This window comes from Polypterus senegalus, chromosome 6 (assembly GCF_016835505.1).
Source record: "Polypterus senegalus isolate Bchr_013 chromosome 6, ASM1683550v1, whole genome shotgun sequence".
Lineage (NCBI taxonomy): Eukaryota > Metazoa > Chordata > Cladistia > Polypteriformes > Polypteridae > Polypterus > Polypterus senegalus.
The window spans coordinates 2,514,735-2,586,823 of NC_053159.1; the positions used below are offsets into that span (position 1 = coordinate 2,514,735).

The 72,089-nt window shown below is 47.2% G+C and overlaps 1 protein-coding gene across 2 annotated transcripts; it reads left to right on the top strand.

The window, feature by feature from the left end:
- The first annotated feature begins 442 nt into the window (after positions 1–442).
- tfcp2l1 (transcription factor CP2-like 1) lies at positions 443–37,820 on the top strand. Of its 2 annotated transcripts, XM_039755276.1 has the most exons (15): positions 443–700; positions 9,760–9,911; positions 14,832–14,908; positions 15,146–15,251; positions 16,441–16,547; positions 18,746–18,898; positions 21,529–21,639; positions 21,884–21,972; positions 24,556–24,607; positions 24,726–24,819; positions 25,405–25,495; positions 30,723–30,805; positions 33,743–33,885; positions 36,667–36,718; positions 37,327–37,820. In XM_039755276.1, exons 1-15 carry the CDS (start codon positions 639–641, stop codon positions 37,362–37,364), a joined length of 1,410 nt encoding a protein of 469 aa, XP_039611210.1. In that variant the 5' UTR covers positions 443–638; the 3' UTR covers positions 37,365–37,820. The 2 variants fall into 2 exon arrangements, with proteins under 2 accessions (XP_039611210.1, XP_039611211.1); XM_039755277.1 differs by lacking the exon at positions 9,760–9,911 and having other exon boundaries at positions 15,146–15,294.
- Positions 37,821–72,089: the final 34,269 nt, after the last annotated feature.

Sequence of the window (72,089 nt, forward strand, 5' to 3'; positions counted from 1 at the left end):
TTCGGCGTTTATGGGGTGCGACTCTTCAAGGTGCAGGAAATGCAGCGGCTTTGGGGCTCTTATCAATACCAAAATTCTAACAAATAATAGCGTAAGGACTTGATATGGATTTGGGGGGCTTAGTCCGGCTCAATGACCCCCCCGGGAACTGGACGTGCGTAAACGCCAGTTTGGCAGACACCTGTCGCGCTTTTTTTGGACTTTCCTTGTTCGGAGCTCCGGCAGGATGAGCTGACCCGGGGGTCTGCGCGCCGGCGCCCCTCTCATTCGGTTACCTGCGCACTTCCGCCTCCTCTTCATGGGTGTGTCCGGTCCTTTCACTTTTTTTTTTTTTTTTTAATTATCTCACCTGATTGTAAACAGAAAAGAAAACAAACAGTGGGCGGGGCTCAGGCGGGCCCTCCCTGAAGGTGCGCGGAGGTCAAGGAGGACAAGCGCGTCTGCCCCGGCCGACTCCACCATCAGCAGGTGGGAGTGTTCGCGCGCACGCCGAGGTCACTTTAAACGGCGCTCGCGGCCCCCACACGTCAGTGTGGAAATAAAAGAGTCGAAGAGGAGCCGCCGCCTCACCTGTGCACCTGACTCCGCGACGGACGCTCGCTCGCTCGCTCATTCCTTTCTGTCTTCTTTCTTTCGCCATGCTGTTTTGGCACACGCAGCCCGAGCCCTACCATCAGCACAACGCCTCCAGCTACCTGCGGTAAGTGCCAGCCGTCCGATGGCTACAGGGGTGGGACGGGGCCGTGGTGCCAGCAGACTCCGACCCCGGGTACCCCGCCGGGAAGCTCCTGGTCCTAAGGGCGAGGCGCATTGAGCTTCTCAGCGGTACGCACGTGCGTTTGTTTACCTGTGACACGCCAGGGCGCATCTCGCAGGATTTCCCATCCCAAGGGTCCTGTTGGGACGCGGTGCGGTGCGGTGGGCTCGGCTGATGGGTGCCCCCCGGTTGTGCTTGAAGCCGACGTCGGTCTGTTCGTGAGATGATGTCGCGTTGCGTTGGCTGCACTGATGGCAGGTTCTCGCAGGACAGTCGCTGGGCCGGCGCCACGCTAAGAAGCTATCGTTGAAGTCCAAATCGGGTTCCATTTGTCAGTTGACTTCTCCTGCAGCCACGCTCGCGAGATCAAACCCTGGACTGCTCGCCTCTTCACGGACGTTAGGGAGTCACTTTGAGGTGTCAAATTCAGCGCAGGCCCCGCGGCTTTAGCCCCCAATCCAACCCCTTGTCGTTTTTCACTCAGTTTCACGCGTTGGTACCTCCTTTGCATAACGAGCAGAAAGCACCACCGTTCCCTGGGTGGGATGCCAGGCAGTAGCGGGCTACCCAATGCTGTTCTCATTCAAGGCGCCGGACCCGATTCTTCTGGATCGTGTTTTTCCGAGCCTCTGGTGAAAAGGGACTTGACCCACCACTGCCCACCTTTCGAGTTCGACTTTTCACTCTTGGCTTCTTCAGACTTGTGCCACTTCATTACAAATGATCTTCTTGTCTACGTATTTATTTATTTATTGAGCTTCTGTAAAAAGCCAAAGTTCCCCCGTTTATATAAATGCGCATATCGCACAACGAGAGGCTCGCGGGGTGGTCGGAGCCCAACAGGGTCCCCACATTACCGTAAGTAGCTGATAAGAGAAGTGTGACACATCAGTGGGGTCCTCGCCGCGTACGGCCACACGGGCTCTCCTCAGGTGTTCTTGACCTGGCAGTGTCCTGCTTGGTCGCCATCCATGACCTTAACTGATTTCTGTTTTGTCCACTGGTTAGGAATCTTCTCAAAGTACCTGCAGTTTAATATAAAAAGATCCGAGTGTAGTGTTTTAGCGACCACCATTAAAGAACCAGCATATTTAAGAGGGTCCGCGTCTTTGGAAAACACACACAGGTACGGGGGGCACGCGCAACGTCCATGGACGACTGATTAATTTGAACCCGCCGCCCGATCTACGACTGGCACAATCGACTAAAATCTGGAGACCCTTTCATAGTTTTTTTTTTTTTTAAAAAGGAAGCTGAAAGCCCCTGCCAGAGTAGCGCTCTTGAAATGTGAGATTCCCATAAACTGGTCAAGCGACAGAGGCGTGCGGGTGCCAATGCAATTAAAATAAATTAAAATGTGCAAAATATAACTGAACTAAAATGTTTTTTTTTCTTTCTTAGATTTTGACTTGATTGTATGGAATTCAACATGGTTTTTAATAAATTCAATAAAAGATTAAAAATAATAAAATGAAATAAATAAAATACATTTAAAGATAGAATGACATTTAATAAAAAATCTAATTAAATTAATTCGAAAAACCAGAAGAAAATAACAAAAATAAAATATAATTCCAAAATTAAAAAAATAGTATAAATTAAGAATGAGAAAAAAATCAATTGGGGTACCAACGTATTAAAAATTAAGTAAAGTACAATTACAAATGGAATAAAATTTTAATAAAATGCAAATAGAATTACAGAATAAAAATAGAACTACAACAACTGGTTAAAATAGAATTTAATGATTTGAAAAAATAGAAAATTTTAATGAAAATGAAAAATGAAAGTCTAAATACAACATAAAAAAGATTAAATCAACTTCAAAAATAAAAATAGAATTTTAAAATAGAAAAGCGAAAATAGAATACATTAATATAAAGCAACATTTAAAATAATTGAATTAGAAATAAGGTACAATTAAAAAAGAATGAAATCAATTTGGAAAAAAATGAAATACCATACAGTATAATGAAAAAACAACGACTTCTCATTAGAATTAAAAAGGAAAAACAGGCGTGCCGAGGAAACCGATATAAAGCTCTAGGCACGCTGTCCGTCAGTCCAACACATTTTATAGCGCCTTTCAGCTTTACCCCATAGTTTGGGTCAGTCGAATAGCAGTGGCGGCTCGTGAAGGTCGGAGAGCCAGTGCACCTGTGGGGGTCGTCATTGCTGCCCCAGCGTTTCTTTGACGCTGAGGGCGATGCTGTGACCTTTTGCTCGCCGTCCGTCCGTCAGTTTTTGTCGTCACGCTGCCTGTCCGCGTTGCGTTCTCTCGCTTTTCTCTTCTGAGTGGTCGGCTGCGTTACTTTCGTCGTCGCAAGTTGTAAAACCGTAAAGATGGGCTGCTTTCTGATTGGTCTGCGGGAACTGACGCGCAGGGTCGGTTCACGTGACCTCTCCATCGCACCTGACTGAGTGAAGCCGGGAGTGCGCAGAGTGGAGTGTGTGTATGCGCGCGTGCGCAGAGTGGAGTGCGCGTGTGTGAAACTCCTAGTTTATGAGGAGCGGCTTTATGATCTTCATCAACTCCCTAACGATTTGAGTCCAACTTTAACAGCCACGTGGGAGCTGAAATCGGATCCAGTAGCGCCCGCTCAGCCGCACTGCGAGTCCAAAACGAAAAAGAAAAGTCGGGAAATGCAGCAACCTGACAAAGTGGCCCCGACTGATGAGACAGAGTGACGTACAGGACACTGCCTTTGATTTGTCCCTTTCTGAATGTGTGTGAGAGGTGTGGCTGTTGAACCCCGAGTGTTCCTGCCCATCAGGGATACCAGAGGGTCTCAGGCTGGCACTAGCAGCAGCCCCAGGTGATGGCCTGGCAGCTCATTTGAAGCTCTGGTCCTTTTGGTCCGTCTGTTCTGGTGTTTCCGTTGCTCTGGTCCAGTGACACAGGTCAGCCACCAGGTGGCACTGTTTTTAAAACCGACTGTAGTAAAAAAAAAGATGGAGGCGAAAAAAAAAAAAGATCAAAATAAACTTCACCGACCTCTCAAGTCGAAATGTTGGTTCCCAAAGGAGTGTCTGGTCTCATCCTGACAAAGTGTGATGTGTGTGATGTGTGTGTGTGAGAGAGAGCAGGATTTGATTGGACCAGAGGTGTGGATTTGCATAACAAACACAAACGCACACACAGGTACACACACTGAGCTTTCTATAGAAGACTGGCGCCCCCTAGGTGGTCGGCTGTGAAGTGATGGCATCACGTGATTCAGCCATTTGCCATTCACATTTGTCAGACTGCAAAAGGAGGTCTAAGGCCAGGCGGACGAGACCACCGCCATTAATTTGGATGTTTTTAGTGGGTTAAGGTTGGCTGCTGTAACTTTCTTTTTTCTAATTATTTGTATTGTTGTGTTAATGAGAAGGACTTCTGAACGCTTTGAGGTCACTTCATTTTTGTCCTGTGCCACCCCCTCGTGTGACATACCATTCAACTTGATGTCACTTTATGTCAGACGCCGTGCTTTTTCAGGGTCTCCCCATTTTTGGCTTTTTACACCCAAAACCCCTCATTTTTAGTCAGTTGCTGGACCACATTTTGAGACCCTTATGACAGAGTCTGAGGTTGTGCATCAACGGACCCCAATGGGATACAAGGGGTCTCAAATGGGGGTCGTTCACACCGGCGCGTGGAGTGTCATTTGATGATCTTTTGCGGTTGCCTATTTTTGATATTTGATTCTTGACCGGTGGTCCTCGCCCTCCCAGAAGGTTCAAAATGACGAATGTCAAACTTGGGCGTGTGGGCTGTCATTTTAGAGTATGTCAAGGTCGCCGATTACGAATACGAGGTTAGTTTTGGAGTTTGATCCTCCACTAGGGGTCAAAGCCACCTGTGGACCTCCATCAGCGGATTTCCATTACAGTCGAGGACCTTTCGACTTGACTCATTTATATGGCAGCCCACCTCTGACTATTTCCAATATTTGACACCGCAGTTCTTGTTTTATGACGTCTGCACTTCTGTTCCATGACGGCCGTCCTTCCGTTTTTTGTCGATACCCCGAATTCTGGCACCTTGCACTCCTTCCGACTTTTTATTATTAAGAATTGCACCTGTTCGGGTTTTCACATTTATTTTCCATCCCGGGGTGGGCTTTATTTGAATCTCTCCGGGTGGCCCACCTAGCAGGTGAAGGCAGAGTCTTTGTCGTCTTTCACATTTGCTAATTCAGTTCTTGGCTGCAGGTGTGGCCCCCTTAATGCCCCCCATCCCCGCGCCGGTGGTCTCTGCGATGGACCTGGATGGGATGATTTGTCCCGATTCACCCTGCCTTGTGAGGGTCTGAAGGTGGTGGTCCACGCTGTAGACGGTCACGTTGACCCCGTTAAGTAATCGCTAGTTGAGAGAGTGACAGCTGACAGTCCTGACTTTCATCCTTTTCATCAACGCTTTCTGGCAGCAGAGACTTGAGGAATGTGCCCCCCGGGGTCGGGCGGAGGAGCCAAGTGGCACAGCAGGTTGCCCTTATGTGTTGCTGTGTGTCCTTTGTTAATTATGCGATCAGGAGCATCGGGAGCTGTCCATTTGCTTATTCGATCCATCGGTTCCCGGTTGGATTTTGTTCCGCTCCTTTGTAAGAACACAGCAATGTGGAGGAGTAAAGGGAGAGCCGCCTCGTGTGACAGGTGATCGTTCAGCGTCGAAGACGGTGTGTTTCTCACCTCCTATGACCTTTTGGTTTTGTTCATTTTGTAGCCTGTTGATGCAATTTGGGGTCCTGAGAAGTGGGGGGCCGACCACGGACATGGTGACTGTTCAGTGGCAGGTGGGCTCCGATTTCTTTTCATCCTGTAATTCTGACGTGGCTTAGGCTCAGAAGGAGAAGATCCCGTTGCCTCATTTCTGATGGCTTCCGTTCAGCGGGTCTGTGGATCAGACGTGAGGGCCTATATGGTGCCTTACGCCGGGAGGGCAGACTCCGAACTCTCCGACCGCCACTGCTTCTCACATTGCCATTCGGTGGCTGTGGGATATCGTTGCCTTCCCTGGCACCTTAGACTCTCATTCCAACCGACTCCTCTGTCTAGGAGAACACTTTGTGACTTTTGAGCTTTGGACATTTTGAACTTTCCTAAAAGACTGCCACACGACATGCCAGGCATGGAGTCCAAGAAGGAAGTTTCTGATTATTTTAATAATGTAGGGAGTGTTTAGAAAACGGAGGGCTCGTTCACGCTGTTTGACAATCCTGAAGCTGTCGGTCTCCTGATGTGACTTGTACAGTAAAGTGAGAATTTATATCTAAGCTGAGATCCTGTCGTCCTGCTCCATGAAAGGCGCTATATTAGAATAAACAGCACGGGATTTCAAGATTCTTCTTCTGCCCGGGCTGGATGGCTTAGCGGGTGAGGCCCCGTGTGTTCAGCCTTCACCGACTTGTTGTGTGACCCCCAGTATCGTATCGGGTGGTCCAGCGGTTAGAACTTCGCCCTCCTGCATTTTCAATCACTATGTCCAGACATTCTGGGTGGTCCTCTGCATGTTCTCCCCATCTCCGACCTTTTTATGTTTGTAATCCCACAACCTGACTGGCAGCTCTAAATTGGCCCCATGGGAGTCTGAGGGGGTGTGCGACAGACTGGTGCCCCCTTTAGGATTTTTACCCACTTTCCACCCAGTCCTGTCAAGGTGGGCCCTGGCCCCCGCAGCTCAGACCTTGGATGGGCTGAAGCAGGTCTGAGAATTTCATGTGTCCAGGGGATGGCGTTCACTGTAAAAAGGCGCTATATAAAACCACAAGATCTCTGCCATTGCCAGCTTTCTCGGAAATTAAAGGTGCCACTTAAATTGCCAGCTGTAGAAATTTGGGGACAAAGGTCTTCATTATCCATCCATCCATCCATCCGTTTAACAAACCCACTGTATCCCAGGGGAGGGCAAGCTGGAGCCAACTGGGGCAGCACTGGGTGAAGCAGGAACAATCCCTGGACGGGACGCCAGTCCATCACTGGGTGAATACACAGACGCATACAAACGCACATGAGTTGCCAGTTTAGAATTACCAATGTGTGTCAGTATGTGACACATACATTTGACAAATTGTGTCCCAGAATAAAGTGGACTAGAAAAAAGGCGCTATAAAAGTCCTTATTCTGCAGCCCCCATTATCGAGTGCATCAGACTGTAAGCCATGAGACTGTACTGAGCAACTGGCTTCACATGGAAACCCCCCATCACTGGTGTTCATATAGAAGTGCTGCCAGTGGGCCAGGTGGTGCCCCCTCCAGGACTGGCTCCTGCCTATGTGCCCAGTGTTGGCCTGCCGACGATCCTGAGCAGAATAAGCCGATTAGGAAAGAGATGGATGGAAGTCCTGATTGTTGCCCCCTAGTGGTGAAGCTGCTGTGTGAGCAGATGGTCACTTGGTACGAATATGAGCAGCAAGCCTGAAGATGGCATTGACTCGGGTTGTGGCTCAGTAATAAAATGTCTGACTGATTATCGCTTGGCACCCTTGGATAACAAACCACAAGGCTGCGGGTTTAACCCTCACTGGGCTCCAAGTGTCTACATAGAGAGTCTTGAGTGACATTCACTAGGACTGCCACTTGATCCTGAATGGGACACTTTGTCATCGGGACTGGTCGCTTGGTTCAGGCTGGCATATTTAAAGGAAACTGGCAGTCCTCACTACGAGAAATGTTAATGCCACAACATCAGTCCAGCAGGCCATTTTGGGTGGTCTTGGCAGTCTTGATTTTCAGGAGGGTCCCTCAGGATCTGCAGGGGGGCAGCTGGGGGACAAAATCTCTTGCACAGAAACATGGGGGATGAAAATGAAAACCAGCAGCCTTTGAGGAGGCACAAGGCTTGGGACTGGCAGCTCTGTGATGCCGTTGTAGATGGACTTGGGCACAGCTGGCATCGCCTCTCTTGATTGGCACATTCTTATTGTGATGCAGGAATTCAATTGGAGGAGAATATGCCATTGCAGTTGATTGATTTTCATTTCCTGTTTGCTTCCCAACATTTGTTATTCCCTTTTGACCCTGACGCCCACCCTGCACAGCGGAGATGTTCTCCGATTTCTGCCCGCTACCCTCGTGATGCTGTATTTAGTTAGGCCTGCTTTATTAAGCACGCCTATAACTCGGGTGGCACAGCAGTTGGCAGTGCTGCTGCAAAATACTTGGACCCCTGCTGGAGCATCTTCTGTGTTTTTCTCCTGGGGGTCCGTGTGGATTTCCTTTTTCACACCAAAGCTGTGATGCTCTGCCTCTTGGCGACTCCATATTGGTGCCAGTGTCTAATAAAAGTAACGATTATCATGCTTTTTTTTATATATAGTGCCTTTCCTTTGCTCAAAAGGCTTCAGAAATACTCGAACGGGTAAAGAAGGAACGATAGCACAGAAAAAGATCAAATTAGGAACTCTGCCTCCAGACATTAAATATTAGATTAATATACAATAAAAGTTCTGGACGTCTGCGTTCAAGGGTCCTGTGGGAGATCACTGCCCCCTACAGAGACGTACCTGCTGTGCACCAAAATGTGCCAGGGCAGGCTTCAACTCCTCATGGCCTGTGTGGACGTCAGGATAGATGATGTCGGTGGGCCCCACGTGGTGCCAGAGGTGGGCTTCTGCAACATCTCCTGTCTGGGGGGCTCTCTGCCATCGGGCCCCTAGTTTGAACAGTTCTGTTGGTGCGCCTCGTCTTGCCATCTGCTGGCTGTTAGGCTCCGATTCCTCTTCATTGTGTTCTGCTGACAGAAACTGGGACATTTGGGGAAGGTAACGTATCTACTGGGCACCAAAATCTGGCAGGACGGGCTTCAAATCCTTGTCCGCCTGAGCTCTGATTTGTGCATTCGCAAAATTAAAGGTACGTCTGGACGCAGGCTTTCGTGTTCCAGAGGGTCAAACGTGGTGGCAGCAGTGGGATTGTATAATATTTAATATCGTGGGAATTGGTGGCAGGTGGGCTCCCATGTTTGAGTAGTTCAGGTCCCGTTCAGAGCTGCTCTTGTATTTCCTCAAGCGTCAGTTGATCTCCCGATTGCCCCACCTTGTTGGTTGCCTGCCCGGCGTCCCTCGGGGTCTCTTCATCTCATAATGGAGTCCTGCGCTAAGATCGTCATAGGCTTGGATTTTCAAATTCAGCACATAAGACGAGCCCACCCTCTGGCCCATTTATGCAGTTCAGGGTCTGGAGGAGTGCCGAGTGCAGCTTAATGGGAGCCCGCCCTGGACTTCTGGGGGTCTCGTGTTACTGTTCTGTGCCCAGTGTGCTCATAAAGCTGAGGTGGGTCAAGTCCAGAGTAGACCATCCAAGTGCTTTGTTTCTGATGGCTTCCATTCCAAGGGTCTCGAGCTCTGAGGATTAGAGTAAGTTATATATAGCGCCTTACACCAAGCGTGATGTCTCCGTTTGTGATTGAGTTGCCCCCCCCTAGTCATTTGACCGCCACACTGCTCCTCAGGGCTTGTCCCACAGTCTGGCGTCCTCCTAACGTTTTCACAATTTGATTCCAGTGATGTTTGTGTGTTTTTTTTGTTGTTGTTTCCCCTCCATAATTTAAATTATTAATAATTACTCCATAATTGGCCCTTTTGAAGGAGTCAAGGCTCTGCCAGCTTCTGTGTGAAGTCCATTGTGTGACATGCTGGCTCAGCCCCTGGATGGGTGACGGGCGCCCAGGTGTGACTCCTCTGGACTGTTTCATAAAGGCGCAGTTGGTGGTCCCGAGTCTGAAAGGCACTATATAAATTATATTCATTTATAAACCAGCGTGGCTTCTGTATGTGTCCCGAGCTTGAGGAGACTTGGTGTCGCACGTCCTCTCTAATCGGACTGTCAAGAGGAGCCTGGTTGTGGATGGTGGGCTAACTCATGCCAAGTGTCCTTTAAAGCTGGCCATATTGTAAGACCTCGGCTGCCCTGCGATGTCATTATGGTAATTAAACCGTTTGTGATGACATGGAGGCGGCCTTGGTGACATATGCCTGTCCACGCTGTGCCTCTGACCCTGATGTCCCCTCTGCTTTCAGTGATGTGCTGGCTCTGCCAATCTTCAAGCAGGAAGAACCCCAGCTCTCTCCTGAAAACGAATCCAAAGTGCCTCCATTTCAGTACATCCTGTGTGCCGCCACGTCGCCGGCGGTCAAGCTGCACGACGAGACCCTCACGTACCTGAACCAAGGTAAGGTGGCGCATGCGCTCTGTCACTAGGCTGCGATGTTCACACCAGGTGGTCTGTGCCCCCTCTGAGGTCCATTCTTGCCCTTTTCTGGTTGCCCGCTGTAAATCTTTATAACAAAGTGACGCCCTGCTTGTTTGCTGCTCGGACTGGTTTGACCCGTTCGCATTCCGCTCATTTCCGCTTGGCCATCATACAGTCCTTGGCGTGCTTTTAGCCACTCAAAGCGCTTTACGCTGACCGTGGGGAGCCACTTCAGGCACCACCACCTGTAGCGTCCACCTGGGTGGAGTGACGGCAGCCATTTCTGTGTCCGTACACTTGCCACCCGTTTGGTTGGCAAAGAGGTGAGGGAGATGACTCGTGGGGGGTTGGGTAATTGGGAGCCAGAATGACCGGGCTGTGGTGGGCAGTTTAATGACGACAGAGCCACTCTTTTCATAGGATGCCCAGGATTTGTTTAAGACCACTGGGGGTCAGGACCTCGGTTTACGATGGCAGTAATAGTTACAGCCCAGGGTCCCCGACGTTGCTCAGGGGCATCGGGATCCCCACACAGACCACTGGGTATGTGCCCCCTACTGGCACCTCCTCGAGCACCAACCCAAGCTTACCTGATTGGTCAAACATAAGAATGGTCCCCTGCAGCACTCCATTTGTGAGCCTGCGACGTGTCCACTTTGTCGAGCCCACCTGTGACAGAACACCCACCGAGTACAGGTGGTTACTGGTCAGTGCTTCTCCCAGTCTGGTTTGGGGGGACAGCAGAATCGAGGGTCCGTGATGGAGGAAGGCCAGCTGGTCTCTTACTAGGAGGTCTCCCGAGGTGGCGCCACATGTTTCTGTTTTCATTATTGAAGGCCCCCATTGTCTCTTTGTCTGCTAATTCTGTAGTTCGTTATTTAGAAAAGGGCATTTTTACCTGAGGACTCCGTGAAAGGCGCTATACAAGAATGAACTGAACCCTAACTAACGTGCTGCTTTCACAGCTGCCTGATCTGACCACTTTGTAAGCCCCCCTTCGATTGCCACGCTGCTTCTTCTTTGATGTGGGGTCTCAAGCTGCAGTTACCCCTCTATGAGATTGTTAGAGGCCCCTTGGGGTCTTTGGTTCACAACACTGACCTGCCACTACTATTGAATTCTGGGAGTCTGCTTCGTCTTCCAAAAGGGGTTGACTTTGTGTCTCAAAAGTATGTGCCATCTGTTGGAATGACAAATGCAATGCATGTGTCTCTGTTCTATGCCACTTGGTATGGGCTTTATAAAAGCAGTGCTAATGTTTTGTGGTGCGCCGTCTGTTGGAGTGACAAATGCAATGTGTTTTATTACTCCACATGTCTGACGCTCCATCTGTTGGAATTAGAGCGACGTAGCAACCAGATGGACATACAAACACTTGTCCTCCTTCTTAAGGTGGATACTGACGTTCCTTGCACAGCAGAACTTGGCCCTTTAAAGTGGGCTGAGGGGTCATTTTGTAAGTGAAAGTGAAGGTGGTTTGTTTGCCTTGGGTGGGTTTCTGAATGCTCCCTTGTAGGGGAGGCTTTGTTGCGTACCCCCCCGACTACAGCAGATCTTTGTGTGGAATGTTTTAGCCTTAATGTGATGTAATCCATCGATTTTTATACCCCGGCTTGTGTGACCCTGATGAAGGGGTAAGAGTGGCCTTGACGGGCAGCGGGTGAATATGACTGGTGAGCACTGGCGACGCTGATTTTGGGCGTTTTGTTATTCAAGGGCACTGAGCTAAGGACCCTTTACCCGGTCTGCCTGAGTTTTGAGACCCTTTCTAGACGACTGGAAGCCTTTGTGCTCCTGAAAACGTTTTGTTACGCTGGAGGTTCGGCGACTGTGAGCCTGCAGTGTTTTTAACGTGAAGAGAAACGAACGCACTCTTCTTCATTTTGTCTATGGCTGCCATCTTTTTATTGGGCATTTCATCTTAAGATGCAATCCTTGTAATGTTATTATTCATTAATGTATACCGGGGGTCCTCAGTCACCTGTCCTGGGGGGCCGCTTGTTTCTGTGCCCACCCCTTCCCTTGTCATTGTAGAGTTTCCTTTTCTGTCCGTCTTGTGGATTTCGCGGCCCTTCCCTTTTCTTTCTCATTTCCTTCTATTAGAATATAAGCTGAAGGACGTTCTGCTCAGACCACAAAGCCCACTAGTGGGACCCCCAATGTGGGGTCCTGTGTGCAGTTCTGGTCACCGCAGTATTAGAAAGACATTGCGGCACCTGAAGCCGTGCAGAGGAGAGCAACCAAGTGCATCATGGGACTTGAGGACATGGCGTACTACGACTCTGAGAATTAAACCTGATGGTGTGAGCGGAGGAGACGGCGTGGGGACCTCCAGCAAGTATTTAAAATCCTCAAAGGCATCGGATAAAGCGGCCCCAGCGCCATTCGGTCAGTTTAACGGTGAATCGGTGGAAATGAAGGGGAAGGGCGTTTAGGACCCCCCTTTACGCAAAGAGCTGCGTGACTCAGAAACAAACTACCAAGACATGGAGTGGAAGTGGAAACCTGGAGAACTTTTAAGAAGAATCTGGAGGAGACGTCGGGACGGCTGAGCTGTTCGCGAAACAAGCGGGCGACGGGTGGAGCGAGGGGTCTCCTCTCGTCTGTCAGGTTTCTTCTGTTCTCAACATTTTATTAAGACGCGCACTTCGTGTTGCAGATACTCGGATTTTTAATGGAGCCAAATTATCCGAAGGCCTGCTGGTTTCTTTGTCTTTCGCATCTCATGCTTAGAAAAAACGGGAAACATCGTGGAAAAGTAAAATTTGCAACTGAGGGTTCTGAACCGCAACAAGCGGGCGAAGTAAAGTGAACCCCACACACCCCCCCAAAAAATATCTGTGTACCGCTTTAGGGGCAAATCAAACGGACTGAGATTGAGGACCCCCGGTATACAAGGTGGAAGCTGCAGCCCCCTGGGCCAGACCTGCACAGACAGGCCACGTTCTGTGCCCCCCACGCCCAGCCCATTCAGTGCCCCCGAAGCAAGGGGTCCCATCTGCAGTACAGTATTTGGCAGTGATGCCCTCTAGTGGTTGTGGTGCTGAGTGTAGGACCGGCCATGAGTGTCACTTCTACAACACACTTGCCATCTGTTCATGTTAGAAAGGCGCTATATAAAGATAAAGGAGCGTCACTATCTATGTATATCTACTGTGTGTGTGTGTGTGAGAGATGCTGCTGCTGTGTCTCCTTTATTTTCATTTAGTTATCTCAGCACTGTTGTCTCTGTGCAAGTAAGAATTTCCCAGTCGTATGTGCACAGGACCACCTTGGCTTGAAAGGCGCTATATAATACAAAGTCGCTCTGACCAGCTGAGTCCCTCCATCTGCTGGGGTCCAGCTGTTCTCCGAGGGTCCTACTGGGTGGTGGACCAGCGTGACCCACACAAGTACAGAATCGGCTGTTGTGTTGTGATTTGCAAGTCGCTTTGGAGCAAAGGTCCAGGTGACAATATGGATGCAGTGAGGTGCACAGTTGACAAATCTTAGACGGCTGAAAATGAAGCAGCTGCCTTTGACTTGGGAGATGGAAGGCTGCAGACGTGAAGTCCGGGGGGCTGTCGGATTTCTGGAGAGATCGTCTTCTAAACAGGGTCCTGGGTGCTGGAGCCCACCCCAGCTACCACGTGGCACAAGGCAGGCACAAACCCAACCCTGGACAGGGCGCCAGTCCATCACAGGGTACCCTTGGAGAGATTTTGAGTTTTGATGACGGAAATGTCGCCGACCTGAGGATGAAGGAACCTCTAGAGACGTGGAATGAGCTTCACCAGAACTGCAAGCGTGTCTAGTATTGTAACAAGAAAACCGTAAGGAGTTGGGGTCCCAACTAGAAAAACCTCATTTTGGGGAGGGCATCTCGACTTTAGTAGTCCACACGAGATTTTTAGGGTCATGGTCCTCCGTGGTGGGAGCCTTTCTGTCCGCTTGTGTGAAATTCCCGTGTTGTTTCTGCAGAACCTCGTGGCTCCCCTGCATGTTCTTCACTTTTCTACATTCCAAAAGCTGAGCTTATTTTCTAAATATGGCGAGTCGGTGCGGAAATGCAGTAAAAATCGTTTCCTCGCCGTCTGCCTCCTGCATCGGCCATCACTGTTGTGAACGTCTCACAATTACTTGACCCTTTAATCACTTTACAAGTCCGAGTCCAGAACAGAACTGACTTTGGTTGCTAAAGATGGTGGCTTTATAGGCCGGGGACCGGAAGTGACGTCATCAGTGGCGCCAGAACCGTGCGGGATTTCCCACAGATGGTCTGCAAGGGGATTGAGAAAGAAAGTCGGTGCCCCTCGCCGCCCCCTGGCCTGGCGTGGTAATTCCTATCATTTGGGCCCTTTAGGTGTCTCCCAGTCGCACGTGTGTGACCGACAATGTGCTGCACGAGGCACAGAGATGACAACGTAATGAAGCCGATTTCCGATTTGACCGTTTAAACTCGGGTCAGATGTGAGTGATCCGAACTGAAATGGAGTTCATTGGCACGTATGGAGCACCGACTTCCAGCCTCAAAAGCTCCGCCGTCGTGCGGTTTTGGTGTAAAATGTGATCCGAGTCTGGAAACCCCGGAGGGAGTGTTGGTGTAAACTTAGCGTTTTGTGTGAGCGAGGCCGCCTGGCTTGTGATTCTGGTTTGACATCCGTTTTCAGGACGTTGACGTCGGCCCGTCCTTTGTCTCTGCGGACCCCTCCAGCTTTCCTCGTATCCCACTGGTCGGTGGTCTGCTTTGGTGTGACTTGTAAAGTGCCAGTTATTTGAAGTGCCCCAATCGCCCCGCCAATGACTTCTCAAATACTGAGGGGTGGGAATGTGCAACATCCTGGTGGTCCAGGGGGTTTCGGGGGCTTATGTCTTCCCCGCATATTAAAGGGCATTTCTGTTTGCTTTCTCCAAATGCAGGCCAATCTTATGAAATCCGCTTGCTTGACAACCGAAAACTAGTGGAGTACACGGATCTGAGCAGCAAGTATGTCAAGGTAGGCTAACGAGCTGGGGGGCTGCAATTGGTGGGGGGTATGTGGCCTTTGTCCTCGTCCAGAAACTATGGCTGAAGATATCTGTGGTGGACTCCAGCTGGCTGAAACGTGGGGGTCTCGTGTTTTACAAGCTCATCAAGCCAGACTGCAGACTCCAATGTCTGTCGGGGGGCTGATTTGTGAGCCCCCCGGAGATGACCCCTCTTTTAATGGCGTGTCCTGGCCCTTGTCTTTCAGAGTATTCTTCGCGTGGTCTTTCATGACCGCCGTTTGCAGTACACGGAGCACCAGCAGCTGGAGGGCTGGAGATGGAGCAGGCCTGGCGACCGAATCCTCGACATCGGTAAGAAGTGGGCGCCTGGAGTCGCATCGGCCATGCCGGTTTGGTGAGTTGTGCAGAGTGCCCTGCGTGGTGCGTCACCTGGCAAGAGGGGCAGGAGGTCTGCTGCATCACTTAAAAAAAGTCCAATAGGTGGCCAGCCGGCCCTGAACTGGACAGACGCTGATCTGGAGTTTGTTTATTAAACTTATAACATTTTATTAAAAGGGGTCCTCCTCCGAAATAGATGGATGGATCCATTCAGATGGCACAAAGCCAATTGCCAGTTGACACCCAAGGTGCTGCCATGATGCCAAACTAGCCTGCGGTTCAAGCTTTTCCCTGGGGGTCCCGGGGCAGACGTGCCATCCAGTCAAGTGGCAGACTTAAACTGGCTGCCTGCGATTGGCCATCCAGCCGTGACATCAGCAGTGTGACAGTACTAATCCGAGTTTGACGGGTACTCCCCATGACACTTGGCACTCTGTTTCCCGGGTTCTCAATTCCTTGTTCGTGTGTTTGACTTCCGTTCAGGGTCTTGACCTCCTGGTTGGCGTTTCTTGGCTTGCGTGTCCTCTGCTTGTCCTGAATTCCAGTCATTTCTGCTGTACACACTGGGAGGTCCGTTGTGGGTCAGGACTGACCCAAAAGACGTGGAAAAGTAACCCTGGGAAGTGTAAATTAAAAAAAAAAAAAGGAAGGAATGTAGGAAGAGCCGCCGAGTTTTGTCCTAAACAGAGAGAACTTTGAGCACTTCAACACACAGGAGTGTCACATTTGACCCCAAGACCTCGCAAAGCCAACTGACAAACTCCGCCAAGCAGAGCCTGGACGTAATGGTGCAGCGCGACACAACCTCGGATCTCACCTCTCGCGCCAGTCCTTACCTGTTCATTGTACCTGAAAAAAATGATTGCTGCCCGAAAATGACTTTTGTTGGTGCAACGGGGGTCTTAAAAGTTCTAAGTGGGTACCGCTGACCTAAAGAAGAGTGCAGAGCTGGACTCGAGCCAGTAAGAAGACGACCCCATTTGTAAGCCGCCAACTGTCCTGCTGCCCCCAATGGGGGTGCCAGTCCGTTAAGCTGATTTTCTGTCTTAATGAAGGTCGAGGGTCCTTCAGGCCTTGTGGTGGGGGGACGGAGCCGGGCTGTTGCAGGTTGCTCTTCTCTGTGTTGACGGAGCTCTTCTGTCCTTTTCTTTTGTTCTGACAGACGTCCCGCTGTCGGTTGGCATTGTGGAGCCGCGAGCCAATCCGACGCAGCTGAACACCATTGAATTTCTGTGGGACCCTTCGAAGAGGGCGTCTGTCTTCATTCAGGTATCCATTTTTATTTGGTTATTCGTTAGTAGGCCGCACACCGAGCTTGGGTCCGTTCTGCTAAAGCTGAACACGGGCAGGACCTGTGAGGCTCGGCGGGGTCTTGTGAGAGTAAAATGTGTGCGAGACCACCCACGTCTCCAGTGCTCTTCACTATGAAAACCGTGTTTGGGAACAATTAAGGGAGCAAAGTCCACCGGAAAAGGGACATTAAAATGAAAACCGTAAAAGAAAGCAGCGCCTTTAAAACTTGGGCCGAAAGACGCATGTCTTCTAAAGGTAAACCTCACACTGGCACACTTTTATCAGAAGAAAGGGCATCAGTTGGACGTCTCCGTGACCCACTGGTTTGTGGAATTGGTGGTTGTAGTAATACTGTAATAACAATAGTAATTCTTTACATTTAATAGCTCGCTTCTCACTACTTAAGGCACCTCAGTGGGCGGGGAACCACTTCAACCACCACTAATGGATGGCACCACCTGGGCGATGCGATGTCAGCCATTTTTATGCAAGTACACTCGCCACACATTAGCGGTTTGGTCGTGAGAGAGATTGCTGATAAGGAACAGGGGATGATTAGGGGGCCACAATGACCAGGCCGTGGTGGGCAGTTTAGCCAGGACATCGGGATGCCCAGAGAGTCGGGACCTTGGTTTTACGCCTCATCTGAAGGGCGGTGCCATTTTTACAGCCCAGGGTCCCCGTCATTGCATTGGGATCCACGCACAGACCACAGGCCCCCCTACTGGCCTCACCAACACCAACCCAAGCTTTTCCTAGATGGTCTCCATTCCAAGTACTGGCCAGGCTTGACCGCACTTGGCTTCAGGTGGTTGACCTCTTCTGAGGTACATGTGGTTGTGGCTGCTGGCTGGCATCAAATTTATAGCCACAGTCGGACTCCAGAACTGAACTTGAGAGCCCCAACTTTGGACTTGGAGTCCAACTGCTTCTGTGTTGCTACAATCTAAACGTCACCATCCAAAGTGACAGATTTGGTGTCATGGAACCTGTGACGGTGTGGACTGAAGTGAAGTGAAGTGGCACTTTCCAGGTGGCGGTGTGTCGTCTTCTCCAGCAGGGGTAGCTGCACAGCTGTAAAGGGGTTCAGACTCCAAAGTGACCTCGCAGCCCCTCGACTTCTAATCGCAGGGCCCGTCGCACTCGACGGCTCTACTGCTCATCTCGCTTGTCAGATTTAGTGATGAACTGCCGACCGTCCGGCACGTTTGTACCCGCCCCTTTCTTACGACGGCCAATAGCATGCTGCCTGACATGGCTGGTGCTGTATGAAGGGCGAGTTGAGCCGCAGTCTCGCTCCGTCACGTACCACAACAGAATGGTAAAAAGTAAATCGGGCAGGGGGCTTCCCTTCTGCCTGCGTTGGTCATTCCTCACACACTGTGCCTCTGGGTGGGCATTCATTGGCTGTCCGCTGTCAGGCACGCGGGGTCCGCCACTACAACTAAAGACGTCCAACCGGTTTCATGTTACTTTTTGGATGGAGACGTCGGGTTTGTTGCATGACGTGACTCTCATTCACGGTAGTCCACTGCCGACTGCCTCTGACTCGCTAAGATTTAATGTAAGCTATGACTGAAAATTGATTTTATATTATATTATATTATATTTATTATTATAGGGGTAGGGTTAATAATATATTTTCAGCTTTTTAGTCTTGGGTTTGTTTTAGTGTAATTTTGTAATCAATATTTTTACCACTTCCTTTAATATTTCTATCTGTTACTAGCGCCATCTATTGGTGAAACCTTGAACTGTTCTTCATATGAATATTTCATTTCTAAATTAACATGGATTAATTGATCAGTTAGTGAAACTGATTATTGATTCATGTATTGTCATTGGAAGTGAGTGAGTGTGCAAAATTGCAAGTCATTTGGACAATAGGAAGTGAATTAAATATCAATTTCTAGATTTGTACCAGACAACAAACCAGTGAAGTTAAAATAAGCGTAATAATAATAATAATAATAAAGTCGTCGAACGTGATGTGGCCTTCAGGGGGGTGGTCTTCTTTATAGCCTTTATGGAAGTTTAAAGGGCCGTTTTTGGTTGGACAACAAAGCAGCCCCCTGATCCCGAATTTGTGTCGTGCTGGAAGGCCGCGTGGCACCTCCGCTAGCAGAATGGCGGCCGGCTGAGCCCCTCGGTCTGACGCCGTGTGTTTTTCGCAGGTCCACTGCATCAGCACGGAGTTCACCCCGAGGAAGCACGGCGGAGAGAAGGGAGTTCCCTTCCGGATACAGATCGACACGTTCCGACAGAATGACAACGGAGAGTACAGCGAGCACGTGCACTCGGCCAGCTGCCAGGTCAAAGTATTCAAGGTGCGTAGAACTCCAATGCTTTATTGATGATGATGATGATGATGAAGGTGGTGGTCCCTGCCACTGAGCCAATAAAGTGCCCCTCTGGCGCTTGTTATTTCAGCTGCACATGGCACAGGGCGAGCACTGTGGCGGGCTCAGATCTCCGCTTTGACATTTCAGTGCGTTGGCATGTCTTGGGCATGACCAGTTTATAGTATCGGCCACTTTGAATGTCCTTTTGTCATTTTTTTTTTGTCATTTTCTCTATTTTGTTTTTGTGAGGATTTTAATTCTGATGTTGTACAGTTCATTTTCTTTCACACCAGTCCTTTATTTAAATCTAATTTAATTTAAATCTAATCGTGTACCCACCAGTGACGTCACAGGAAGGGACAATATGGACGTGGCTGCAGCTGCGCACTCCTCGACTCTTTGGGTCCCCCTGTTCACTTGAAGGTCTGCTTGTGACGATGCGGGTTTCGCTCCACACTCCCATCTCCCTTTTGGGAGCTCTTGAACCCGACACTGTCGGTAATGTAATCAGATGAGCTGATCAGTGAAGACAGCAAAACGAAGTGAGGGGAACGGTGCAAAGTGCAAAACGGTGCTTTAATTAAAACAAAACCAGCATCCAAATCGATAGTGCAGTGCCATCAAAATGTTCATAAATCCATTAAAAGAGTGGAGGTTAACATCCAATAAATATTTCCGTTGAAAAATGTCTTTTTAAAGCAGGTCCCGGTGTCGCCTCCTGCTGGCTCCGTATGGCACCACTAGCCGGACCGAGACTTGGGGTCCACCAACGGCTGGGGGTGCTCATGCTGGGGTTCCAGTCCCAAAGCGGACTCCTGCTGCCTTCCTCGCCCTTATACTGTGAGCCAACCGCCTTCTGGTCACTCCTGCGCCTCCAAAGTGCTCAGCAGGAGCCACCCAATCAAACTGCCCTCGGGTGCCATCCAAACACCCCGCTAGGGCTCACTTCCCAGCGAGCCTGCCCTCTCTCACACACACACACACACACACACACACACCCCAACTCCTTCACTTCCAGCGTCGTCGTCTTTCGCCTCCTCTGACCTGCGTTCTTTCGATCATCGTTCTCTCGCACCGTACTCGCGCTCCTACTATATATAATGGGGACGTGGCACAGGTGTGGCGATTAGCAGCTCCTGGCATCAATCATGGATACGGACGATTCCTCACCTGTGCACATAATTGAGGAGATGCCCGCAGCATGTCGTGACAGAGAACCGCTCCGGCCACATGACCACACCCCCTCTATTAGCCACGAGTGCGCCGATTTATTTATTTAACAAGTAAGCCGCGGGCCCGCTATACCACACTGCTCTGGCATCGACCTCTGTCACCATTTTTGACCTTCCATTTTGTGCTGCCCTTTCGGTTTTCTTCTCGCCCTCCCAGTATTCACACCTTGGCATGTCTTGACCACGGGGTATTTTTTTGTCACTGGCACTCCCAGTAATCCTTTGGCATCTTGCGTGTCCTTAATGAAGCTGACGACTTTCAGAGCGATGAGTCTGCGCCGCCTGAATGAGAGGCGGTGGACCCCGTTACTCAATGAGAACGTAACGTGACGTATGGATATGGACCTTCGTTAAAAGGCCGCCGCCTGCTCTTTTCTGAGCAATATCCTTCATTCGTTCATTTTTTTCCACCGCTTATCCGAAGCCGACTCACGGGGGCAACAGTCCCAGCAGGGTGGCCCATATGTCCCTTTCCCCAGCCACACTGTTAGCGTCCCAAGGTGTTCCTAGGTCATCGGGGAGACCTAATCCTCTCTGCGAGCTCTGGATCTTCCCAGGGGTCTCCTCTCAGCCAGTTGTGCCCATCCGTATCAGATTCCGAAACCCCCTCGATGTGGAGGGTCCGCGGCTGAACTGCGAGCCTCTCCCAGATGTCTGTGCTTCTCAGCTGATCTCTTAAGGGAGAGCCCAGCCACCCTGCGGAGAAAGCTCATTTCGGCAGCTTGCACCCGCGATCTCATTACCCAATGGAAATGACAAATGGAGAGCTTCGCCAACAAACGGAGCGAAATGCCCACCCCAAAGATTCTGCGTCTTCTGGCCTGTAAGTGTATGAAGAGAGAGCCGTGGGCTGAACGCCTCCTTTTTACCGCGGATGGGGCACAGTTGGGCCAAACTCGCTTGACGCGAATGCTGATGTGCTGCGCCCGGTTGTGGGCTGTCAGGGTTGGGGTTACCATTTAGGGGGGTGTTTTGGGTTTTCCTTTTAATTTATTTTAAACAACAAAAGATCACAGCAGCACTTGGCTCAATCAGACAATGAGAATAACGCAGCAATATGCTTGTTGAAGCCTTGAGTTGCTCCATTGGGACTCCTTCAAACTTTAATGAACGAGAGACCTCAGTTTGAATAACAAATTCTCAAAACTTTCTGTAAACCCGTTTTCATTTTGTCATTCCGGGTTATTTGTGTGTGTGGATTGGCGGGCAGACATGGCAAATTTCTCCATTTTAAAAATGAAATGGGTATCTCAATAAAGTGCTGGGGTCTGGGTACTTTCTGAATCCGCTGCATGGAGTATAAAGTGCCCAGCCTGTCTGCCCGCCTGTCTTGTGTGCGCCATGTCTAATAAGAATAGCAGGAGTATCCGTAATATTTTGTAGCCTAAAGGAGCCGACAGGAAGCAAAAAACGGACCGAGAAAAGATGGAGAAGAGGAATGCCCTGGAAAAAGAGAAATATCAGCCCTCCTATGACACTACGGTCCTGACGGAGGTAAGGATGCCAGGAGGGCGGGGCCTTTTGAGGGAGGTTTTAAGGGGAGGGGCTCCAATAGTCCACCCTGCCCAGTCTGCTCCCTACTGGTCTTCATGCCACAGGGGCTGGATGATGGGCAGCTCAATCCCTGCTGTGTTCATTTCTGGGCTGTCCATGAAAAGGTCACTGTTGGCAAAACTGTGCCAGCTGCCAGTCCTCTTTTTTTCAGCCTTGCCATTTGTTTTCCTCTTTTATTCTTTAGTGCTCCCCGTGGCCGGATGTGCCCTGTGTTAATAACACTCCATCGCCCGGTTACAACAGCTCTCCGACCAGCTTCAGCCTTGGTGACGGGTATGTCAGCACCTTCCTAATTCTGTTATGTGACAAGAGGACCAAATCGGGGTCACGCTTCATACTGGGCATCATTACCAAATGGCTTGTGATGTAATGAAACGAGTGCCAGGATGGCAGCAGTGTGTGTTCGTGGCCTAGGATGCCCAGAGACCCCGTAAATCTCTAATACAGGGGCCGATCCCCGCCAGTTTTTTTTAATGCTGTTGGTGAGTCCTGTGTGGCATATAAATGGGGGGCACCCATTGGGTGGCAGCTCGGTGGTCCTGCTGGAACTGAAGGTGGGCTGTCATTTGTAGTTTTTAAAAGCAGCAGCATTTTTTTCCACAGTTAGGGTCACTTCAATGGTTACATCTTTTGGGACGCAGTCCTCCATGGCAGGGGGGCTCACTCTTTAGTCATGACACGTCATTGTCTCTTAAATTTGCTGTGACGGGCTCTGCATATAACCATCACTGGACCCTGTTATGGCATCTTGTGTAGTTTGTTGGGGATGACCGCAGTTGGCAAAGCATCTAGATGGCCTTGGAAGTTTCAGACGTGAAAGATCAGCAGCATATTGGAAATCGCCTCATAATTGTTGGCAGTGGTTTAATACCACGTGTGGCACATTTTCATCTGCGTGTCTTCATATGTTCTTTTATTTTTTGCCTCCCCCCTCTCATTACTGACGGACACTTCAGTTACCCCGTCTTTGTCCAGCTGTGTTTCTCTATAGGATTATGGGGACACCAGCTGTGCTACCCCTCTAAATCGGGTTGAAATCTCCGCAATCGGTGGAGACCTCGGCATCAACATTTGCAGTGCACCGTTATTTGGAATGTGTATTGTAGTGCATGAAGTAAAAAAGAAAATTGCATTTGTCTTTCAAACTTTTGTACTAATAAAATTCATCAGTGCAAATGTTTTTGATGCACCATCAGTTGGAATGACAAATGCAATGCATGTCTTTTATAAGCCATTTGGTATGGGATTCGTAAAAGCAGTGTTGGAGATTAACTCCTGTACCTTTTGGATCAAGATCTAGCAAGTCAATCCAAGCAAAATGAATTACAGTTTGGCCCCCCGAAACTAGACAAGCTACTTTGAAGCAGTTGTAAGGACCACCCCAATGTCTGATGTGCCGTCCACTGGAATTACAAAAGCAGCGCAGTCATCCTGGGGTATTAATGTTTGTGGTGTGCCATCGGTTGGAATGACAAATGCAATGCAGATGTCTCTTATATGCCATTTGGTATGGGATTTGTAGAAGCAGTGTTAATGTTTGTGGTGTGCCATACACTGGAATGACAAATGCGGTGTAGTGTCCTGCTGCATACTGATGTGCCATCTGTTGGAAGGTCAATTGCAATGCATTTTATTACTGCAAATGATTGTGATGAACCATCTGTTGGAATGCAGCCAGATGGATACTAAGACACTTGTCCTTTGTTGTATTTTTGTTTCCTAAGGTGAATTACTGTTACTTGTACAGTGAAATTTGTCCTTGTATCTCCTAACCAGCATGCAACATGCTGCCCCATTCCACTACCCTGATCACTGTCCTCTTTCCTTGCCTCCGTTTTTCTGTTGGCAAGGACTGGAGTGTCCCACGTAACTAGAAATTCCTGATTTGTTTTTTTTTTTTTTTTGTGTGAGATTTCAGTTTATTTTTCATACATTTGCTCAAATTTTCTAAACTCCTGTTTTCGCTTTATCGTATCGGGGGGGATGAGTGTTGCTCGGTGAAGCCCCGGGCTGTAACAACACGTGTGAACAGTGAAGGCGCTGCAGACTTTCCAAAGGCGCTATATTTTTAATTTTATTTGTAAACTCCACCCACTTGTGGTTCACATTCCTATCCAGGGTTCTTCTGTTTGAGATCTCCGTGCCCGCTTGATCTTTTCCATTGATGCTTGGTATGTTTCGTCGAAGTGCCAACATGCTGTGCTCCTCGTCTAAACTTTCACACCCTCATAGCTAGAGGTGCGTTGGTTACGCCAGTCGTGTCAAAGCTCCTCGTTTCTGTGTTTTCTGAAGTCCTGATGACCTGCAGCGTGCAGAACGCCGGACTGAAATGTAGGCACTGTGGGTCACTAAGAGTCCTACAGTAGCCCCCTCTAGTAAAGACTTGCCAATTGGCATCCCCCATTTGTCCTTTCCTGTGTCGAGACGAGCCAATTGTTGACCAATAAATGACAGACACGACCGTCGTGTGAGGGGAGCCAGTGGGCACACCTTGAATGAGGGCACTGACAGGTCACTTTCAAGTATCGTCTGTTCTTTTCCTTGAATGGCGACTTCTGTGCTTTCTGTAGCGTGATGAGCACCACCACAAACCTGGCAGTCACTGAATACGTCGGGACAGCGTGAGGTGCGGGTTTGATGGTCCCTACTAATACGCTTCGGGGAAACAAAGTGCCAGGAAAGGCAGCTTTGGGTGGAGGGCAACTGCTGGGTAACCTGGGAAAAGAGTCAATCCATTGGGTGCCCCCTCGACAGGCGTTCAATCAGAAACTTCACCTGGTCTGCTCTGATTGACCCAAAGGTCAAAGTGCTGCCCGTTGTCTCACCCTTGTGATCATTTTGGGTTGTTTTTTGTAGAAACTGCTCTCCCACCCATCAAGCGGACCTGCTCCTCCCAACCTGCAGCGATGTAAGTACGAGAAGAGCCCAGTCTGGCCGAGACCCTTGTGATATCTAGAGATCTGTCAGGGTGGGCATGCTACTTGGTTTGTTTTTCAGGGTCTCTTCTTCTTCTGTTCACCATCTAGAACCTTCACCCTACTGCCTCCATTCAGGATGCCCAACAGTGGCTCCACCGGAACAGGTTCTCGCCCTTCTGCCGGCTCTTCTCCAACTTCTCAGGTGTGTTGGGTGGTCATCGTTAACTTGGTGGGGGTTTGTTGATGTTTCAAAGTGGGGGGACGGGACCCTGAAGCCCCTTTGTATTCCCTGCTGATCTATGGCCATTTTCAGTAGTGACATGTTGAAGGGTGAGGACCCAACTAGTGGAGCACCACCTTCTTCATGCCATCCATTTGCTCTTTGATTTCCCAGTCCTGCCTCAGGGTGATGCTGTGTAGCCCATTTAGGGTTTGGTTTGGCTCACTGCTGCGGGACCCCCAGGTTATAACCCAAGCCCCCATCCCCGTCTCCTGTTGGTTTTCTTGGACTTTTCTGGTCCACCTGACTCATTACAGGGGAGTCTGAGTGTGCGTCCCATGATGGAGCAGCACCCCGTCCAGGATCGGCTCCAGCCTGCCATCCAGTGCTGTCAGGGATGTCTTGGAGGGTCCTCATGTCCCTGATTTGGTTCAGGAAATGACAGGACGGATGGAAAAGATTCCTCTTTTAACCCCATTTGCCACTCTGGGACAGCAGTTTAGAAACTAAATGGACGTGTCTGTTTCAATGCCTACACGCCGCGTGAACTTCTTCCACCTTTTCTAGGTGCTGACTTACTGAAGATGGGGAAGGATGACTTTGTTCAGATTTGTGGCCCAGCAGACGGAATTCGGCTTTACAATGTCATGAAGGGCAGGTGAGATGAGCCATAAGGTCACAGCTTGGCTTCAGAGCTCGTTGTATTAATTCTGATAAATCGCTGCCTCCTCTTCTTCATCCTCTTCCCCACATGATCTCAGTTATATAGCACCTTTCAATGGTGGGCACCACACCACGATGACAACGCGAGCTCTGGCTGCTTACACAGTGAGCTAATGGTAAGGAAGAAGCCAACTTGTGATTTCACGCAGCGCAGAGGAGCACATTAGGAACATTGAAGTCCAACATCATCTCCACACTTCCACTCCTGTGGTCTGCTCTGGTGGCAGGAAAGATGGGACATTGTCACCAAATTAAGAAGATTAATGTTCAATCACAACTATACATGTCCTTAAGATGTTTATCTACCCCCCACTCCACTCCGTATGGCAGGGGGTCCCCCGCTCCGGTCCTGGTGGGCCTCAGCGGCTGCAGGTTTTCATTCTAACCCTTTTCTTAATGAGTGACCTGCTTTTGCTGCTAATTAACTTCTTTTAAATTAATTCTAGTTGACTTGCTCTTGAAGACTCGGACCCCTCAATTGTTTCGTTTTTCCTTAATTAGCAGCCAAACAATAATGAGATACAAAATGAGCCAAAACAGGAGCAGCAAACGGTGACCATCACACAATATCTGAAAATACTAAAGAAAGGTGAAGGTCTCAGAAATGTTGATTTTCTCTTTTCTAAGAGCAGATCGACAATTTCAGAAATGGCTGCTATGACACAATGAGAGCAGCAACAAGTAATGGAATTAAAGAACGAGTTTAATTAACAACGAGACGCGGCACCTCATTAACACTAGAATTACCAGAGTCTACGAAAAAACTCGTAGATCCGGCCCATCTTAAAACTGTTCGCACCTCTCCGCCAGCGTCGTTTGTCTTCTAAATGTGCCGATTAAGACAAGCCACAAGCAGCCGGTTATTCCATCCCACACCGTCGCAGAACGTTCAAGTTCTCCCAGCTCAGGCCTTGTTTGATTATCTGGGACTGAGTGACCTGCTGGAGTTTGAGTGGAAATAATAGATCGTTATTTGGACCACAAGCATTTCACGTGTGTTCTGTTTCTATAGTAATCTGTGTAAACGCATTGTTAAAACAAAAACTTTCATATTTTAGTAATAAATGTTACAAAATATTGGCATAACTATAAAATGTGTGAAGCCTGATTTCCAAAGACCAAATAAACACTTTCACAAAAGGTTCAAGGACGTTACAACTTCTGTGGCGTAGCTCGAAGATCTGCTGTCTCAGAGCACTGCAGGCCTGCCTTGCCTCAGAGACCCGAGTTCGATTCCCCCGTGGGTAGAAAGTTTTGTTTTTTTCTTTTTAACCTCGAATGGACATAAATTTTATAAATTGGTATGCACTGTCAGTTAATGAGATCGTTATTTTCATGTGGGATGCTCCTTTTTAAAATATTTAACATTTGAGACTGCACTTAACATGAACAAGTGTCCTTCTAACTGTTCTTATTTTTAATTTGTGTAAGACGCGCACTGTCGGACAGATCACTGAATAACGCACAGACAGAACTTGATTGATAGATAAATAGATGTACGTGAAAGGCGCTATATGACAGAAAGGCAAGCAGGCAGTGCGTACATTCACATGTGAGAGGCACTAGACAGATGCAGAACAGTATTAGCTATATGGTAGTTTCGTTTTATATATGATGTACTAGCAGAATACCGGCACTTCGCAGCGGAGAAGTCGTGTGTTAAAGAAGTTATGAAAAAGAAAAGGAAACATTTTAAAAATCACGTAACATGATCGTCAATGTAATTGTTTTGTCACTGCTATGAGTGTTGCTGTCGTCAAGGATTGGATTATCATCATTTCTTTCAATCGGGTTTGTATTTGATGTGTTGTGTTGAAGTTACATTCCGTGTTTGTCAATCGTTGTAAAGATAACGGGCTTCATTCATCGAAGTGTTCACCACCCAAATCGCTACTCGTGAATCTAAGATGTTTAACAGGCATTCCCATTATTAAGTTGTGGAACTGCCTGCGTGTATTTAGTGACAGCGTCTCTATTAACTTGTGGATTTTTCTGCGAGTATTTGGCGGCAGCGTCACAAAGCTGTTTCCGTCTCGCTGCATCAGAAAATGTACCACGACGTCTCACACGCCTCCTTTTTACTGTCTTCTCACAGCTTGGATTGCTGCTGTCATAATCGGTGTGAGTTTCGTGGTTTGTTTCAATGACGACAGTATTTGTAGGACTTGTGTTGAAGTGACATTCGGCATCTGTCAAGCGTTGTAAGCACACAACCGGCTTCATCGATAACTTTGCATCGTAATAAACGAACAATAAAACGGCGCAGAAGCCGTGGATTAAATATAAAGGCTGCAGTTAACAGCAGGGAGACGTGAATCTTGTGGCGAAGCAAAGGAAGGGAATGTAGAGACTGGAGCGACAGACGGCCTTATATAGGCAGGCAGCCAACAACGAGGGAGGCGTTGGGATGGCGGACCCAACGCTGCCTCACACGGTGACCGAGCTGCAGGCTATGGACGTATATATGTATGTAAGTAGGATTCAGTTATGACCATTGAACATAGAATTTCAAAATGAAACCTGCCTAACTTTTGTAAGTCAGCTGTAAGGAATGAGCCTGACAAATTTCAGCCTTCTACCTACACAGGAAGTTGGAGAATTAGTGACGAGTCAGTTCAGTGAGGGCTTTGCCTTTTATTAGTATAGATATGTATTTTACAACTCAGAATTGTCAAAAAGAAATACATTAAATCATATATCAATCGACACACGCCGCAAGCGGGCAGTGGAGACGGATGTGAAAGACGCTAGATCGATTGTATACAACAGGCAAAAATAGCGACCACTTGATGATAACAGTATTCGCTATAATCAATGAAAGCATGAATTAATCAACAAAAATACTGTAACTACTATCGACATTTTTAACTTGACGATTTACTTAAGAAAAAGAAAAAAAAAAAAGACAAACGCCCCATCCAGCACGCAGAAGGCAGACACTTGCAGGCTGGCAGAGCGGCGAAGGTTAAAAAGAAAAAAAAAACAAAAAAAACAAAACACGTTCTACCCAGTGGGAAACCGAACTCGGGGTCTCTGAGGCAGGGCAGGCCTACTGCACTCTGAGACCGCAAATCTTCGAGCTACGCCCCAGAAGTTGTTGTATTGTTCTTGAACCTTTTGTGAAAGTGTTTATTTGATCTTTGGTAATCAGGCTTCACACATTCTATAGTTTATGCCTGCATTTTGTAACATTTATTACTAAAATATGAACAAGTTTCTGTTTTAACAATGTGTTTACACAGGTTACTGTAGAAACGGAACACGCGTGAAATGCTTGTGGTCCAAGTAACGATCTATTATTTCCACTCTAAAACTCCAGCAGTTCACTCACTCCCAGATAATCAAACAAGGCCTGAACTGGGAGAACTTGGTGAACATTCTGCGACGGTGTGGGATGGAATAGCTTGCTGCTTGTCTTAATCTGCACATTTAGACGACAAAAGACGCTGGCGGAGAGGTGCGAACGGTTTTAAGGTGGGCCGGATCTAGAGTTTTTTTTCATAGACTCTGGTAATTCTAGTGTTAAGCAGCTGGATGGAGCTTGAGGCCCTGACTTAGGTGGTCTCCTGTTGGCTCACACACTTCACATTTCATTTCTGTTTGGGTGCCACTTAAGGAAAGAAATGAAATAATTCAGAGGAACAAATCTTAAAAAAGTCAATTAAAATGAATTCACAAGAAGTTAATTAGCAGCAAAAACGGGTCACTAATTAAGAAAACCATTAGAATGAAAACCTGCAGCCCTCCAGGACCAGAGTTGGGTCATAGGGTCCTTATTGTCCCGTGTTCAGAGTCCAGTGAAATTCTTACTCCTCAACATATGCAGCACATCACTACTCTCCAGCGCCATCTTCAGTCAGTAGAACTTGTAACGTTCGAGATTATTTATCAAACATACCGACCGCTACTGCTTATGGGGTTTGGTTCTTCCCAATCAATTGGTAACCCTTGGTAGATCACCTCCAGTTTCGCTCCTAGAAACACTTCTGCCCCGTTCAACAGGTCTGATCGGAGATTGAGACATCAATTGTGCGATTTGTATACCAATAACACCAAAATAAAAAAATGAAAATATTTACAAGAGCCATAAAAAAAAAAAAAAAAAACGAACACGCCATCCCACCACCTGCATGCTGCAGTCTGGACACCAGCAGGGTTTAGAATCCTTTAGGGAGACTTGAGCCTGCTCAGATATGGAAACCAAAGGACACAAACATTGGGGGTCGCCGGCTTAATCCCACCCCAGTGTGTGTACTTCCAATTGTGTCTGTCTGTCTGTCTGTCTGTCGGTGATCATTTCTTGTCTGTGTTCCGAATGAAAGAAGTCCTCCGTAGGAAAGCCCGATTAGTGCGAACATACTGGGTGTCCTTACTGGCTTTGAGCTTCCGGTTTTCCGCTTCCCTCATTCAGTTCAATTCAAAGAAAACCCCTCCATTGTGCGTTGTAGTGGAGCACACGATGAGGTGGGGCGAATTTGAAAAGCGTGGAATGTTCATTTCAACAACAAAAAAAAAACAACGGCAAACCACAAGCTACCTGGCGTGATTGCTGAGACGCTTGCTCTTTCAAACTGGTCGCTCTGGTAAGACACACTCACACACACACTCTCACTCTCTCTCTCTCTCTCTCTCTCTCTCTCTCTCTCGCGCTCGCTCGCTAACTCGTTTGGAGCTCCTCCCTTTTATACTGAGAAGGGGAGGGGCTTCATTGCCCTCAAAGGGCAGTGTCTCAATGCTTTTGAGGGGAAAAAGAAGACCCAGACTATTGGTGACTGAGTCCCCTCTCGTCCCGGGGTGGTACCACAGAAGTGACTCCCAGAAGGTGATCCTCTGGTGGGCCTGCGTGACAACGTACTTCTCATTTTTATATTAAACCCTGTAACTACATCTATGGGGTGGGGTCGGGGGGCTCTTAAGGACATGCTTGGCATGGTCTGACTTTTTTTTCTTTAACGTTTCACACTCAATTGTGTTGAACCCCCTCATAAAACGAAAGCAAATGTCGTCATACAGATTACATAAATGGAGCAGCATTACAAACCACCTGACCTCAGAACGTCTGTGCTCTTACTTGAAGTATCCTCGGGACGCGTTTGTCTTTGCCTCCCTTGCCTGTCAAGTTTTTTTCCTTCACATTTCTGCTTTCCCCCCATTTTCTGCAGGGGTATCCGACCTCGTCTCACCGTGTACGTCTGTCAGGAGCCGGAGCAGAACAGGACACACCCGAAGAGGGACAGCGGCGATGGTGCGTCACACTTGTATCTTCTAAAGCTTACATCGGCAGTGAGAACATTGCAGGAATCTTCCCCCTTTTTTCCGTGTTAGTTAAGTGAAAATGACCCCTTTGATGGGATAACTGAACAGGTTCCAATATGCCAGCTTTTGAGGCCACTCAGGTCCCTTCTTCAAGCAAAATGTCATACAGAGACTGGAGTGCCCTGTGTTTTATGTGGACACCAGGACTGGAAAACCTGTCAGTGAGACTTCTGAGATCTCAAATACTAACGGACCTCTCCAGGCTGATAGAGGAGAACGACGTCCAGTCGAGATCTTTAGATAAGATGGCCGTCCAACGGAGTCTTTGTGTTGAAAAACTCATCCGAAACTTTAAAAAATGTGTGGGGCCCGAGTTGCCTCGAAAGCCTGCATATTGGAATCTTTTTGGTCATCCAATAAAAGTTGTCATTTTGCTTGACTTCCTTTTTTTTTTTTTTGATGTGTTTTGCTCTCCGCGTTTCCCTTTTAGTGAACAATCAGGACGAGATGAGGCCATTCAGCCCAGCAAAGCTCGCCAGTCCCACCCTTTAGTTTGTCTCTGTGCATCTCTCCTGTCATTTGGGTCATAATCCTCCTCTTCTGTGGCAGTGTGGCACCGATTTTATCTTATTGGGGTCCTCGGATTAGAAAGTTTGAGTCCCCGTACTGAGTGCTGAGCTTTTCTGGATGACGTCAATATGCTGAAATGCCAAAAATTCCTACACGTGGCATATTTTAAAGCGGTTTGCTTTGTAAAGCTATCAGGCTGAAATGCAAGAAGGAGTTTTCTAACATCATTTTAAAACTTTGTGTGCGCGTGATGCCAATACAACTGATAGGGTAGTGAGAGTCGATGGTCCTCCAGCACACTGGGTGGCAGCAGAGTTCTTGTGTTGCTCTCCCATAGAGAACATCTGGGGCTGCCAGCGGGAGGTCGTGGGGCAGGCTGGTGGGCCGTCGCTTCTCTGTCCTCATCGACACGTCCCAGAAGTGCTTCAGGATCACACGTCTGATGTGCCAGAGGTCCTCCAAGGTCCAGATTTAACAAACGGAGTTGAGGGTGTAGGGAGGACTGGAGGAGGAGAAGGCAGACACAGAGACGTCTTATTTATTTATTACAGGAAGAATGAAAGACGCATTTGTTTGAAAGGAAGGTGCAAGACGTCCTGTATAAGTGTGTACGCGGCGCAGTCAGAAAGTTCTCAGACCTTCCTGCTTTTCCTTAAAATTAACTTTTTTTTTCACCTCATCAAGCAAAACTCCAAAACTGCAGAATGGCAAAGCGAAAGCAGAAGTTCACTTAAAATTACAAAAACTGAAACGCACCTCTTCAGACCCTTTGCCACAATGCTTGGCTCCTCTTGAGATGTTTCATCACCTTGCTTGGAGTCCACCTGTGGCCAAGTGATTTAATAAAAGGAGCACAGAAGGTGACAACAACCAAGCCGTGAGGTTGAAGGACTTGCCAGCAGAGATCGGAGACGGATTGTGTCCAGGCGCACATTTGGTGGGGAAGACAACAAAAATGTCTGCGGCATTGAAGGATACCAAGAGCACAGTGGCCTCCATCACTCTTAAATTGAAGACAACCAGGATGGTCAAACTGAGCAATTGGTGGGCAGAGGGGCCTTCGTAAGAGAGGTGACCAAGAGCCAGACGGTCACTCCACCACAGCTCCAGAGAACTTGCATGGAGATGGGAGAAACTTGTAGAAGAGCAACCATCACTGCCACCCTCCATTGATCTCTGCTTTATGGCAGGGTGGCCGGACAACCACCACAAAAAAAAGGCACACGTGAAGGACACTCGGACTGTGAAAAACAAGATCCTCTGGTCAGATGGAGTCAAGGTTGAAGTGTTTGCCCTCCATTGAAAGTGTTATGTCTGGAGGAAAGCGGGCACCACTCACCAACTGTGCAATGCCAGTCCAATGGTGAAGCAGGGTGGTGGTACATCAAGGACGGAGAGACTCGTCAGGGTGGAGGGAAAGCTGAAGGTCCAGAGATCTCCTGAATGAAAACCTGCTCAGTGCACTCCGGACCTCCAAATGGGCTGAAGGTCCACAAAGCAAAGACCACACAGGAGTGGCTTAGGGACATCTCTAGGAAGGTTCTTGAGTGGCTCGGTCACAGTCCAGACTTGAACTTCAGAGACCAGCGCATACCTGAACACCAACACACTGTACCTCATCAGGCCTGCCAGAGCTCGAGAGGACCTGCAGAGGACAACGGCAGAAAATCTCCAAATCCAGTCCAGGTGTGTGAAGACCTAAGAGGACTCCAGGGTGGAATGGATGTCTTGATCCAGTACTTTTGTCCATGGGATATTTAAAATTTTGAGCTTGGAGCCTGGACTGGAGAAGAGGTGAAAGAAAGAAGATAAGGCCATAAATTAAGAAACCAGGATGGAAGTACAGGAGGTGGGAGACGGCCAGGAGAAGCTCTGAGAAGACTGACCTACAGGTGGCGCCAGTGAGGACCCTGCTGCACAGTTGTCGGTGAAGTCCCCTGTGTGCGCTCCCTCTAGCATTCGAATCTTCTGTGTGTACCTGGCATTTCATTTATAAATGCTTTATTAACGTTGCTTTGGGTTGGGCAATTACTCTTATATACTGGCGAGATGACATGGGGGCAAAACTCGAGTCCTGGGTTCAAATCTGTGTGACATTTGCATGATCTTCCCGTGTTTTTGTGGACCCCACACACCTGCACATCAGCCGTGTTCACCTGGATCAGTGGGTCTCCTGACAATCTGGTGCCACATCCAGTGTTTGGGCCTCCTTATTGCCCAATGCCAACCAGAATCTCCTCGAGTCCCCATGAGTCTGCATTGTTTGAAGAGGCTTCAGTGATGAATGGATGGATGGATGGAAGGAACATTTTGGGTCAGGCCCATTTATTGAATTGCATGTGTTTTTATGTTTCAGTGTACCACGCAATTTATCTGGAAGAAATGACGGCCCTCGAGCTGACGCAGAAAGTTGCCAACTTGTACAGCATTTCACCCCAACAGATCAACCAAATCTACCGACAAGGACCCACGGGAATCCACATCTTAGTATCTGACGAGGTAAGAGGGGCAGCGGCTCTGCTGTTAACATGGGCTGTGCGGCGTGTGGTGTGGAGTGGCCAGGGCGGACTGGTCCAGGCCTGACCACCAGTGCATGGAGTGGCCCTTAGAAAAGACAAACTCTGCATGTGCTCCACCGGTATGGGGACCGCTAAAGAACCCTAATGCATCTCAGAATGGGGTCATGGAGCACCTTCCTGTCAAAACCTGTGCAAGCGTCAGTTAACAGCAATGCAGTGTTGAATGGTGTTGTATAGCGCCTCGCCACTATATATAATACAGACTTTGATTGACTGTAATGCACCACTGGATAGTGTTATATAGCGCCTTTCCATTAACAGTAAGGCTTTGATTGACTGTAATGCACCACTGGATAGTGTTATATAGCACCTTTTCATTCAAACAGTAAAAGGTTTAATTGATTTTCAATGCAACTTTGGGTGATGTTCTTTTATTGCCTCTTTGCATTGAAAGCCATGCAAACTTCAATTGACTGAATGGTTTTATATAGCGCCTTTTAAACCAAAGAGCAGAAGTATCAGTTAACAGAGATGCCACTCTAAAGGGTCTTGTATAGTGCCTTTCCATTAAAGACCGTAAAATCTTCGACTGACTGTAACACAACTTTACATGGTGCTATATAGTGCCTTTCCATTAAAGACTAAGTGTTAATTGACTAATACAACTTTGAATGGTCTCAGCATTTTTCCATTAAACCGTTAAAATATCAATTAACAGTGATGCAGATTTCGGTGGTTTTATAGCGCCTTTTGATATACATCAATTGACTTTAATGAAGTGTTGGGTGCTTCCTAACGCCTTTCCATTAAAAACAGTACAGACTGCAATGGACTGTAATGCAGCTTTGCATAGTGTTATATAGCGCCTTTCCATTTAAAAACCATACAAGCCCTGATTGATTGTAATTGAGCTTTAAGTTGTGTTATATAGCACCTTTTACACGGCTGGAGAGGGTGGCACTGATCAGAAGGCAGGAGACACAGCTGGAGGTAGCAGAGTTAAAGATGCTAAGATTTACATTGGGTGTGATGAGGATGGACAGGATTAGAAATGAGGACATTAGAGGGTCCGCTCAGGTGGGACGGTTGGGAGACAAAGTCAGAGAGGCGAGATGGCGTTGGTTTGGAGAGATGCTGGGTATATTGGGAGAGGGGTGGTGAGGATAGAGCTGCCAGGGAAGAGGAGAAGAGGAGGTTTATGGATATGGTGAGAGAAGACATGAGGATCATCTGCTGTGGTGGCCCCTAATGGGAGCAGCTGAAAGAAGAAGAATATAATAATAATTCTTTGCAGTGTTATAGCGTTTTTCTCACTACTCAAAGCGCAACCTCAGCAATTGCAGGTTAAGGGCCCAACAGAGCAGAGTCCCTATTGGCGTTTTGCGGGATTCGGCAACATTACGATTTCCAGTGCAGATCCCTAGCCTCGGAGCCACCACTCCGCCTGTATAGCGCCTTTCCATTATCAACAGAGTAAGCTCTGATTCCCACCACTGGTTTACTATGTGGATCAACGTGAGTAGCTTAATGTGTTAGTTCTCGGGTGTCGATGCCTTTTGCCTGCTTTACCTTTTAAAGGGGGCTATATTACAGCACAAAGACCCCTCTTCTCCTAGAAACCTGAGTAAGTCTGTTATTGTGCCAGTGCTAAAGCTCTAGACTGTGTGTGTGTGTGTCCAGGTGTTTGGCACTTATGTGTTTTTATGATGACACTCGTTATAGAAAGGCACTATATAAGCCCAGGGGTCAATTCTTGCTGTTTGGCACTGACCCTGCCAGTGCGTTACTTGTACTGTACAAATATGAAGAGTTATGCTGTACCTGTACTGTTCTGTAAAAGGCACTATATAACAATCCAAAGGGTGAACCCTCGCCAGGGACGTCCTGTGTGAGCCCTGAGGGGTGACTCGGAGTTGTGGTGGTCACACCTGTGGGGGTATTGATTGTATTTTGTGAGCCCATAAGCTGCATGTACAACTGGTCAGCTTCAATCTGGTTTATATAGCGCCTTGACATGGTGAACTCTGCTGATTTTTTTTTTTAAAAGTGCTCGCTCTTCCATATGGGATTCTGGTGGGGTTATGTATGGACCCTAAAGTCGTGATTATGTAAAACTTGACTTGTCTTCCTCCCTGATCTCCCTTCTTTGTAATGACCACCGGTGTTTGTGCCAAGTGCCCGTCTAGCACAGGGTGACCTTTGACTATGAAAGCTAAATGGGGGTCCCTCCAGATAAAATGAAACCACTCCAGTAATCAAAGTGCAGTAAAACGCCAGAGGCCACTCTCTTGGTCACGGCCCAGTGACGGTGCAGAAGCCAACTTGTGCCAGCTCACTAATGTCAAGACGTAAAAGTTAATGGGCTGGAAAGCGGCACATTCGGAATCGCGCCAGCTCGAGAATGGAATGCTTATCTGCTGCATCGCCCCTCCTACCTCACGCTGGCTTGGGTCCCACCTTGGTTCAGTTCGATGATGACAGGTGAAATCTGAAAATGTCCTGGCGCCGTTCCAGCTGGCTTAATGAAGCACTTTAGTTACTGATTAACAGTATATTGCTTTATTTTCGGTTCTTGTTGTGCCCCTGAGTGGCAACAGAAGCCATTGGCGATTCAAATTAGTGTACAGCAGAATGAATGTTCTTCATGCATCATTTAAGATGGAAAAGAGAAGTTTCTATAACCCCAACCCCCCCAAGGTCTGTAGTGCCAAGGTGAAACATGGCAGACGACTCACTAAGGTTTTGTCTTATTTGCTCTTAGATGGTGCAGAACTTCGTTGATGAATCCTGTTTTGTTATCAACACACTAAAAGGTAAGGCAGCTTATTTACTACATGTAGACCTCCATCAATCTCTTATTGGACCTGCGTGGTCCTTCACGGGGGCTGTGGGAAGGCCTGGCAGGCTTGGGTACACACCGGCCAGTTCACTGCAGGGCATCCTGGCTCATTCCCTTTATAGTGTGCCAGTTTAGCAGTGCCACTTAACCTGACAGGTGTGTGTGTGTGTGTGTGTGTGTGTGTGTGTGTGTGTGAAAGACAGACATCCTTGTGCAGAAAGTGGAAGCAGACCACCTGCACACCCAGGTCGGTGTGGCAGTGGTGCCACCTACTTGGGGACCAAAAGTCCAAAGCTCCAAAAAAGAAAACTGAAACACATTGGCAAACAAAGTGGGAACACTAAAGTGGGAAAGTAATAAACGCGACGCAGCCCCAGAAGACTGGGTGGGCCTTTCACGTCTGTCTCTCGTATAGCAACTTTCACGCCCACCCACACCCTAGATGGGTAGATCTGCCAGGCAGTCTGCCCAACGTGGTTTTCTCCAGCGTCTCTTCTGTTCGTCTCTCCAGCCTGATGGCAGGGAATTCCTCGTGACCCTCCTGTCGCCGCTTACGTGACGATGTCTTGTTTCTAATTGCAGCTGAAAGCAACGACGGCTACCACATAATTTTAAAGTGACATTGGAAAAGGTGACCAGAGTGAAGAGCTACAGACAACTCACAAGACTGCCTCGTTCCCCAAAAGCCTTAAAGACTTGAAAATGAAGAACAATAAGAAGGTCTGGTGAAATCGCCAACAAACCGCATCAAGTGACGTGGTGCTTACCCGAACGTGGACATTTACAGCCAAAGACGGAAGGACAAAGGAGGATGTCGCACACACGAATGCACGCAGGCTTGCTTTTCGTTTCATTTCTTTTGATTTTGTTTGATCCTCCCTTTCCCAATTTTCTCCAGAGAAATTACAATTTGGGGGCGGGGGGGACTGGAAAGATGTGGAATGCCATTTGGTTCCCTTTGTTTCGGAAAGTCTGCTGCTTTCTTTATAAATCTGTAATTATTATATTTGTTGTTTTTTTTATATTCATGTTTTTGATTTGATTAAAGATTACAGTGAAGGAAGGAAGGGACGAATGGACGGCTGTGGCTGCCATTTGAGTGAATTATGAAGCAACTGCCAGGGAGGGCGGGCCGGAGGGTTGAGTGACGGGTTTGTGAACCACACGGGGATGATTAAAGTGTGATGAGCATTGCAGAATGACGTGTGCGTTTCTTTGTGTTGGGACTAATGGGCTGGGCAGCGCAGGGGTGTACGGCGTCACCAACTTGGGTGCCCTTCACTGTTTGACTTCAAAGTACCACACAGCCAACGTACAGAATGTTCAGTTGTAATGACTAAATCAGAAATGCTCTGCTGCTTCCCAGTTTACATTTTCCGATTCGGAATGACAACGCGGGGCGGCACGGTGGCGCAGTGGTAGCGCTGCTGCCTCGCAGTTAGGAGACCCGGGTTCGCTTCCCGGGTCCTCCCTGTGTGGAGTTTGCATGTTCTCCCGTGTCTGCGTGGGTTTCCTCCGGGCGCTCCGGTTTCCTCCCACAATCCAAAGACATGCAGGTTAGGTGGATTGGCGATTCTAAATTGGCCCTAGTGTGTGCTTGGTGTGTGGGTGTGTTTGTGTGTGTCCTGCGGTGGGTTGGCACCCTGCCCAGGATTGGTTCCTGCCTTGTGCCCTGTGTTGGCTGGGATTGGCTCCAGCAGACCCCCGTGACCCTGTTCGGATTCAGCGGGTTAGAAAATGAATGAATGAATGAATGGAATGACAACGCCTGCCTGTTACCGTTACGCGCTGTTAACCCGTTGTTGCTCTTCTGTACTCTTTGCACGAGGGTCTGCATGACGGACATTTCATCGGACAATTGCATTGTGCATACGTGGTGTCCACCTCCAGATTTGTGTCTGTGCTGTGCACGCTAGACGAGAAAACATGGACGCGTTTGAAGAGAAGCCGTGTGAACAGAACACTGTGTGTGTGTGTGTGTGTGTGTCTGCAACCGCGGCGGTCTGCGTTCAGTTGTACAAACTCGACATCATTTGAAAAGCACAGTTAGACTGCGATGGGGGCTTCGGTTGACTTTACTGATTCACGACAATCCATTCATTTGATTCTTGCGACGACTCGACGGGATTCAGGGTGGCGCCTGCAAATAGATATGTGATCAAATGATTTGTTTACCTGGCGTGGAGAATATTTGAAAGTATTGATCGAACTGAGCACGACGCCATAGGGAAAAATCGGGAGTGCTCTCCCCTCGACTTCCTCATATACTCAGACGGATATTTGAGGAGTGAATTGCAAGACAAGGATTATATTTTTATATTCTGTACATTAAAGAACCCTCACCAACAAATTAAATTAGGAACACGTTGAACAATTTATTATAAATTTAAACTTCAAACTCTCTTCATAGCTCAGACCTTTCAGTTCTCAATATGCCGTGTCGCCCTCCTCTGGGCTTTCTCTTGTGCTGCTTTGTCTTTTGTGAAATATGGAGACCAAAACTGAGCAGAGCCCTCCATGCGAGGCCTCACTGGAGCAGCACAGTGCCTGAGGATAACCTCCTTTGACTGGCACTCCGCACGTCAGGGCGCTATACAGACAGACAAACGTCAAATTCGCCTCCTTCATCGCGTCTGCCCTCACTCCAAAAATATCGGGCGTGCTCTCCCCTCGCCTTTCTCATATATGCTGATATGGGGATGGATATTTGAGGAATAAACCACAACGATTATATTTTTGTATTATGTACATTAAAAAAAAATCCTCAACGACAAATCAAATGAACCCTTTCGGCATCCCCTGACATCCTATTACTAGTACTTATATAGGCAGCCATTTTTGTAAAGTGCAGGTATGTTTGCAGCCATTAGAACTGGGCGTGCTACTGTTGGCGCAGACTGGAGAGACTGGCATAGAGTCTGCAAAACACGGAAGTGAAACAAGTAGCATTTGGCAGCTATTGTATAATAACAGTGATCATTTGTTTGTGTTTTTTTTCATTTTTGAGCTTCCTCAATACCCCAAAGGTAGAAGATCTCACAAAAGAAATCCCATAAAGGCCCTGATGGCTACCCTGCAGAGTTTTACAAGAAATTCTCCGCTCAGCTAGCTCCCCTCCTATTAGCAACATTTACAGAAGCCAGAGATAACCAATCTCTTCCACAAACCTTTCGCCAAGCACTAATCACTGTCTTCCCAAAACAAAATAAGGACTTATTACAATGTGCATCATACAGACCAATTTCACTTCTGAATAACGACGTTAAAATACTCTCTAAAATCATAGCTAGAAGGATGGAGAAAGTGCTCCCTCAGTAATATCACAAGACCAAACTGGATTTATTAGGGGCCGACACTTATCTTCAAATCTTCGACGCCTGTTTAATGTAATATACTCACCAACTAAATCAAACACCCCAGAAATATTATTATCATTGGATGCAGAAAAAGCTTTCGACATGATTGAATGGAAATACCTTTTTACTATTTTGGAGAAGTTTGGGTTTGGCCCGAACATTTGTGCATGGATTAAATTACTGTATACTAACCCAGAAGCTTCAGTTTGCATCAATAACATTTGCTCAGACTACTTTAAACTAGAACGTGGCACAAGACAAGGATGCCCTTTGTCACCACTGCTGTTTGCAATTGCCATTGAACCACTGGCAATACATTGTCGAAATACTGATCAGATAAAGGGGATTAGCAGAGAAGGACTGGAACAGAAAATCTCATTATATGCAGATGACATGGTACTGTATATATCGGACCCAGAAAATTCTGTGCCTGCAGTCTTAGCAGCACTCACAGAATTTCAAAAGCTCTCTGGTCTCAGAATTAATCTGAATAAAAGTGTACTCTTTCCGGTGAATTCGCAAGCATATAATATTAGATTAGACACCCTTCCTTTTATCATTGCAGAACAGTTTAAATACCTCGGGGTAAACATCACAAGTAAACATAAAGCTCTTTATCAACAAAATTTCGTCGTCTGCATGGAAAAAATTAAACAAGACTTGCATAGATGGTCAACCCTTCATCTCACACTAGCTGGAAGAATTAACACTGTTAAGATGAATATTCTTCCTAAGCTCCTTTTTATTTCAAAACATACCAATATACATTAATAAATCGTTCTTTAAGCAATTAGATTCAACAATAACCTCATTTATTTGGAATTCTAAACATCCACGCATCAAAAGAGCGACCCTACAAAGACAAAAGGCAGAAGGTGGCATGGCTCTACCTAACTTCCAGTTTTATTACTGGGCGGCAAATATACAGGCGATAAGAACCTGGACACAAATAGAAGAACATACACAGGCATGGACCGCAATAGAAGTCAAATCCTGCAGTACTTCTTTGTATTCCCTGCTCTGTGCTCCAATAAACACACGTTATCGGCAATACACTAATAACCCAATTGTGCTCCACTCACTTAAAATCTGGAACCAATGTAGAAAGCATTTTAAGACGGAGAAGCTTCTTTCTGTGGCACCCTGCAAAAGAACCACCTCTTTCAACCCTCACAAACATATGCAGTTTTTAATATCTGGAAAAAATTTGGACTTAACTTGTTAAGAGATCTTTATATAGACAACGTCTTTGCATCCTATGAACAATTACAGTCCAAATTTAACATTCCAGCTACAAATTTCTTTCACTATCTTCAAATCAGGAACTTTGTTAAACAGAACCTTCCAGATTTTCCTCATCTTGCACCCTCATCCACGCTGGAAAAAGTATTGCTCAATTTCAAGGAGTTAGACTCCATCTCTACAATATATAAAATCCTTTTACAATCCCTTCCTTTCAAAGATCCAAGAGGACACTGGGAAAATGACCTCTCAATTAATATATCAGAAAAGGAGTGGAAAGTAGCAATGCAGAGAATTCACTCAAGCTCCATATGCGAAGCATACAATTATACAACTCAAAATTATATATCGAGCACATCTGTCTCGACTAAAACTCTCAAAATGTTTCCAGGGCATGATCCAACCTGCGAACGTTGCAACCAAGCCCCAGCCTCACTAGGTCACATGTTCTGGGCCTGCTCCAAATTAACATTATTCTGGACAAACATTTTTAATTACCTCTCAGACAGTCTTGGACTCACAATCCCTCCTAACCCATTAACAGCTGTGTTTGGGGTTCTTCCAGAGGGTCTTAAAGTGGAGAAGGACAAACAAACTGTGATTGCATTCACTACACTGTTGGCACGCAGACTTATTCTGATAAACTGGAAGAACCCAAACTCTCCTCTTTTAAGTCAGTGGGAAACTGATGTGTTATATTATTTAAAATTGGAAAAAATCAAATACTCAGTTAGAGGATCTGTACAGACTTTTTTCAAAACATGGCAGGATCTAATCAGTAATATTTTGAAATGATTTTATAAAGCACAGAGAATTTGTTGATTTAGGTATTTTTAAAAGCCTTAAATTTTACACCGTTTGGCTTGCTCTCTCTCTCAAGAGTGGGGATCGATCTGTTCTTAGCATAATTCTTTTTTTTTTTGTAAAAACTTGATTACTATGTATTGATTATAATAAAATTAATTTAAAAAATAAATAAAAAAAAAAAAAAAAGAAATCCCATAAAAACGGAAAATCCAAGGCTGAAAGGGTTAATAATAAATGTAACAATTATTAGAAAAGTAAAGTTGAATAAACTGAACTCTGCAGCTGCACGAATAAAAGGTAACAATTCTGGTTAGCGGAAATAGCCCAAAATTTGATACCGAATACGTGTATGCAGAATTTCGTTGATGGACGTGAAAGCGAACTCAAGTTATCGTGTTTATAAACACCCACACAAATTTGGACTCGGATTTTGATGAATCTCGACGTTTTAGACCTCCCCTAATTTATTACAATTCTTTTTCCCTACAAGAAGTCTTCGGGGAGGTCTAAAACGTCGAGATTCATCCAAATCTTAAGGTTGAATTTTTTGGACGATTACAATACTTTCCCTATACAAGATAATAAAAATGCAGAATTAAGAATTCGAAAACAAGTCCACTTTGCTCTTTTGATGCGCTGAACGAATCTCACGACTGATGCCGCTGCGGTGCTTGTTCAGGTTTGTTGCGTCATTTGCTGGACTGCCCACCGTTTTTGATTCAACTGGAGAATCCCCAGTGAACGGGCGTCGTGTGATTCGTTCGCAGGTTTGATTCGGTTTTCAACTCCAAACAATCAGTGCAGATTCTGTGCAAGGGTCCACATGAACAATGTCAAGTTAAAAACGCATAATCGTTAGAACTTGCGGTGATGTTTTAAGGTCCACGTTTGTGTGACTGTAGTCTCACTTGTTCAATGGGCAGAGGGATAGAAATACAGTAATTTGGTTTTACATTTACAGGTTCTATAAAACAAATTGGGCAAAAAAAGCAAACTATTTTATTACAAGCGTACTCGGTGTTGTTACTGTCTTGTACTTTGTGACCAGGTGCACATGCCAGGAGGAATGTTGAGTTTTTCTAGCTGGTCCCCCATTTCATTGGCACACAGAAAACTCCAACGCATAGAGCCCTTGGCGCAACAACAACTCCGGCTTCCTTGTAGTCCATCTTCAGTGTGCGCTTTCTCCCCGTTTTGAAGATCAGGTCCAAAGGAACACCGCCGGCCAGTGCCCGCCTGTTTTTATGGCATCTGTGGGCAGAGTTAGGCCTCCACTTTGGACGTCTTCTCAAAACTGAGGTGGGAAGAGAAGATGCAGTTAGTGCTGGTGCCCCTTCTTCCCCTGGAGTGGCAACGCCAGCCTTATCAGAGCCAGGACGGTGGTTCCCAGGCGTGCATGCGGGACAACTTGCATGATGAACATGACAATCATCAGAGATCATGTCCTCGTTTGCTGGTGGTGATTCACTTCAAAAAGAATTGGAAATGACGTGAATGAGAATCGTGACAATCTTCAGTCAGACGGCTCTGTTGACCTGTGCGACTGTAGCACAAGCTGAGCTACGGTAGGACAATTCAACAGAGCAGCACAACTTGACACAACCATGGACGTTTTAGGAAAGACGTTCAGCTTGGGCGTTGGTTTGGGTTACAGTTTAACGGGTTCACTTTTGTACCACAGAGTGACAAACATAAGTTCATCTTTCCTGAAAGTGCAGTCGTTCTGTCGAGTCGTCTTGCTTTGTTGAATTACACTACCATCGCACAGACCGGCACAGTTATGTCTGTAGTACAAAAGTAAAACCGTAAGCACGCCAACCCTAAACCTTCATGCCCATCTTAAAACTGCCGTCGTCCTATCTACCATAGCATAAATCAATTTAGTGTAGTTATGTCTGTCGGTCTGTAGCACAAAAGTTAACTCCAAATCATCACATCCGTTGTTCTATCGAGTCATCCTACGTTGTTGAATTGTACCGCCATCACGCCACGTGCTGGTTATGCCTCGGGGCCTGAGGTTACAGAAGTAGAACTGCAAGCACACAAACTGTGAACCCTAACGTCTGGGCTCAAACCTCCATCACAAATACGGTGTTACAGGTCTGCAAACGGATGATATCGTGAAAAACGCCAGCTTGCACGTCTTCATTGGCATATTCCTAAACCAGAGGGAAAAAACGTGATGTGGGGCGAGCGTAGTAGCCATTAGCAACACACGGCGGGATATTTTAACAAACCGCTACCTGCACAAAACGAAGAGATGACGATGACGATATGCATGTGCCATAGCACTAGTATTGCTGATCCTGGGTTCTGAGATAAGAAACCATTCATGCCACGTTGTCTTGGATGTGCAGTTTAAAGTAGTCCAAGGGCACCATCGTTATTGGCATCAGGACTTGTAGAAGAATATCTTGGTCAAGCAGGTTGTGGTTTCTGGCTCTTCTGGTTTTTAAAGATTACATTTAGATTCTTGGATTTCTCCTGGCAGCCATGAACTTGGCATTGGAGCTCCTCTGCTCCCATCTCTCCTCACTGGGCTTGAGGTCCTTCCATGTCGGCCTACACTTAGAAGGTTGGCCAGTCCTGCTCTGGTTCCACACCTACGTGAGTGAGCAGCTGGCCTCATGTTCTCTAGTCATATTTTAGTATCTTGTTTTTGGCCATAATTGACCTTTTCCTGAAAAAGTGCCATTGCCCACCTGGGTTCACTTCATGGCTTATAAGACTAGCGTAAAACTATCTGACAGAACGCAGCAATGGCCATGAGTGCATTATAAAGGTCAAGGGGTCTCATGTGGTTGCCATACTTTGTAAGATCCAGTGGTCTTCAAACTGTGAAGAGGTGACTGATGTGACCCCCCATCCTGGATTGTGACATAAGCAGCCATTCACTCCAGCTGGGGTTGGATGTGCAGTGTAAATGGAGGCTATGGTTATTGGCATCTGGACTTGTAGAAGAGGAGGAGATGGTCTTCTGTTAGCATATGTTGGTCAAGCAGGTAGTGGCTTCTGGCTCTTCTGGTTTTTTAAAGATTACATTCAGATTCTTGGACCTCTCCTGGCACCCATGAACTCAGCATTGGAGCTCCTCTGCTAAGTGGCTCTGCTCCCATCTCTCCTCACTGGGCTTGAGGTCCATCCACGTTGCCCTACACTTAGAAGGTTGCATTACAAAGGTCAGGGGGTCTCAAATGGTTGCCATACTTTGTAAGATCCAGTGGTCTTCAAAATATGAGGAGGTGACTGATGTGACCCTCATCCTGGATTGTGACAGAAGCAGCCATTAATGCCAGCTGGGCTTGGACGTGCAGTTTAAAATGGAGGCCATGGTTATTGGCGTCAGGGCTTGTAGAATATCTTGGTTAAGCAGGTAGTGGCTTCTGGCTCTTCTGGTTTTTAAAGATTACATTCAGATTCTTGGACCACACTTGGCAGCCATGAATTCAGCAGTGGAGCTCCTCTGCTAAGTGGCTCTGCTCCCATCTCTCCTCACTGGGCTTGAGGTCCTTCCATGTCGGCCTACACTTAGAAGGTTGGCCAGTCCTGCTCTGGTTCCACACCTACGTGAGTGAGCAGCTGGCCTCATGTTCTCTAGTCATATTTTAGTATCTTGTTTTTGGCCATAATTGACCTTTTCCTGCTGATGTAGCATTGCCCACCTGGGGTCACTTCACGGCTAATAAGGCTACTGTAAAACTATCTGGCAGAACACTGTAATGGATGTGAGTGCATTATAAGGGTCAGGGGGTCTCAAGTGGTTGCCATACTTTGTAAGAGCCAGTGGTCTTCAAAATATGAGGAGGTGACTGATGTGAACCCCATCCTGGATTGTGACAGAAGCAGCCATTAATGCCAGCTGGGCTTGGACGTGCAGTTTAAGATGGAGGCCATGGTTATTGGCGTCAGGACTTGTAGAAGATTCATGGCCGAGTTACATTCCGATGTTTGCACCCCCCCCTAAACCCCCACCCTGACGGCCATTAACTCAGCACTGCAGCCCCTTCACTACGTGGTCTGCTCCAATCGTTCCTTCATTTCATGGCTGCCTTGCGCTTTAGGTCCACCCGTGACCAAGTCTCTCCCACTCTGAGAAGGCCAGGCCAGCCTAAAGGACACAACCTTTGTGGGAATGCCCTCTAGACCCCAGGAAGCTAATTGTATTTTAAAGGCCAAATTGGTAAACCAGCCGTGCTGTCAGCGTGAGGTGTGGGCTTTTAAAAGGTAAGCCGAGCTCCCCTGGGTTTTATGAATCTGTTTGCCCTGCGGCAGTTGCACACCTTACTGTTTGCTGAATCGACATTATTGTATGTTTGGCTTTGTGAGATGCCCTCGGGGCAGAGCCGCGTTTCTCAGAAAGGGAGGTTAATGAAGACATCGTGGCATTGGGGGCTGGAAAGCCTACAAGAACAAAAAAAAAAAAAAAAAAGGAGCAACACTTCTGGTAAATGGCTGTTGAACAAAGTTGTTTGAAAGAAGAGAGATTTTAAAAGAAGACGTCCCTTGTGCTTAGAAAATTAAAAAGAGCTTCTATAGTCCGGGCCGATGGCACCTCGTCAGCAGCAAACGTTGCGTCTAATTACGCAGTTTCAATGAAACTCAAATGAATTAACCAACTGGCTTCTTCACAACTTCTTCTCCAGGCTTCAGCTTACCTACCTGCAATACTCACTTTGGCCTCTGGGGGGAGGACTTCCGATTTTCTCTGAATGTGTCAAAGACAAAAATAATTACCTGGAATTTTTGAGGGGGCTGCATGTTGGGATACCCAGGGTACCTGCCCACATCGGCCTGCCTCAGCTCCTTCTGGATTTCCTCCCACATCCCATTTTTGGTTCACTGGGAGCCGTAAACTGGCCACCATGTGAGTGTGCCAGCTGATGCCCTGTTCGGCTGTGGTGCCCCCCAACATGGCAAAGTGGCCTCAACAAGGTGACATCTGAGTATTTGGAGCTCCTTATCCGTAGGATGGCTGTTTGTTTTCAGTTTTGTGTTTGTTTGCTGGAGTGGGACAAATGTGATCTTTTTACATGAATAAGTTGAAGGGAAATTATTTTTTTTTACAACCGAAACTTTAACCTTTAAATATAAAGAGACTATTTTGTCTGACACATATAAACCATGTTGTCATTTTTGGGAGTTTTGCTGCCTTCCAGACGTGATGGAGTTGTAGTCTGTAAACCGAACTGAAAAATAACTACAGTTATCCTCTGTGACTCGCGGGGGTCAGGGATGCAGGACCCCCACTAATGTGAAAATACGCCCAGGATTGCTGAATATTCTAAGCACTAAATAACATGCAAAATGTTGGGAGAAATACTAAATAGTGTGGTCACCGGTGTGAGGCTGACTGCCAAGACAATATGGCGGAAGGCCGGGATGCCCCTGTGATGAGAGGGCAATACCTCCCCCAGAACACTAGAGGGCAATCCCCCTGGCTCACAGCACAGAAGGTCAGCACTGCAGGGGCCCGTGGAGACCATCAGGGGGCGCCTGGCCAGTTGTGGAGTCGCAGCACTTCTGCCTCACCCTGCCACCTGGAGCACTTCCAGATGCCCTATAAAAGGAGTCACCTCACTCCATTCGAGGAGCCAGAGTCGGGAGGAGGAAGATGAAGATGGCTGGGAGAGGAGTAGAGGAGAGCGAGAAGAAAGGCCTGTGATTGTGCTACTTGTGTACTACTGTGCTCTGTAGTGGGGAGCGAAGGGAAATAAAACGGCTTCTGTAACTGCATACACTCAAAAAATGTACCACACGCACTATTAGAATATCCTTGTGTTAATTTGGTAATTCAACAAACATGAAAGTTGGTTTTACTTTAAAAGGTTTGTGTAAAAGTAAAAGGTGTGCTGGGTGATATTCATGTCTGCTTGTCTGAGTCGGGGTTAAGGGGGCCGTACAAGGGGGTCCCTATCAGACCTTCAACCCCTTATGTCCAGCCCCACTGACCCGTCCACCATGCAGCTCCACGACAGCCTCAGCGGCCAAGGAGGTTGTGCTTCAGTAGATTGCGGCCCGTGTTGCCATTACTGTCAATGAAGAGGCAGACCGACTAGCCAAACATGGAGCACGGCTTCTCCAATCTCCATTCTCCACCTTGTTGTGGTCCGGCGCCGCTGACGGTCATTTCTTTATTTTTTCGGTGGGGACTCCAGGAATGCCCCCAGCCTTGGCCCGACTCACACACACTCACAGGCAGAAACATGAAACCAACAAAGGAGTAAATAAAAAATTAGATGGCAAACCCAATAGAAAACCACACCAATCAGACAAACCCGATGGCGAGAACAATGAACCCCAACGATAAACAAACACTCACGACAAGGTCCTTATACAGTTGATCCCGGGAACAGCTTCTGTAATAAATGAATGAGACAGTCCTACCGGTGGTCCTGAGCGGCGAGGGGCGAAATTATCCTGGAGCGCTGCTTTTGAAGACGCACGACGACTAATCCACCACTAGACCCACAACAGGCCGACAGGCCTAACGGATAAACGATCCCAGGGCACGATCGACCTTTCAGTGGACACGTCAGACTGGTGACACGAAAACACAGACCTCCCATTGCTCTGCCGGGCTCCCTTTTCAGCTTTCCTGCTGACCTTAATCGTCCCCCCAGCAGCCCCTGTTCCCACTTCCGTCATCCAATGAGGACATTCCCCTCTGGGCTGCTGGGAAATGGAGTTCTTACCGTGGTAGCACTGCTACAGCCTCATACAAAGAAGTAAAGACGTTTCTGTTTGGCATGGCATCAATACTGGAGATAAACCCACAGCAGGACCCCTCAGTAAGCTCACAGCAAATTCTTCCCACTCAGAACCTGGCACTGCTGCCCCAGAAACACCTCAAGGAATGCTGGGTCTCAGAAATTCAGAAAGGTGTGAGTGCAGCTTAGAGGAACAGAGCTTGTTGGCAAAGCAGGTTACACAATAAATAAAAAACTTTGCAACTTTATAAACTGCCCCAAAAAATGAAAGTCACACTTTGAAAACCCATCAGATCTCAATGAGGAAAAAAAATCCTGGCAGCTGTCTCTACTGCTATGGACTGATATGGTGATGTGTGACGAACGAAAGGATGGAAATGAAAATGATCAACCGACAGAGGGACCCCCCGAAAATCAAAGGGAACAAATGATGGGTCAGGCAGGCGAGCAAGCAGGCAAGTCCATTTGGCCGAAATGTCATTGCTGAAACTCCAAATCGTATTCAGTAGTTTGTATTCCCCCCTCGTGCCTGACAACGTCCCAATGAAATGTCAGATGGTGTCCTGGAGGATCTCCTCCCAGATCTGGACCAGGGCATCACTGAGCTCCCAGACAGTCTGAGGTGTCGGATGGACATAATGTCCCACCCAGAGGTGTCCTACTGGATTGAGGTCAGGTGAGTGAGCGTGGGATCCGGCCAGTCAATGGGATCAATTCCTTCATCCTCTCACCACGTGAGGCTGGGCATTGTCGTACACCAGGAGGAACCAGCATAGGGTCTGCCAGTGGGTCCAAGGATTTCATCCCGATACCTAATGGCAGTCAAGGTGCCCACCGTTGTCTAGCCCGTAGAGGTCTGTGTGTCCCTCCATGGATATGCCCTCCTACCAGACCATCACTGGTCTCCCCCACCAAACCGGTCATGCTGAACGATGTTACAGGCAGCATAACGTTCTCCACGGCTTCTCCAGACCCTTTCACGTCTGTCACATGTGCTCTCATCTGTGAAAAGCACAGGGCGCCCGCCAGTAGTGGACCTGCCAATTCTGGTATTCTATGGCCAATGCCAATCAAGCCCCATGGTGCCCAAATTGTGACCTCAGACCACCCTCACGAAGTCTGTTTCTGATTGTTTGGTCAGAGACATTCACACCAGTGGCCAGCCTGCCTGCTGGAGGTCCTTTTGTATCAATCAATCAATCAACATTTATTTCTATAGCACATATTCATACAAACAAATGTAGCTCAAAGTGATTTACAAAATGAATAGAAAAAAAGAAGACACAATAAAAAATAAACATAAGTCAACATTAATTAACATAGAATAAGTAAGGTCCGATGGCCAGGGTGGACAGAAAAAAAAAACTCCAAAGGCTGGAGAAAAAAATAAAATCTGTAGGGGTACCAGACCACAAGACCACCCAGTCCCCTCTGGGCAAACTACCTAAGATAAATCAAACAGTCCTCATTGTATTTAGCGTTTTCATGGAAGGACCTGATGATGATGGTCACGTAGACTTCTGGCTTTCAGTCCATCAATGTAGGCTCTGCCAGTGCTCATCCTGTTCCTCGTTACCCAAAGGAGCAGATACCAATGGGTCCTGCTGACGGGTTGAGGACCTTCTACGAGGGGTCCTGTCCAGCTCTCCTAGAGGAACTGCCTGTCTGTCTCCTGGAATCTCCTCCATGCCATTGAGGAACTCCATGCTGGGAGACACAGCAGACGTTCTGGCAATGCCACGTGGTATTGATATGCCATCCTACCGGTGCCACCTCTGTAGGGTCCAGGTATGGCCTCATGCTACTAGTAGTGACACTGACCGTAGACAAATGCAAAACGAGTGACAAAACAGATGAGGAGGGAAAAATGTCCATGGCCTCCCTCCACCTGTTAACCCATTCATTGCTGATTTGGGGGTCGTCTCAGTGTTAACCCCCCCGCAGTGCACCAAAGCAGCTGAAACTGAAGAACGAGCCCCTCTGCTACTTAACTGAGCAGATCAACAGCCCAGGAGTGTCACTGACCTGATGCTATACTCTCATTACAAAGCGGCCCTTTCATTTTTTTGCACAATATATAAAATACGGCCCCCCATAAACTCTAAACGCATCCGTGACAAAAGCTTCCATTAGGGGTTAGGAGTTGACAGTTTCGAATTACAATGACAACGTGAAAGAAGCAGGTGAGGAGGTGAATACTTTCTGTCACAAGCAGTTAAGATGTCCACAGGGGATAACGAAGCAGCCAGGACAGGTCGTGTAATCAAGCGACTTGCGTGGCTCGTCTTGTGCTGATTACTCACTCGTGTCATGCCTTGAGCTGTGATGAAATGGTTAAATACGCGGCTTATTGTCTCTGGCCGGCCAGTCATAGGCGTCGTGTGTCCAGAGGACACTTAGCTGCCTGCACCAGTAGCCAGGGGGGTCCTTGTAATTAAGCCATTTGTATGATTTATCGTGTCCCTGTTGTTCCTGTTACTCATCCGTGTCACAGTTCAAGTTCTTATCTCGTGGGAATGAGAGACCACCTCAGGCTCACATATTTGAGCTGAGTACGCAGCCTCAGAGGGTCTCGGTACCCTCATGTTGTACATTTGGGGTAAAGAAGCGGTGGCCATGACAGAGTTAACCCACCCACACGAAGTCCTCATTTGCTGCCCGCCTGTCTAACTCATTCAGTGGTCCCGAGCTGCTGTCGTCTCACGGGAATGAGACCCTCAGCCAGAGTGCGGACATTAAAATAGAAGATGTGCCAAGAAACACAGGTTGTGGTCATGAGACATCTGTGCCATCGCCAGCCAGGAAGATCCACTCCCATAATGCACCTTTCACTTTCTCTTACAGTGCTGAAAAAAGTCCAACTCTTCTGCAATTGTGTTTTGCATTTTATTGTCACTCTTAGCGTCACTCTTTGGCAGGCAAGAATGTCAAGGATGGCAGCACAACCAGCTCCTCTTCATCGCATTTATGTTTCAGATGCAAAAATAAAGGCGTCGTAATCAGCATAAGTAAGTGATATCACAAAGGAAAACTGAACGTTTCAAAATGACATCTTATCACAGAAATACAATTAGAACAAGATAATAACATCTCTTGATTTGCTTTGCGTTTCCAATTCTGTATTCCAGAATTTAAACTGATTTCCTTCCCAATGTCCCTTTAGAAATCAAAATGGTGGCCATGTCTGTGATGCATCACTCCCTGTTAGTTCACATGCCCAACTTATTCATACATTTAGGGCACAGTGGTACGCCGGTTATGCCAGGGCCCTGGGTACAAATACTGCGCTCTCCTTCAGATATTCTGGTTTTCTCCTCATAGCCCCAAACACCAGCCGGCTGGGTTTACTGGAGATTTAAATTAAGCTCGAACAAGGGGGTGGCTTTGTGGGTCAGTTGGCACTGCCATGCTTATACACCAAGTGTTGCTTGAATAGCCTCTGGCACTCCATGGCCCTAAACCGTATCCATGTCTTAAGTTCATGGTGAAAAATGCCATGACACAGGAAGAGATGCTTTAAATAAATTCAGAGGAGATCATATGCCCTCTTTGTATCGCTGGCACACCACACCTTGCAGCTTAAAGGCAAATTGTGACTCCATCCTTTTGGCAGACAACCTGGAATTTTGTAACAGTAGGCGGATTACTTAAGAAAACAGTTGAAGCCGAATGAAGGGCAGGCTGGGAACTCCTCTGCCAGACTCTCCTCGGCTGCCAGCTTTCACTTTTGCATTTCCATTCAACCCTTAGGAATAGCTGAGTGGCATTGCTATGCCCTCAATAAATCAACGTGTCCTACATGATAAGAATCCAACAGAGGCAGTTCTTGAGAACGGGAAGGAGACGAGCGACACTTTTATATCGACGCTAATGCTGCTGCTGCTGTGGGCATGCAACTCATTGAAAAGTGCCAGCTGGGATTCGCTGTACTTATCAATCCATTTATGATTTTAAACACTTCAGTCATGCCCACACTTTGTCACCATTTGCATAAACTGAGGAGGTTCAACTCCTTCAAACTCTCTTCATAGCTCAGACCTTTCAGCCCTCAATGTGCCGTGTCGCTCACCTCTGGGCTTTCTCTTGTGCTGCTTTGTCTTTTGTGAAATATGGAGACCAAAACTGAGCAGAGCCCTCCAGGCGAGGCCTCACTGGAGCACCACAAAGCTGGAGGACTTGCGCTCCACACGTCAGGGCGCTATAATAATAATAATAATAATAATACATTTTAATTATACAAGGACACTGAACAAACAATAAATAAATAAAAAGACACATCACAAACAACTTAAAACATCAGAAAAAAATCAGAAGATAGAAAAATTAAAACCAAACAAAGCCACTGCAATCATAAAGAAAAAGCCATTTTAAACAGATACGTTTTAAGTTTACATTTAAAGGTTGAATATGATTTGATATTTCCGAGCTCAGTAGGTAATGAATTCCAGAGACGGGCGAGAGGGACGGTCAGGTGGATGGAGGAAGAGGATCGAAGGTTACGGGAGGGAATGACAACATGAAGAAGGTCAGACAGATATGAATGGCCTTAAATGTTAATAACAAAATCTTAAAATCAATTTGAAAATTAATCGGGAGCCAATGAAGCTGCTGCAAGACCGGAGTGATATGGTGAATAGATGGGGTTTGAGTAATGAGGCGGGCTGCAGAATTCTGGACTAGCTGAAGCTTATGGAGAGATTTATTATATAGAGAGACCAAAGAGGAGTCCAGACGAGAAGTAACACGACGGTGAACTAGAATGGCAGTGGCATGAGGAGTGAGGGAGGGGCGGATGAGATTAAATATTACGTAGGTAGAAATAAGCAGACCGGGTGAAGTAATTAATGTGAGACTGGAAAGATAAGAGGACTGTCAAGGATGGCACCCAGACTCTTCACCTGAGGTGATGGGGAAACAACGGAGTTATCAATCACAAGAGAAAGAGCTATATACACAGACAAACGTCAAATTAGCCTTTTTAATTGTTTCTGCTCACACTCTAAAAAAAATCAGCAGTGGTCTCCCCTCGACTTTCTCATCTACTCAGATATGGGGAAGGATATTTGAGGAGTAAATCACAAGACAATGATTATACTTTTATATTGTGGACATTAAAGAACCATCAACAACAAATCAAATCAAATGAATAATATATTCGGACATATATATATATTGTCACAAGAACAAGACATTGACAGATAAAGAGTTGGGGCAGCCACCCGTATATTGTGGTATCCTGGCTGCAAAAGTCGTTTTCTTTTCACAAAATACAGAGCACTGACGTGCACACAACCGAGTCCAAAACAAGACTAAAGAAACAAAGGAAAAGGGGCAGGTTTTAAAGGGGGAGACAGGAAGTGAGGTCGTATGGATCCGGCACGTGGTCTTCCACCATTGGCTCGTAGCCGGAGGTGACATCAGAGGGACTGGAGCTGGTGTGGCCGACTTCCATTGGCTCTGTCCCGGAAGTGATGTCAGGTGATCCAGGTGAAATCCCCCGGGGATGGTCTACAGGCAAGGGAGAAAAGAGTCAGTGCACTCTGCCACACCCCGCATGCCTCGAACTGCCTTCACTCAAGCCCTTTAGCTGCCTCCCATGCGCGTGTGTGACAAGGCCCCCTTAGCCCAGACCCGACGGGTCGGGCGACCCTAACCGAGAGGTCGTGAACCCGAGAAAGAGCATCAGCGTTGGCGTGGAGAGGCCCCGACGATGAACGAGCGAAAACTTGTACGGCTGCAGGTCAAGAAACCACCGGGTGACCCGCGGATTCGACTCCTTGTGGAGGGCCATCCACTGTAGGGTGCATGGTCCGTGACAAGGGTGAATTCCCGGCCCAACAGGTAGTACCTCAGCTGAGTAATCGCCCATTTAATCGCCAGAGCCTCCCTCTCCACCGCAGCATACCTGGTCTCCGGTCCAACAGTTTCCGCTCAGGAACATGATGGGGTGCTCCACACCATCGACGCTTTGGCTCAGCACGCGCCCAGGCCTGTGTCCGGCGTCCGCCTGGAGGATGAAAGGCAAAGAAAAGTTAGGTGCCATCAAAACAGGTGTGGACGTAAGGGCCTGCTTTAAGTCACCAAATGCAGCGCCTGTTTTTTCAGTCCATACCACAATGTTCGGGCCCTCTTCTTTGTTAAATCAGTCAAGGCGCCGCTCTCTCCAAAACCGGGTACAAACCGGCGGTAGTACCCGCTAACCGAAAGGCTTGGACCTGCCGCTTGGTTCATGGACGGGCCATTTCAGAATGGCATCAATTTTGGAGCACTGTGGCCTTACGGTACCCGACCCACCAGGTAGCCTAAATATTTGGCCTCGCTTAATCCAAGAAGCATTTCTTGGGATTAATCCGAGCCCGCCTCACCAAGTGTCCGTAATACCGCTTGGACATGCTGTAGGTGTTCCTTCCATGTGCTGGAATAGATGACCACGCCATCCAGGTAGGCAGCACTGTATGAGTTATGAGGCCGAAGCACTTTGTCCACCAGACGCTGAAAGGTTGCTGGAGCCCCGTGTAACCCAAATGGAAGGACACGATACTGCCAGTGTCCGCTAGGGGTACTAAACGCGGTTTTTACCTTCGGAGTCCGTTAAAGGACCCTGCCAGTACCCTTTCGTCATGTCAAGTGTGGTCAGGTATTGAGCCTGTCCAAGCCTCTCGAGGAGGTCGCCCACGCGTGGCATTGGATAAGCATCAAATTGGGAGACTTGATTGCCGACGGAAGTCATTGCAGAACCTCCAACTTCCGCCAGGCTTACCGACGAGCACAATGGGGCTGGACCAGGGACTATAACTTTCCTCAATCACACCTAGCTCCAGCATGCGCTTGATCTCAAGCTCCACTTCAGCCTTTTTTGCCTCGGGAAGACGATACGGGCGTTCTCGGACAACAACCCCGGGCTCTGTCACGATGTTGTGCTCAATCAGAGAGGTCCTTCCGGGTTCTCACTGACTACCTCCCGACGGTCCGGATAACTGTTTCCAGCTCCTGCCGCTGTCTGGGACTTAAGTCCGTGCGAAGTTAAGGTCGTGTGTGTGGCGAAGAGTGAGCGGGCTGGCCGGAGGAGGGATCGGGGTCCCTGTCCTTCCACGGTTTCAGCAGGTTCACATGATAAACCGCTCCTTTGGCCGGCGATTGGGTTGACTCACCAAATAGTCGACCAGTCCCTTCCTCTCCTTAACTTCGTAGGGGCCCTGCCAGTGGGCAAGCAATTTAGAGTGGGAGGTAGGCACTAGGACCATGACCCGATCTCCCGGGCGGAACTCCCGAAGAGACGTGCGCGTTGTAGTACCGGGCCTGCTGCTTGAGCCTCCTCCATGTGACTTTTAAGGACAGGCGAATTTTTCCAAATCTATCGCAGAACTCGCGATATACTCCAGTATGTTTGTGGAGGGAAGAGCCTCTTCTTCCCAGCCTTCTTTCAAAATATCTAATATGCCCCGAGGTTGTCGCCCGTATAGTAGTTCAAAGGGGAGAACCCGTGGAGGCTTGTGGGACTTCCCGATAGGCAAAAAGGACGAGGGGGAGGAGCTGATCCCAGTTCCTTCCATCCTCGCTGACCACCTTACGCAGCATTTGCTTGAGAGTTTGATTAAACCTCTCTACTAATCCGTCGGTTTGAGGATGATACACGAGGTCTTTAAATGCTTTATTTTCAGTAATCTGGCAGTCTCCTTGAACGTTTCCGAGGTGAAGGGGGTCCCCTGGTCTGTCAAGACTTCTTTGGGGATCCCCACGCGCAATACCCCTAGTAATTCCCGTGCGATGGCTTTAGAGGTAGCTGAGCGCAACGGAACAGCTTCGGGTATCGTAGCGTAATCCACGAGGACTAAAATGTACTTGTGTCCTCGGGCTGAGGGCTCCAGGGTCCCACCAGGTCGACCCGATTCTGTGGAAGGGAACGCCAATCAGTGGAATAGGAATGAGAGGAGCACGGTCCCTCCTAGGAATTTGTCGCAGTTGACACTCCGGGCAGGAAGCAAAAGCGGCGAACCTCCTCATTAATTCCTGGCCAGTAGAAACGGAGCTTGATCCGCTCCAGAGTTTTTTCGGTGCCCAGGTGGCCACCTAGGAGGTGGGCGTGTGCTAGCTCACAGACCTGCCGCCGGAAGGTACGCTGCACTAGCAGCAGCCTCGCCTCCTGCCCGTCATGCATTGCTACACGGTAAAGGAGGTCATTATCTAGCACAAAGTAGGGGCCCTGTGGCATCGACTGATTAGTGCGCTGGCCATTGACAAGGACCACTGCATTTTTTACAAACTTCAGGGAGTCATCATTCCATTGCTCCCTTCTAAAAGAAGCCGGCGCTTTTTAAATTGGAACCGCAACACGGAGAGAGGGTCAGCGTCGACCTCAATGGGCGTGGTTTCCTCCCCGCCGCCGCGCTGGTGGATGACGTGTTAGCCCGCGACGCCCGGAGTTGCCACGCCAGTCAGGGCGACTGCTTCGCTCTCTCTGCCGGCTGATTACACGGCGTGGAGGCAGCTTGAGACGGGTTATCTCCGTCCATAACGAGGCCCAAATTAACCCCGGAGTGGTATGTGTCTCACCGCTTTTGATTTTAGACCAGTCCCGCCTAGTATCACCGGGTGTGGAGGATCAGGTAGGACGCTACGGTGAGCTTACTAACTGACCCTCCGTAACTGATGACACAGCGGCGGACCTGTACCAGCGGATGTCTCCGTGGACACAGGTTATACCGGTCTTAAATTTAGCCACTGTTGCGGTTGCACAAAGCGGCGGGCAACAATGAAATGTTGCTGGAGTCGAACAAACCTGTGGTCTTGTGTCCGTTGGCGATCACCACGCCAGTATGTGGGACCGCCAACGGATTAGCCAGAGCACACCAACCCCTCCTCACCCTCCACCTGCATTCCTCCTTGCCTCCAAGCGGTTTGCGCCCAGCGCCCCTGGACGCCAATACGGGCTCCGGATTGTACAGGGTGGGGCTAGGTCTTGGAACGCACCCGGCTGAGTTTGACATGAGGACGGTTCTGCTCCCCAGAGTGTGAGGCCGCCCTCTGCGTCTCCATAAGCTCTATGAGCTCAGCCATGTTCTTGAACCGCCGCCCCAAACCGGCTGGGTGAAGCCACGGGAAGCGCTTCCAGGAGCAGATAGCAAGCTACCTGCTCTATTATTTGGTAGGGCGTGTTTTCAAATGGCCGTAGCCAATGCCCTACCATTGCCCATAAGGACCAGGCTTGTTTGTTGGTTGGCCGCTCAGGGTCCAACCTCCATTTTTATTTTATTCACCTGCCAGTCTGGGGCACCCCTAGGTGGTAAATGGGGCTTTGGTTTCGCAGGGAGGCAGGCACTCTCCCCAAGAGAGCATACTGAGTCCCTTTGCCTCCCCCTCCAGGGCAGCCCATTCTGTGAGCCCCACCCGCACACTCCCTGGCCCTCCAGATGGGCTAGTTATGAGTGCGGGAGCGGAGCCCGCACCGGTCACGCCAACCACGGGCACCCTCCCGCCTGAATACTCGCCCCGCACGCCCCACCTGGGTATATTGCAGGTCCTGTCCCCTTCTCCTCCGGGACTTCTCCATCCTGCCGACTACGCCACTGTCACACGAACAAGACATTGACAGATAAAGAGTTGGGGCAGCCACCCGTATATTGTGGTATCCTGGCTGCAAAAGTCGTTTTCTTTTCACAAAATACAGAGCACTGACGTGCACACAACCGAGTCCAAAACAAGACTAAAGAAACAAAGGAAAAGGGGCAGGTTTTAAAGGGGGAGACAGGAAGTGAGGTCGATGGATCCGCACGTGGTCTTCCACCATTGGCTCAGAGCGGAGGTGACATCAGAGGGACTGGAGCTGGTGTGGCCGACTTCCATTGGCTCTGTCCCGGAAGTGATGTCAGGTGATCCAGGTGAAATCCCCCGGGGATGGTCTACAGGCAAGGGAGAAAAAGAGTCAGTGCACTCTGCCACACCCGGCATGCCTCCGAACTGCCTTCACTCAAGCCCTTTAGCTGCGTCCCATGCGCACGTGTGTGACAATATATATATAGTCGGACTCTTCTGCTGCACGAATAAAAGGTAAAGTATCACCTCCGGATAGCGGAAAGAGCGCAAAAGTTGATAGAAATCTACGTTTTATACCTTAATACTGGTATGACCTAACAGCATGCTCCAGTTACCGCATTTACACACACACACACAGAGACAGATGTACCGTATCTACGTTCTCCCGTGGATAAGTCGGGACTTGATTTTTGGTATTTTATAATGTCGGTCGAATGCAGAAAACTCACGCTATTGGTCCAACAGCAACACTGATTTCTGTCGCACATTTTCATACACATGATGGAGCTCAAAGTGCTTTACATGATGAAGAAAAGAGAAAAAAGATAAAAATAAATAATTAAAATTAGGGAACACTAATTAACATAGAATTAGAGTAAGATCTGATGGCCAGGAAGGACCGAAAAACAAAAAACAAAAAAAACTCCAGACGGCTGGAGAAAAAAAATAAAATCTGCAGGGGGTCCGAGGCCACGAGACCACCCAGCCCCTCTAGGCATTCTACCTAACGTAAATGAGCAGGCCTATTTATAAACGGAATATTTTTTTATTCCGTAAGCTGAATAATGAACCCGATTGAAACAAATCCACTTTTACTATAAAGTATTAAATTATAAGGCACAGTGCTGAGCAACAAGAGATCACGATATGCTAAGGTCCACCCGAGAGAGTAACGACGCAGCACACGGCCTTTTTGTTTTCTTTGTATTGTGCCTACGTGACCACATGGTATTTAATACCCGCACTATTCCAGAGCGACGTTTGCACTGATTTGTGTTTTTCGTGTCTCACACCCTCACACAACTTTATCGTAAGAGCATCCCTTATCTACGATGGAGCGTTCGATCAGAAGAAAATATGAAGCTGGTTTGAAATTAAATGTCGTTGAAGTGGCGAAGGAAATTCGTAACTGTGCTGCTGCAACAAAATTCAGTGTGTCTGAGAAACTGATGTGACATTGGAGGAAGTAAGAAAATTAAGTGTCACATTTTTGAATGGGTGTATAAGTCAGGGTTTGATTTTATTATCAATTTTTCGGGTTTCAAGACCCAACTTATACGTGAGTACATACAGTAATTCCAAAAATGTTATTTTCAGACTCAGGGAGGTCTAAAATGTCGAGATACATCAAAATCTCAAAATGAAATTTTTGGACGATTACAGTACTTTCCTTATACTTCATATACAAGAACGTAAAAATGAGTCAAGCAGTCAATAAGTGTACAAAATTGTATTCGTATTTTTGATTCATCAAAGTAGCCACCTTTTGCTGATAAAACAGCCAGAAACACGTGAATAAAAAATTTGCCATGATCATTTTATTTTGGCGAACAATTCAGGTAAATTACCACTTTCAACAAGCGGAATTGAGTCAAAAGTTGCAAGGGACTTTAGTAATGTGGGCAACATTAAAAATGTTCTCAAATACGAATGTATCACCATTTGAACATCAAGCGGAAAATTGTAAATGCTTAGCATGTAGTGCTTTACCATAATGTGATGTGAAATTATCACTTTTTTCATATTTTTGTGGAAACGTTTCAGGTAAAGTACCACTTCCAGTTAGCGGAAATCGCTCAAAAGTTGATGGAAATCCACGTTTTGTACCCAATACTTGTATGGAGAATCTGGTTGGCCAAAGTGAAAGCGACTCAATTATCGTGTTTACACACAAGCACACGGACTGACAGGCGCACAGACATAATTCCAAAAATGGTATTTTCGGAATCAGGGAGGTCTAAAACATCGAGATTTCAGAACAATTTCGAAGTCGAATTTTTTGGACGATTGCAATATGTTCTCTATACTTCATAAAAATCAAGGTGGTAGCGTAATAATTCAGAGTCATGCCACAGGGGAACCGTTTTTAGTTCCTAAAAGAACCACCGACCTGAAGGATCCAGAAAGAACATTTACTTATTTTGACCCGTAACATTCCTTTAGTAAGAATGAAGAGCCCATCCTGGATCTGTGACATCCCAATGGGTTCCTGACTCTTACTGCATACAATCACACAGGCTAAGCTCCGGTTTTTAACGGCCTTTTTGGCATCTTGCTAGGTGGCCTACTCTACATTAAAGATTTCTGCTTTGTCCACATATCAGGAAGCTTTTCAAAGTCTAAGGTGCCAACTTCATATGAAAGGTCTGAACATTTGAACAGTTGTGACGTGAACAGGACACTCAGTCCAGCAAACTCTCCCATCGTATTCACCTGAAATGCCCAAAATGACGTCAAGGCGAGATCTAAAGGTCCCTAAAGTTCTTCTCTCCCACACACACTACTTGGTCACTTAATCTGTGGTTCTTTGGATGAAGAAAAACCTTCTAAGATCATTCACAGAATGACATGTTTCTTTGTCAAGGAAGGAACTACAAGGAACCTCATGGCCCAATAAAGTGCCATTTTAGAACCAGGAGAGTGGAGTTGATTAAGAGTGCCCTGTCTGGATGTAGATCATGACCAGTCCCCTACGGCTGCTAGACTCTCCTCATGATGTGGATTTTCAAGTTTCAGACCTCCCATTGCCTATTCAAATCTCTGCATCAGGAGTGGGCAGGAGGAGGAGTATAGGAACCTAATCAAGGACTTTGTTAAATGGTGCGACTCAAACCACCTACAACTGAACACCAGCAAAACCAAGGAGCTGGTGGTGGATTTTAGGAGGCCCAGGCCCCTCATGGACCCCGTGATCTTCAGAGGTGACTGTGCAGAGGGTGCAGACCTATAAATACGTGGGAGTGCAGCTGGATGATAAACTGGACTGGACTGCCAATACTGATGCTCTGTGCAAGAGAGGACAGAGCTGACTATACTTCATTAGAAGGTGGCGTCCTTCAACATCTGTAATAAGATGCTGCAGATGTTCTATCAGATGATTGTGGCGAGCGCCCTCTTCTACGCGGTGGTGTGCTGGGGAGGCAGCATAAAGAAGAGGGACGCTTCACTCCTGGACAAATTGGTGAGGAAGGCAGGCTCTATTGTAGGCACGGAGCTGGACAGTTTGACATCCGTGGCAGAGCGACGGGCGCTGAGCAGACTCCTGCCAATCATGGAGAATCCACTGAACAGGATCATCTCCAGACAGAGGAGCAGCTTCAGCGACAGACTGCTGCCACCATCCTGCTCCACTGACAGACTGAGGAGACCCCACACTATGTGACTCGGGGGGTAAACGTTAACATTATACAAAGTTATTGTCTGTTATACCTGCATTGTTATCACTCTTTAATTTAATATTGTTCTTTATCAGTATGCTGCTGCTGGAGTTTGGGAATTTCCCCTTGGGATTAATAAAGTATCTATCATTTCTACTTCTTAAGTGCAATGCTTTACATTCACTCACGTTAAATCTCATCGTCCCAGGCTGGTATGCTGTTCAAGTCCCTCTGTATCCAGTCAGCCGATTCTCCATTATCTGTCCTCCCACCTATCTTGGTATCACCTGCAAACTTAAAGAAGCTTATGGATTACGTTCTTGTCATTTCATTAATGTAGAATACAAAGAGCAGCAGTCCCGGCACGGACACCCTGCTGGACAGCATCACCCAAATCTGGAAGGTTCCATCACCCTAACCTTTGCCAATTTTGTACCCACCGACACACCACACTCTAAATTCCTACTTCAAAGTTTGCTCAAAATCAAGATAGATAGTATCGTTGGCACCTCTCTGATTATCTGCTTTTGTTGCTTCCTCATAGAATTCCAGCCTGTTACTGAAGTAAGACCGTCCCGGTCTGAACCCATGTCCAGTAACTGCTAACAAGCCCGTTCCTGCCATGTGTTACTTGATCTTTTCCTTAATAATTCCTTCCAGTAATTTCCCTGTGATGCATGTTAGGCTTACTGGGCTGCAGTTATGTGGATCTGCCTGATCAGCCGTATTCTACAACTGGATGATACTTGGTAGCCTCTAGTGTTTAGGACTTTATGGTGACGACCTCACGACACGTGTCAAGGGTTTGTATCTGCACTCCCCACCCTCCTGAGGCCCTCCGTGATAAATGTTACCTGGTCCTGGTGATTTGTTAAATTTCAGCCTATTTAATCCTTGCTGCACTTCACCCTCTACAACAGGGGTCCCCAACTCCAGTCCTGGAGGGCCACAGTGGCTGCAGGTTTTCATTCCAACCCTTTTCTTAATTAGTGACCTGTTTTTGCTGCGATTTAACTTCTTTTGTCACTTCCAAGCTCCATTTTCAAATCTTTGCACACATTCAGTCGAGTCATCTGTTAGCAGAGGGGGACAAATTTGGCCGAAACAGGCCTCATGCCCAGGTCTTCAGTCAAAATGCGCTGAACGGAGTGAGCTCCATGTTACTCCTGTACCTTCTGACAACTCGTCAACTGCGTAACGACGGTCTTCATTTATTTTTTTCGTGGAATATTGCAATGTTTTCGTCATTCCAGCTGCTTGAAGGGCATCCAGAATGGGGTTGATCCTCGCTGTTTAAATTTCCATTTTTGAAGCACAAAAACCAGTCAGAAACTCTCACCTGACTCAGAGCTTCTTCATTGTAACCCATCTGAAGCATCTTTAATGATTCCGTTGGTGTTTTGCCGAATAGAAAACAAAATTTCAAACAAGATCTTTGTTCCGTGAAATTCCACATCTCAATTTCGACAGGGTCACGAAAACAGCTTCTAAGAGCAACGACTGCATGACACGTGAGATCGTCCACCTGGCTACCGACTGGCGAGGGATGAGAGAACAAGCACTGACCTTTGATCCAACCTCCTCCACTCGCCATCCAGCCACATGGAGGTCAGTCTCGTTTCTTTTGGGCCCCCTCGGTATCCTTAATGGAAACCTGCACCAGAGTCCTTAAACTGGGCCAAAGACAACACTGGAGAGGCTTAGGGACAACTCTGGGAAAGTCTTTGAGTGGTCCAGCAAAGCCCAACCATGAACCCGATCGAACATCTCTGGAAGGAGCTGGAAAGACCAACCTACTGATGGAGAAGTAATATCCATGTGTGTGAAGCTTGTCGTGTTAGAACTGCGACGACTCCAGGCTGGAATGGCCACCCAAGGGGCGACTAAAGGCTTTGAACACTTGTGTCAATGGCGGAGTTCAGGCGTTTTATTTTTAAGGCATGTTTTCGCTTTGCCATTCTGGGGTACTGAGTGTTGTTTGATGGGGAAAAAACGAAAAACGATTTTAGCACCTCCTTGATGAAGAAGACTTACAGTGTGACTCTGACCAGGAAAAGCAGGTGGGAAGGAGAGATGACGGATAAAAGAGAGAGAGAGAGGACCTTAGCACAAAAAATGTATGAAAAGTGAAGGGTCCGGGAGACGTTCCGAAGGCGCTGTACGGTATATTATACCGTGTATTAAATGGAGTCCAGGGAAGGACAATCAGGTTACTGACAGACGATTATGTGAACAAATCCTTTCAGAGAAATAAAGAGTGGAAAGACGAGCGACCAAGTGAGTGAGTGTCGCGCTTATCTCTCGATCGGATCGCCAGCTGGGAGGAGCCGCGCACTTTTGAGGCATCGCCTGGAGAGGAGTATGGCGCATTGTGTATGTTTCAGCTGTAAACTGCGTACCTTCAAAGTGGAATGTGTTCCTGAAGAGCAGGTTTAAGGAGGCCATTAAAGCCGTGTTACCTTTCCATTTTGCTCAAACCGGTTTGACTCTTTTTTTTTTTTTGTGTCTCTGGTGGATCTCTGGTAACTGATATCGGAGCAGCACACATTCTCAGGTTTGGAAGTGCTGAACACCCGCCAGCGTGTCTTCTCCACTCCATATTGGAGCTGCTTTTGGTTTTTTATCCTTGAACCCGCAGTGTCTCTGGGCTCATTTAGGGGTCACCCACCTTTAGGACCAGGCCTCAGTTTACACCTGATATTACCATGAATGTCCAAAATCTGCTTACGGCGAAAATATTATTACGCTTAAAGTGCCGATTCTTAACCCTTTCTCAAGAATCTGATGAAAGCTATGGACCCTCGTTCCCCAGAAATATTCACATAAACGCAACTTTGCATGCAATGAATAGAATGGACTTTACTTATCGAGATTTGATTGTCTCATTCATATGGCTCAGAGTGCTGGACAGCTACTGCAAAGCACCAACGGGCCCTTAGGGTAGTGTGATGGAAACACGGATGCTGCGGTGGGGTCTTGGTTGGACGAGATGGGACCATGTCATGAACACGGACATCCCGAACAGGATGTGAGTTGCACCAATCATGGAAATGATGCGTGAGGCAAGGCTATGATGGTATTGGCGTGTCACCCATGGTGTCCCCCAAGGCAGACGCCCACGAGGGAGACCGAAGAAACGTTGGATGGACCGGATCAAGGAGGACATGAAAATCGTCCCGGAGGACACCTGCGATCGCACCAAATGGAGGAGATGTTGCAGACAAGCGGACCCTGCAATTGTGTGGGACTAACGCTAGGAAGAAGATTGTCTCATTCATACATGACATTACTAAACTTTAAAGGAAACAATCTATAAAAAACACTCATTATAATTCTGAAATACACATTTAAACAGATCTACTACTACTTCGTTTTCGACTACCATTACTACTACATCTGCTCTCTCGCTATCCGCTTTATTTCAATGAGAAGGTTGTTCTTGTTTTCCTTGAATAAGAATATGAAACCGTGGAGGGACAAAGTGACACGCATTTCAACTTTTCGTTTGGATATAAACAAGTGCTGAAGACCCCGACTCACAAAGGTACGTAGTAGTAAAGGGGATCGGAGCGCTTCCAGCTCAATTTACCAGACGAGGGCAGGCGGCCCGTGTCTGTCAACGCACACCAGAATTCTCCAGGACTCTTCGAGTTGAATTCATTTCATAACATTTCCTATGGTGACTGCTATTTTTCTCGCGCATTACGTCTCTCGCCGTTATTTTTCTCGTGTGACATTTTTCTCACGAGTATGTAACTCATGCGTTAGGCTTAGGGGAGATAAAAACTTGCGAGAAAAATAACAGCGAGAGTCGTAATGTGCGAGAAAAATCACGTGAGAAAAAATCAACAGTACTAGGCTGAATAGTGAATATAAATGTTAATTGTTATCGGACCCTCACAGACCCCCTGAAACCTATGCATGGAGGGGGGTCCACAGACCTCAGTTTATGAACCCCTGCTCTAAAGTATCAATAATATTCCTGTAGTCACTCACATCCCTTCCTATCCCCCTTTACCCTTACAATAGCGAACGTTTATTGCTGATCGGACAGCACTTGACCACCTTAATAAAACCGCAGGCGTACTTACACATTATCGGTGTAGACGGTGGGATTTCAGATTTGTACACCCCTGAAATACACTGGGTGACATTTCCAACTCAGAAGAGTAGCCGGGGGAATTTTGCGGTTTGAACCCCCTCTAAATAGTTTTTAGGACATTTCCAGCGAATCGATCCTGGAGAGAATCTTCCCAATATCTGGAAGTGACGCACCGACAGGCAAACCTTACTTCCTGTTGGTTCACATCAGGTCACTTCTTTCACATCCAAACATCGATTTAGCAAAGAAAAAAATGTCATTGAAAGGCACAACACAACAAAGTGGACATTTTTCAAAGACTAACTTCATTATACCGTATCTACTCGCATTTAAGTTCCCCTGCGGATATTTTTATCATATAATTTCTGGTATTTTATAATGTTGGTCATATAAGTTGAATGCGGTAAACTGGCGCTGTTGGTCCAAGAGATTAATGCCCACCTGAGACAGTAGCCACGGAGTACACGCCTTTTGTTTCTATGTATTGTGCCTACCTGACCACACGGTGATGCCCGCACTATTCTGAAGCGACGTTTGCACTGTTTTGTGTTTTTTGTATCTCACACCCTTATACACCTTTATCATAACAGCCTCCTGTATCTACGATCAGAAGAAAATATGAAGCTGGTTTGAAATTAAAAGTCATTGAAGTAGCGAAACAAACTGGTAACTGTGCTGCTGCGACAAAATTCAGTGTGTCTGAGAAACTGGTGAGAGACTGCAGGAGGCAAGAAGATGTACAAAAAAATATAAAAAATTAAGTGTCGTATTTTTGAATGGGTGTATAAGTCGGGGTCTGATTTTTCAAGTTTCAAGACCCACCTTTAAGTGAGTACAGTAATCCCTCCTTTATTGTGGGGGTTGTGTTCCAGACCCCCCGTAATAGGTGACAATCCGCGAAGTAGAAGCCATATGTTTGTATGGTTATTTTTACATATTTTAAATCCTTATAAACTCTCCCAGACTCTTATTAACATGTCCCACACAGTTATACAGCATACACCCTTTATATTCTCTTAGATTTCAGGTAAGATTCATTGAAATTATGTATATAAACACACTGTTTATATACAGTAAAACCTAAATATTATTTTAAAGATATCGAGTGTCTCCGATGTCACGTATGTTACAGCCATTACGATAGACAGGCCACCAGCAATAAATACGTACAATGCAATAAAAATAGTATACAGTAAATGTGTGTAGAGTGACACTAAACGTGCGTACATGTACTAAGTACTGTAAGTAGAAAATTAATTATGGTTACTCACCAACACACAATGACATGACGACTTGTCCGATAACGATGAGTTTAGTTTTACTGCACAACAAAGGAGAGCGTTACAGCCCTTAAAGGAGCCACTTCAGGCGACTGTGTAGCACCGCCGCTGATCTTCCGGCAGACTTCAATCCAAATCCCTAAAGCAGATTTCATCCAGACTACTGCTTTATTACGTCCACTTACTGTACAACTCGTTTTGCACCCTGGTTAAAGGACACTGTGGCCATAGATCTTATATTCCTTTCCTACATTTTAAATAAAAAGAATCGTTGCCTTATTGATGCCGTAATGGCGTCCTACAGCGGTGTAGCTGTTCCCTTCCTTCAACATGTCCAAAACTTTTATCTTTTCGGCAATCATTAACATCTTCCGTTGACGCTTGGGCACGGCCCCTGAAGCAGAAGCAGGAGCAGATCGTTTTGGAGCCATAATGAAGGGCTCGACTACACACAAAGATAAACACAAAAGAGCACAAAAGTGAACTCTCTACACAGCGAAACACGTCGATGCTGAATGAGCGAGACGAGAGTTCCTGGTTAACGCAGCAGAATCAAATTCGGTGCTCAGTCGCTGAGCCATTCAGCACACAGGAACTTAACTGCGTGCTCTGATTGGTTAGCTTTTCAGCCATCTGCCAATAGCGTCCCTTGTATGAAATCAACTGGGCAAACCAACTGAGGAAGCACGTACAGGAAGTAATAAGACACATTGTCCGCAGAAACCAGCGAAGCAGCGAAAAATCTACGTTATATATTTAGATATGCTTACATATAAAATCCGCGATAGAGTGAAGCCGCGAAAGTCGAATCGCGATATGGCAAGGGATTACTGTATATACGATGTGACAGATGGCCGGGACGCCCCTTCACCACATCTGCCAGGGGGACAAGGTTGGGAAGCCCAGTATCTTTCCCTGGACACTAGATGGCAGCACCCCTGGGTTGCAGCAGTGCCTCGGACTCCCCCAGAGATTCTTGGAGATGGCAGTTCTGTGCAGCTCTGTGGGGTTCCGCAGGCGTCTCCAGGGGTGCTGCAACAGGAACGGTTGGCACCTTTTGGCCGCTGGTTTCGCCTTATCCAGAAGTGCAGCCGGATGTTGCCAATCAACCACCAAGAGCACTTCCGGTTGCCTGATAAATGGGAGGCAGCGACCACCACTCAGTGGCCAGAGTTGGAAGGTGGAGGACGAAGCTTGCTGAGGAGGAGGAGCGGTGGTAAGAGAAGAAGGTGCTTGTTGACTGTAATGTGGTTTGGGACTGTGTTGTGGCTGGGGGGTTCACGGGGAAGACGTGCCCTCCAGCTGAAGAAAAATAAAGGTCTTAGTGTTTTTATACGTGCCTCTGGTGTCAGTCTGTGTCGGGTCGGGCGCTATACAGCGTCCATATCACAACGGTAATTAGCAACGTTAAGTCTGTCAACTTTCAATATGAGCTTTGTGCAACTAAATGACTTGCAGAGTGACAAAAAAGATTGGGATGCCAGCCTGGCCACCCCGTTTAATGGCAAGACAACACAAATAATAGAACAAAGAAATAAAGAGGCGAAGGGGGGTGCGACAACACAAACAAATCGCTCTCCATTGGTCTGACTGGGAGCTCCGCCCTGCTGACGGCTCAGGTCACAAATGAGACGCATCCTTCTGGCAGAAGAACACGCAGGACTGGCCAGCACAGTCTCCAGGCTTGAACCTCATTGACTTAGTTTGGGATGAGCAGAACAGAAGGGTGAAAGGAAAGCAACCAAAAAGTGCAACACATTGGAGGGAACTTCTGCCGCAGTATTGAGAAGATCTCCCTGCTCAACATTTGAAGGCCACGTGTGTGTCTGGCTGTTTCAAAAAGCAAAAGGTGGCTACTTTGATGAATCAAAAATTTGAATAAAAGTTTGTACATTTAATGCCTCCTTGTCTCATTTTTACGAAGTATTCATAGTATTCGATGTCAAGATTTTGATGACGTTTTAGACCTCCCTGACTTTCTCGTATACGAAGTATAGGGAAAGTATTGGAATCCTCCAAAAATGTAATTTCGAGATGTTTTAGACCTCCCCGAGTCAGAAAATACCATTTTTGGAATTATGCCTGTGTGTCTGTCTGTGTGTGTGTGTCTGTGGTAACACGATAACTTGAGTTCGCTTTCACTTCGGTCAACCAATATTTTGCATACAAGTACTGGGTACAAAATGTAGATTTCGATCAACTTTTCAGCAATTTTTCAAAATAAGTAAAGGTTCTTTCTGGAACCTTCAGGTCGGTGGTTCTATTGGGAACGGTTCCCCTATGGAAATTATTACGCAACCACCTTGATTTTTATGAAGTATAGGGAAAGTATTGCAAATGTCCAAAAAATTCAACCTCAAAATTTTTATGAAATCTCGATGTTTTAGACCTCCCTGATTCCGAAAATACCATTTTTGGAATTATGTCTGTGCACCTGTCTGTCCGTGTGCTTGTGTGTAAACACGATAACTTGAGTCGCTTTCACTTCGGCCAACCAAATTCTCCATACAAGTATTGGGTACAAAACGTGGATTTCCATCAACTTTTGAGTGATTTCCGCTAACCGGAAGTGGTCCTTTACCTGAAACGTTTCCACAAAAATATGATAAATTTGATAATTTCACATCATATTATGGTAAAGCACCACATTGTAAACATTTTTTGACCCTTTGCAGGTTTTCGAGATAATCACAATTTTCTGTTTGACTATCAAATGGTAACACATACTGTGGTAAACCAACCCGGACACCAACAGACAGACACTGGCAGTTCCAAACTGCACCACACAACACGGTGCCCCCTGCACCAAACAGCTTTCTAAAGTCCGGGCCCCTCAATGGTCCTTCCTTCACCGCCTCTGCTCCCCTCTCCCGAGCTTTGTCTTCTTCCTCCCAACTCCGGCTAACGACTGGAGAAAGGCGGCCTCTTTTATATCCACCCGGATGTGCTTCAGGTGCCCCCTGACAATCTTCCTGCCACACCAGGAAGTGCCGCATGAGCGCCTGGATGCACTCCGGGTGTCCCTGGTATTCCTTCCAGCAGCACTTCCAGGTGTGGTGAAAGTGCTGACATCCAGGGCTCCTCACTCCTCTGGTCACCCCCTGGCGGTGGCCACGGGCCCCTACAGGGTTGATCTTCCATGCTCAGTTCCTGTGGCCGTCATGCAGACCAGGGTGGCTTCCCTCTCGTGGCCCAAGGGAGGTATAATCCCAGCCGACCGCCACAATACGTATTTGAGAACGTTTTTTTTTTACGTAAATGAACTTTTGTGTCCAAGTATTGCATTACAAACGTTAATAAAGTCTCTTGCAACTTTTGACCCACTTCTGCTTACTGAAAGTGATAATTTACCAGAATTGTTTGCCAAAATAAAATTAACATAGCAAATGTTTTATTCATGCAGCTGCCGAGTCCGATTTATTCAATTTTACTTTTACTTTACTTAATTTGATTTGTTGTTGATGGTTCTTCAATGCACATAATATGAAAATATAATCCTTGTCTTGCGGTTTCCTCCTCAAATATCCATCCCCATATTGGAGTATATAAGAAAGTCCAGGGGAGAGCACTCCTGATTTTTTTTATCTGTCTTTGTTTATTTGTTCATGAAATATTAAGATATTAAATTGTGTGAATTTCCACAAAACCTGAAAAAAAACATTGGTGTTCTAAACCGGTGACTTCTTCCACGTTAGGGCCTCAACCCTTCCAACGTGTCACTGCATTTATTTGTCACTGCGCTTGTGAAGACTTCCCCAGCTCTGCGTGCCGGAATTCAAAATGCAAATTTGAGAGTTAAAGAAATATGCGTAATAAATCTGAGCTCGTCACCCTTTAAAGATTTAAAAGCCGATATGAAATGCATCTCGTTGCCACCAAAGAGGGAGTGGCACAGCCAGCTGGCGACTTTCATCCAGGTAAACTCAAACAAAATGAAAGTCCATGCAACCAAGAAAGAGGAGCACAAGGCAGAAAAATAAAATCTTTGTCTGCGGGAGTCCACATGAATCTGAGCACCGCATGTGATGAGGGACCCCTGCATGCAGCGCGGCGTCTGTGGGGCCGCGGCGAGTTGTACCTGGCGCACAAGGGTTAAAGATTTCGTTTTGGCCTCGCGGTTTTCTATTGATGGTTTCTTAGAAAGCTCCAGGAGTTCGTTTGCATTCCCTGCTTTCTAAGAATGACACTGTCCAAGGGCCGCGAGAGCACCTTTTCAGACTTCTCTTTACACAATAAAGATGAACTCACTGATTATGTGAGCCGACTACAAAAGGTGATTATTTACAGTGGATTACACCCCTCATTCAAATGTCAGCTTTTGTTGCTGCTAAGGCTCAAGTCAAAACAAATCGACTCCCACCGTTTAGCACATTTAACAAGGACCTCTAACCTTCACTGTTTAAGGGAAAAACAATTGGATCGTAAAATAACCTGACATTTTCAAACCTGCTAAATCCATTTCAGGGTTGTGTGGGCCAGGGTTTACAGTATGTCGACAGCAGCGGGCGCAGGGCAGGAGCCGACGCTGGATGGAGTGTCACTGCACGTGGGGCCTACTTTGAATTGACAGGTCCCCAAATGACCTTGCCTGGTTTAGGTCCCTAACCCTAACCCTAACCCTTATTTATCAAATCGATTTCAGTAGATACAGAAAGGTGCTC

Coding starts and splice junctions, on each gene's coding strand:
- tfcp2l1 (XM_039755276.1), top strand. CDS start 639: ATGCTGTTTTGGCACACGCAGCCCGAGCCCTACCATCAGCACAACGCC. Junction 9,912..14,831: donor CCTCACGTACCTGAACCAAG/GTAAGGTGGCGC, acceptor CTCCAAATGCAG/GCCAATCTTATGAAATCCGC. Junction 25,496..30,722: donor TACAATGTCATGAAGGGCAG/GTGAGATGAGCC, acceptor CATTTTCTGCAG/GGGTATCCGACCTCGTCTCA.